This window comes from Nicotiana tabacum, chromosome 23 (assembly GCF_000715075.1).
Source record: "Nicotiana tabacum cultivar K326 chromosome 23, ASM71507v2, whole genome shotgun sequence".
In the NCBI taxonomy this organism is placed as follows: Eukaryota; Viridiplantae; Streptophyta; class Magnoliopsida; order Solanales; family Solanaceae; genus Nicotiana; species Nicotiana tabacum.
Window position 1 is genome coordinate 12,225,507 of NC_134102.1, and position 72,089 is coordinate 12,297,595.

Genomic DNA, 72,089 nt, shown 5'->3' on the forward strand with positions numbered 1-72,089 from the left:
TTTTATATTTACAAAAGATTGGTCTATTAGTTAAAGTTAAGGAGATGGGAAGAAAATAAAGTTTGTCCCCAAGGTAAGTTACTCAGATCCTTCAAAAATGTCTCTGTGTTTGTGTTGGATCCTCCCAAAATTATTTATTTTGGAGGATCTGACAAAGGTGAGCCTTTTTTTTTTTTTTTTTTTTACGACCCGAGCAACATAGTCCCTAAGGCTTTGGTCTAGTGATAAGAGTACAACATTACATCACGGGTTCTAATCCCATTATTCATTGAGTTTCGAACTGTGTGCCACTGGTGCTCGGATTTATCAATTATGAAACAAAAGGAGGGGGTACCTCTTTTCTAACTTCAGGGTCTCTGAAGGCAGAATCAACAACATCTTGAGTAGGAATGAGTTTCCAGGTGGGGATAAAGTTGCAAAGTTTGGTCAAAACACTAATCACCATTGGATGTGGCCTCATATCATCCGCAATCTGCTTGAAAATTTGAAAGATCAATAACCACAACACACAAAATTCAAAGGAACAAACTAATTCGAAGATTGTGGACATTATCAAGCTTGTTTCCATAGAGTTAGTAAAGTGTCAAATTTAAAGCCAAAATATTAATATTGTTCCTAACAAAACCATCATAAAAAAGTTGAAATTGCAGTACTAATTTGTCGATGATGCAAATCCAATTTCGTTTTCAGAGTTAGTAAACTGTCGTATTTAAAAATCAGAATAGGCGTATTACTCCCAACAAAACCGTCACATAATTGAAGTTTTAGTACTAATTTGATAATTATATATATCAAGATGTTTTCATAGTCAAATTAGTATATCAAGTTGTTTTCATAGTCAGTAAAGTGTCACATTAAAACCAGATTTGTCATATTTACTCCTAATAAAACCGTCTAATGGCTGCAACATCATCCACGTGCATGGTTCATATTCTAGCCAAATATTCTTAATTTTTATCTTCTCTTTCGTATTTTAATAACTCTATCTCAAAAGCGAAACCAAAAAATTCTAATTAGATGATTTAAAAAATACTACATCAAAAGAAAATTTTATCCAAAGAGGATTCAATAAGTTATATATACATAAAAGTTTTTTAACCTATATATACAGTATAATTTTCTGACAAGGAGATTCAATTGAACCCCTTCGCTTTAATCTCCTCAAATAAATGAGAAAAAACGAAGCAAAAAAGCGTCTAATAACGACAACAATTACTACTACTATACTTTAACCTCAATTAAGCTGGAATCGATTCTATAAATTCCAAATTTTCATGTTATTTTATTTAAGTTCATCTAAAATATTATATATAAAAATAAATATATTAATTACAAACCACTTTTTCCATGTTACTATGACCATTTCTTAGCAAGGGACCAAATAGAAAGGACTTTTAATCATTAAATTAAATATTAATCAAATGTGCCAAGGCAGTAAGACAATTTGCTTTCCAGTTAACCAAAACTCCTCGCACGTTCTATCAAGTTACAAATTTGGTCAAACACAACCCCACCAAATTAAAAATATTTCTTGTATTAAATAAAAAATACAAGTTGGAATAAAAATGGAATACCCCTTCTCCACTTCTTTGCTGGGGACTTTTTCTTTTTTGGGTATAATATAGTCTTATTTATACAGTCAAACCTCTCTAAAATACTCTTATTTATTTCGATATTTTTTTGCTGCCATAGTGAAATGTTGTTATAGATGACATATATTATAACATACTATAAAAATTGGTTCCAAATTTTTTTTGGCTTTTATACTGAATGACTGTTATATAGGGATGATGTTATAGAAATGTCTGACTATATAAAATTATTGTCCCGCTAACAACAACTACTACAACAACAACATACTCAATATATTTCCTCCCCTTCTTACGTGGGGTCTAGAGAGTATAGTGTGTATGCAAAACTTATCCTTATTTTGTGTAAGTAGAGAGGACCCTAAGTTCAAACAAGCACAATCACAGCAATTAAGGGGGGAAGAAGATTTTTTTTTTAACTCTGTGACTTGGATTACCTCTAATTAAAAGTGAAAAGATCGGATATGGATAGAAAAAAAACTGAAATTTGATAAGTTTAATTTTGCACACGTACCTTACACATTGGAGCAATTAAAACAGCACCATCCCAAAAGTCAGATTTCTTTCTATGTAAAAGTAGAGCCACAGCTCCTCCCATTGATTCTCCCATCAATATTCTCATCTTCTTCTTATTTTCTTTCCTTTCTGCATTTATCACCAATAAAATAAAACAAGAATAAGTCAACCCCCACAAAATTATCAGAAAATCCCAAGAAAATAGGAAACAAACATAAACATGTCCCATTCATTGAATGGGGTTTTAGCTCTGACTCAAATTTCGCTTCTCTATCGTTCTTCACTTAAATACTAAACTTTATCTGGGGTAGGATTAGAACTCGTGACATACACTAACCTCACACATTAACGTACTACTCTCTTACCACCAAACCAAAGTCTTGAGGCCTTTTTCTTTAATGAAATTTAATATTCTTTTTGATACTGAATCGATGGTCTATCGGAAATATCTCTCTACCTTGGGGTAAGGTCAGGTCTGTATACATAATACTTTTCTTAGATTTCATTTGTGGGATTACACTGAATTTGACGTTGTTATTACAACAACAACAACAACAAGCCTAGTAAAATACCGCAAGTGAAGTCTGGGGAGGATAAAATGTACGCAGACGTTACCCCTACCTAATATAGATAGAGAGTTTGTTTTCGAAAGACCCTCGTCTCAAAGGAAGTGAAAATGAAGCAATAAACAGACAGAAATAACAACCAAATAATTAGACATTTTGGTATAATGGAAAAGGCAGAGGAAAATAAATAAGATGAAATAAATACCAGAAATTTTAGAATAATGATCAGAGCAATCATCAACAACAGCATCAAAACTGGAAACAAAGCCTTGAAGTCCAGCTGATTTTCCATGGCCTTCATAATCCATTCCATAAACTCCAAATCCTGCTTTAGCCAGTCTAATTCCAGTATCTATTTTTTTTTAAAAAAATTACACATAATAAAATATTAGTTTAAGTAATCCAGATTAATAATTTGCATAATTCAATTTAAAAAAGAAATAAAAAAAATTACCTTTCATTGAGATACTGCACTCCATAGCATATCCATGGCAGAGGAAAATCAAAGCTTTTGGTTCACAATCTATAGGCAGCCAACTACATGTAAATAGTTTCATTCCTCTAGAATTCAATATATATACCTGTAAATTAACAACCCAAAAAAATTAGAACTTAAATCAGAAAAATCATACAAAAAGTAAAAATAACGATTTTAAAAATAAAAAAAATCTTGGCTTACCTCTTCATATCTAACACCATCATATTCATTAGCCTGTTATAAAAAACAATGAAAAAAACACAGAGATTAAAATTCAATGATAAAATAAAATAGAAAAAAATAGATTAAAGTGAAGAAAAGAAAAAACTCACCATGATAAGAGTGTATCAGAAAAAAGAAGCAAAAGGAAGAAGAATGAATATGTTATTATTTGTAAAACGAATATTTGGAAATAAATTTAATTTAGTGGGATATATATATTTGAAAAGATAATAAGAGTAGAAGGAATGTCAAGAATACGAGAAGGAGAATGAATTGGAGTTTAGTAGTATGAGAAAAATAGAAAGGAGATTATGAGGTATTTATAATATATGGTTTCTAAGGAATATGAGAAGCCTTGTCAGCATAGAACTGCGACGCCAAATTGGATTGGATTGGATTGTTATTTGTAGGGTACACTCTGTCTTTGCTTTAGTTTGAGTTTTATTGGGCTGTGCTTTTTTAAAGTATTTCAATTTTATATTTTTTGGAATTAGGTTATGTTTACCTTTTTTTAAGCATCCACAAAGAGTTCAAAAGTTATAATCTTAGACGAAATTCATGAATTTTTACATTTACTAATACTATATTTTAGCAAATAATTTGTCGTATTTTTCAAGTTAATAATCTTAAAATTGTTGGAGAAGCGGCTCTTTATCAAAATCTATAATTATGATATCTAAGTATCATCCAAAAATTAACCGATGATTATATGAGTCATTTAATTTAATTACATAATTTTTTTATTACTGAACATATAAGACAACAATTATGCTTTTATTAAAAAGATCATTTTTTATATGATATTCTCTAATAATATACGTTGTATCACGCGAGTATTAATATTATTACTATTTATATTAAAACTAGAGATAAGGCCATATATGGTAGGGTAGTTATTTTAGCGAGAATAGTGAGGAGAAATCTTAGGTGGTTCTTCTTGCACTTGCATCGATTTGGTACGAAAATATATGCTAAAATTTTGCAAGGACTTTTGAAGAAAAGGCCTATTTTTTCATTTTTTTGTTTTTTGAAGAGTATAAGAAAGAAACGAAAGGCGCCAAAATAGCCAACAATCTTTATCTCGCTCCCACAATTACTATTTCACCAATAGCCAACAATTTGACGTTAAAATGTCAAATGGTTAAAAAAAAAAAAAAAAAGAAGGTAAAACCTTATTTGTACCGACATTCACATCGAATTAATAGATATATGATATATGTTTGCATATAGATATTTTTTACTTAATCATAATTAATTAATATGTATTAATCTCATAAAATCATATAACCACATTAATTTATATGATTTGATATAAACACTACAATGTGAGTAAGATTTTTGAAAATGATATGCTGATAATTTATTTTAAAGCTTTTAAAGCAAGCATAATTATGATTTACTAAGACTTCCAATCTAGTGATTCTGAATTAGTTTCGATTCTCATTGTTCTCTTCCCCAGCTTCCCTCATTCCTCTTGTAATAGATTTTGTTTTTTTAATTGAAATAAATAATTAAGAATGCATTAATCTAAATACACTTAGATCTTCGATCTAATTATAGTGACTTGTTATATACTAATATCTAGCTTATATTAATCTATCTGATCAGGTCACCGACAGTTACGTTTTAAAAGGTCAACTATATATTTTGGAGATTGAATCCCTAGTGATTCTTCTTGATTTTTTCAGTAAAAATTTATGTCCATATTTTTTTATTTAGTTATCTTATTTTTTTGGTGGTAATTAGTCAATGAGTGGACATTTTGTATGTCGTAAGCATCCACCAAAGTTGCAAATTTTTGAGACAATATCTTTATTCCTTTTTTTTTTTTTGTTTTCCACCTAGTGTTGATATCCGTTTTGAGGCTCGATTAATTCAGATTCGTGCCGCATAAGGTCATTAAAGAGGGAAATACTCCCGATCAGAATTTTTTCTATTCTCTTGAATTCGAGATATCTGGTTAAGTATGGAAGGATCTTATATCCATCCCGACCATATCCCTTGATCGTGGTGGTATCTTTAATCAACATTAGCATAAATCAGCAATAAACCTTGAATCTGCGACTTGCAAACTTGTTTTAAAATATGAAAGTGTTAGACTTTAGAAAACGGTGATTATTTATTTAAAACTTGTACTAATCAGTCTTAAGACACGGTTTTGTACATGTGTATATATTCGTTTTACCATATTTTTGGTGTTCATTAGTCTGGTAATGATTTAAATATATTTATACAATCAAATTATTTTAAAACCAATTAGAGATAAGTGTTTACATTAAGTATAAGTTGGTAACGTAAAAAGAGGACGAATAACCTGTTGGAATTAGTCAAAAAGTCAAGTTACGTCGACCAAGAATTTTTTTTTTTACAATAAGTAAATAGAACTTAAAATTTATTTTATGCAAAACTCCTTTTCTTGTCCTTTATATTTATCGGACCAAATATCTGGACGGTGTGTGGCTTGGATAGGGAATTATGCTTTAAGTTCATAATTATTGATTTGCATCAACTTTTGTTATTTGCATTTATTCTATATTTTTCATCACATGATTCATGAGTTTAATTAATCAATGTTCAAAAAATTAATAGTACAAAAAAGACAATAGAAATGTTAAAATCATTTTTCATGTGTCTACTTGGGCTCATTAGAATTTTGTCAATCTTTGGAAAGCCTTTAATTTGTGTGCAGATAATTTTGGAAGGACAAAATTAAAGACGGCCATTTTGACTTGGCCTAAAAGTGTCTTTGGCATTTGTTCTTTCTTTTTTGTTCACATTGACACCACTTTTATTGTTCTTTAGTTCTTTAGCACAGTACATGCACAGTTCACACGTGATATTTGTACATCATGTCTTTTTATAATTTTAAAATTAAATAAATAATCTTTTTAGATTTTTTATGTGTAAAAAACAGATCTCTTATGTGTAAAAGTAAATCTCTCATGTATAAAAAGAAGGTAAGGTCATAAAACTAATGGAAGGGGGTGCCACTAGGGGTGTACAAACCGAATCGGAAAACCGCACCAAACCGAAAAGTCAAATCAAACCGATTAAAAAACTCGATTAGGTTTGGTTTAGTATTTAGTAAAAAAATTCGAACCAAACCGATATATATATATATATATATATATATACTCTTAAGGCTTTATATAGAATTTTCTTTAAAAAGAGGTCTAGAAATATTTGGAATTCTCTTATGGGATGTAATGTTTAATAGAATAGTGCTCCATTTTTATTAACTTTAAATAATGGCTTGTATGATCACTTTCTTATCAAGTGTTATTGAAATGCGTCAATCTCTTTGTTCTTCCATATTCATATGCCAAGATCTATTAAATTCGTATATCTTTTTCGAATTTGAAGTGATATTTCGATAATTTAAAATTAAATAAAACATAATTTAGGTATCATATTAATTTTTATGTTTAATTATTAAATTCGCTTAATCTTGATAGCGTACATCAAGGAAAAATTATGTGAGACGACAAAAAAATAACTATTATGTGTTATTAAGAAAATTCTCCCATAAAAATATTTTAATAGATCATATGTTTATTAATTTTTTTTATTTCTACTAATCATATATTTACTTATAAAAAATTTAACAAATTTAAGATTAAAATAATATTTATGTAATAAAAAAAATCTGAAAACCAAAAAAATCCGTACTAAATGTGCCCTCAGCCCGATGAATAGGAAATGAGTTTATACTTGAATTGAGGTGATGAGGTTAGAAAGAGGAACGTAAGGCTCCTATTGACTAAAGATTGAGTTCAAGTTTTATTGTCATTCATCAACAAATTCTCTCTACGTACTAGTGTCTAAAAAGAATTAGATTCACTCCTAAAAGAATGCATTCCATTCCAATAACTTGATCTTTTGGATGAGATAAGTTAATAAAATGTCATTTTTGGTCATAAATAACATTTCAATATTTACTTAAAGAAATATTAATTTGATTGTCATCCAGTATCTGTAGATATCGAACTTTAATATTTGAAATACTAGTGAAATATTCAAACTTTTGTTGGAGAAATATTTCAAGTTAAATGATAGTTTTCACTCATAAATCTTCAATTTTTTTTAAAAAAAAGTACAATGTATATTCAAATACTATTTCAACTTTCAAACACGCTTTTCCAATTTCAAAGTTTAAATAATCTTTCTTTTTCCAACTTCAAATTAAACATTATCCAAACGTCTAGCTATAGTTGTGTGTGAATGAAACCATTAGTTGTACCCCTTTAAAGCGGCAATCTTTAGAGTCAAGGATCAAAACCATCTTTTAATAATAATTAATAATCTTCAGAGTCATGCACCTAGTAGGTGACTATTTAATAAAAAGTACTCTTTTCATTCACTTTAATTAATTTTTTAGCTATTTTTATAATTTGTTTTTTAATATTAATTAATAATAAAATTGACCGTATTAACCTTAATTTGTTAATTTAAAATATAATAGATATTTTAAGACTCTTTATTTCAATGATAACTTTGGAAAAAAAGAAATTAATTCTTCTTAATATTTAAAAAAATCAAATATTGTGGACAATAAAAAAAGTCAATAAATTATTTAAAGTAAACCGGAGGGAGTATATCTTATTCCACAGTTATTGGATGGAGACTCTTCCCAAATTGGCGTCTGTGCTTAAAGATACTTTTTTTCCTTTTTATTATTTCTTTTCTTTGGAACAAGTTGGCCCTGAATACTGAAGCCTTAATTAAAATGAAAAAGTAAGAGGTCTTAAAGACACTGTAAAAAAATATATAAACATTATTAAATTGAATACAACAATAAAAACAGCTGTCTCAACTCAAACAAGTTGCGGATCGATCATATAAATCTTCACTGCTTCATTTAATTAGCTCAATCATGTCATTTTTGAAATTAAATGACTTAATATATATAATTTTCTATTTGTTACTAAAATGAGAACTGAAAAACAAATTAACTTTGTAAGTACATGTGTGTTCGAAATAATACATACTCCTATTTCTTTTGCAGAGAATAACAGTAATAAAGAAAAGTGGATTATTGAAAGTAGATTGTCCATAAACTTTAGAATTGAGAAAGTAATAATAATTTTTGAAATTACATGAAACTGCACTGTAATAGTTTTTCTTTATTAGACAACCGAAGTTTCTTTTCCAAAGTTTTGACTTTTAGTGGCCGTTTGGACATAAGAATTGTATAATTACAAAATAAGGGTAAAATATTTTTCAAGTGAAAATAGTATTTGAAATTTAGAATTGTGTTTGGATATGAATATAATTTTTAGTTGTTTTTGAAGTTTTGTGAGTAAATTGAGTGAAAATTTTGAAAAACAGCTTTTTGGAGTTTTTTAAATTTTTAAAAATTTTCAAAATGCATCTTCAAGTGAAAATTATAAATTTTATGAACAAACGGGCTATTAGACTCGGAAAGCACGTTCTCTAGAAGAAAGGATATTTTTGGCAGCGAATGGTCAATCAACGAGTCCTTGCATCAATTTCTTGACCTTTTCCTTTACATACATACATATCCATATAACAGATATTTCTCGTAAAAGTGTGAGCTTTTACAAAAAATTTAACACGCTGATAACAAAATAGACAAAAAAAATCTTGAAATTTTTTAACTCGATGAGCATATTACAATTTACAAGTATGAACAATAGAAAAAGAAAATAAAATAACTAAAAGTTTGCCAAATTTAACATGATTAATTTGTGTAGACCATCTCATCTAAAAAAAGCAATAGTATAAAATTTTTCACGAATTTCCAAATTCTGAAAACTCCAACAACTATAATCTTTTTAAAAAATTATAGCGAAAACTAATGCCGCTTTATGAACTAAAGGTTTAATTTTTGTTGCAAATACGATGACTAAAACAAGGCTTTTTTTACACGCATGATCCTTTGTTAATTATTATTATTTTAAAAAAAATACATCATTTATTGTTTATTCCATAAAGTACAATTTTTATTTCATTATTAGCATATTATAAAATTTAAGCTCAAAATTTAATAAGTTAACTGACTCACTAATCACATGTACTTTTTTGTCCATCTCCATTCTCCCTTTCCAACATTCATCCTCTTCACTCCATTTTTGAAAATCTGATGCATATATGAATGCCACATAAATTTAAGATGTATTGATTTATACATCTTTTATACTTTGTATATCAAGTATCACTTTAATTCAAAATATATTTTTATGTATATAATTATTGTATATTTATTTGTGAAGTGTCATCTTATTTTAAAATATATTTTTAATGTATATTTCAAATATATTTATATGTCAAGTGCCATTTTAATTCAGGATGTATTTTTTTGTATATTTATATGTCATCTTAATTAAATTTAAGATATATTTTTTATGTATATTTCACATGTCTAAGTGTCATCTTAATTGAAGATGTATTTTTTATGTATATTTTATATGTGTTAATTCAATATATATTTTTTATATATATATTTTGTATATATTAACATATATTATTATTGAAGTAAGATCTTTATGTTAAGAAAGGAAGAAAGAAGGAAGAGAAAAATTTAAGAAAGATAATTAAAAAGAAAACGAATTGAACAAATTTAAAAAATATATTGGTTTCGACAGAAAATAAAATTAAGAAGATGAAGAAAAAGAAGGAAAGCTAATAGACAAAAGAGAGGGAAAAGGCATGATTTTTGTATAAAGAATTATTAACTTTTCATTCAAATTGCTTATGTATAGGGATAAATAATTAATATTTCTATTTTAATGGAACTGTGTGCTACAAATATAAATACTTTTCTGTCACAACTGTAATATTGGATTTCATGCTAAGAATTTATTATATATCTTTTAAACTGTGACAATTATGTAAAATTCCCCTAAAACAAGTAGGGATCGTTTAGTAGGATGTATAAGAATAGTACTCTATTGAATAAAGTAAATTAACAATGCTGGGATTAGTTATGTTGAGATTAGTTATGTTGGGATATTTTTTATCGACTATTTGGTTTGACGTATTAAAAATAACATACATTGCATAATTTTTTTGTTTACAAAAATACCCTCTGAAGGTTTGGAAAAGATTTTGAAAGGGTAGTTCTATCTTTATACATACTTATCCATGTATTAAAACTATAATATTGCTAATGTCATGATTTGCTATGTATAAGAATAATAATGCATAGGGTGTATAACTAATACATCTATTACTTATATATAGGTTGAAAAACACTACCAAACAAAAAATTAATAATAACAAAGCCAATACATATATTATTTTCCAAATACATCCTACCAAATGACCGGTTAGTGTACTAAAATTCTTCAAGTATTGTTCTTTTTTCTTGTAACTAAAACATTAGTAGTATTATTTATTATTCCCTCCGTTCACTTTTACTTGTCCAATATTTTAAAAATAATTTTTTACTATTACTTGTCACTTTTAGCATATAAAGAGAAGACAATTTCTTTTTTCTTGTTATACTCAAAGTATTAATTACTCATTTCAAATCATCTCAAATCTATTAAAAATATGCATCAATATTTAGTATATGTATCATGATAAATTATGCACTTCATTTATTATTTCTTAAGGAGCGTGTCCACGGTGAACAAGTAAGAGTGAACGAATGGAGTACATGCTTAAACTTCTATTCATTTAATTTGCTTATTGTCGAAAACTGATTGTCTCTTGCAATATATTATAATATCATATACATTTGATTAAATCTAGAAAGGAATGTTGCAGCGTAACCTTAAATAGCTATTGGACAAAATTAACACTTTTCAAAAGTCCAAATGAAAGAGTCAAAGATAATCACCATTTGCAGATACCAATAAATATATTCCCAGTCAAAGAAATACAAATATAACCCACCTCCTTAGTTCTTTTTCTATAGGGAGGTCATTTTCAAACCCAAAATGTCATAGCCATTAAATATTTTTGACTTATTTTTATCTTTTGATTCTTTCAGGAACCTTTAATTGGCGTCATATTTGGGTGTTGTGAATAAGTGATAGGCTTATTTCTTGGAAGCTTGTTAAAGCTGTTTGGTAAAAATAGACCGTCACATACACTCGTTATTTATACTAAATCAAGTAATTTTGCAAAATATATGCCCCGTATATAACCTTTTAGGAGTTAAACATGGTGAAGTGATATAAATTATCACTTTAATTTGCAATTCTTCCGATTAAGTTGTTTGAATATAAATACGATAAGTTTTTACCGTACTTCATTTTACTAATTTACGTGAAAATGATGGCCTTTTTGTTGAGGTTTTATTTTTAAGATGTAATATTCTTAAAATGAGGGTGAATGGGAAATGGAGGGAAAATGAAATTTTGAGTAAAATTTTAAGTTTCCCCTCTTAACAATGAGACATTGTCCCATATTGGAAGTGGAAGACATTTTTGGTGGGTATATATATAATTGCTCTTCTTGTAGCTCTTAAAGAGTTAAGAAGAAAGCAAGCCTCGCGCCGTCGTCGTCGTCGCTCGCTCGGCTCGGCTTCGGCTTCGGCTTCGGCTTCGGCTTCGGCTTCGGCTTCGGCTTCGGCTTCGGCTTAGTAAATATTAACGTAAGATTATCCGTATTTGTAAACGGATATTTTCCAATCCGTGTATTGATAATTTGGTCCACAAACATGTAATGCTTGCTCCACCATGAAGGGTGGACGTTTGGTCTTGCACTCCTTCTTGGCTGCTACAATTCGCTCAACAAATTGGCTATACATTGCATTCCTTCCTCTCAGAACTTCCATACGTTTTTCTGAGTATATACTCCTTCGTTCTGCATTGTTTTTAACTTCAAACAAAGCAACTGTAAGTGTGATTTGCTACCGAACTTTGTGTTCGCCGAAACACTGGGGTTTGAAGTACCGCTACACCAGTGTGTTATTCGTTCTATCCTGGGAGGAAATAATCCATTACCTTGGGTACTAGGAGGGGATTAAATTCCTTAAGGAAACACTGTGAATTCAGTGGGCTCGAATTTATTATTATTGTTTCATTACGTTAACTTATATTTTGCAGAATTAATATTTACAAATACAGCAATATTGACCGGGAATAACACTCTTGTGTGAAGACGATGCTTTTAGGGTGTGAAGGGATGGTGGAACAAAATCCCACTTATTGGTGTTTTTGTTGATAACCAACTAATTGCATTGATCTTAGGTTAATCGTCATAACCAATTAAATATGTCATTAATATTTCGTTAAATCTCTCGTAGCTAACCGAATTTTTAAAAAAATTATCTCTAAATATATAGGAGTAGCGACGAAATTTTTTGTTTAACAATAGAATTTGGCTGTTGCTAATTTATGTTTTTTTTTAGTAGTGTTTGGTCATGTAGTATTATTAATTGACTGAAAAAAGGCTCCAACTTCGTTGTGGTATATGATGATTGATCTGCATTCATTGATTTGTTACAATTTCCAAAGAAGAAAGATAGTGAGGAGAGCTACTTTGGAATGGATAGACAATGCCGTCTAGATAGACTAGACTTGATATACTATTTTGAGCCAATTGTTTCTTTAATTAATGTAATTTTGCAAGTTGAAGTAGAGCCTATTAATGTTCGCGTCTTCAAACAAAGGAGCTTACGATCGAAAGTTGAGGCGAAACTAGAAGGTTAACTACGAATTCAGTCGAACCTAATAACTTTAGTTCAAACTTTATATTTATATTAAAAATTTTATTAAATTTGTAAAAAAATTATTTCAGAATCTGGTAACTAACATTTGATGCCGCTATTCTTGAATTTAACACCCACAAAGTTTAGATGTTGACTCCGGCTCTATATCGGAGGTATATTTACTAGTTGTAATGAAGGGGAGTCTTGAAGCAACGATAAAGTTTTCTCCATGTACGTATAGGTTACGTGTACGAGTCATAGAATCAGCCACCGATACTTACATCAGGGAGGTTGCCTACATTACGCCCCTTTGGGACGTAATCCTTCTCCAGATATTGTGTGAATGCATGATACTTCGTACAACGACTGCTGTTTTTATTTACTAGTTGCAACGTTTGCATGGCTGGTTTAATTGCGACATGCATCACCCCACGATGCCCACGATAATAAAATAATTAATGAAGTCCAAAATGATGACATAATTTGCATTCATGTAACATTGTCCTACTTGCGCCCTCATTATGCCAAAGTTTCAATCTACACAATTATTGCTAGAATCCATACAGTTTTCCCACGGGTGACTAATTAATAATTTACTCGACTAACTGAATACATGAAAAAAGCTGAATTGTTAAAATTGCTCAATTGGTCTCATCTTCGTATAAAAATTACTAATTTGATTTTCTAATAGACTTGTTAAAGTTTCATAATTCAATTATTTTACATAATTAGAAAGCTCAATTTGATAGAAGTTTAGAATTTTCAAATTGACGACATTATTAACCCTGTATAAACAAGGATTATTACTATTCAGTACAAATTATTCATTAACTCAGAGAAGGGTGCTTGATTAAAACCTCATTTTTTTTTCTTCGTAAAAAGATAAATTTTATTACATCAAGGGAGCGGGAATGAGAAGGAGAAGAAAATAATACGCGAGTGATGGAGCTTGAACCCTCCACTTTAGAAGGGTGCTTATTTAAAACCTCTATTTGTTTTAATTTTATAGCTCATATAAATGAAGCTTATCTCAAATAACCAAATATAGAACTAAAATCAATATGTCATGGTTGCTTAATCAAACTATTCATCGAGCAAAGAATAATTAGAGGGACATAATGAGGATAATAATATGTTTGGATATATATTTGAAGCCCTTCAAAATTCGTGAGAAATTCATAGGGCTTTTTTCACTTTTAGCCCGCGCTAGAAACTATTTATATTCGGTAGCCGAAAAAATATATAGAATTTGTATAATTTTTGTATATATATATATATATTGCTATTATTTTGAGAACGGCTATATATAGTGTCATTTAAGATAATGAGTGGATTAATTATTGCAAGTTAAATCGATTTTGGGACATAACAATTAATCCTAGGTACATTATGTCCATCCTTTTTTATTTGCATTACTAGATTCAGAAGAGAACACGTACATATTTGGAAACTAACTTCCTTAATCATAGCACAATTAATAATATCATTGACTTCATTCTATATGATGAAACCAATTATATTCAATAGTATAAACTAAGGCAAGCGACTTGATATATATTTATTGCAACGCATATTTTTATTAAGTTAAAATATTTGATAGAGTCAAATAATTAGGTATACGAATGCCAGTAATTAAGGGAATAACAAAGGACTATGACGTTTACTTTGCCCTCTAATAAATAGGTAGAACCTATAATAAAAGGCTTATGGCTATTCTAGAGGCGTTTACATTATTTCATGAATATAAAAAACAGAGAAGTGATCTAATAGAATATTATACTCTTCAGTTATTATCAAACTTTAGCTGGGAGAAGACTAAGTACTCGTCTAATATTAACTATACTATTGTTACGATTAATATACTACGAAAACATAACGACAAATGAAAGCTGTTTGTACGCATGTTATTTTGGGAAATGGAAGGACGCTCTACGTAAGTATATAATATATATTGGTCAAGATTCATTGGAACTATTTATTCGATAGTTTTTTTAGGGTACAATAACAACAATAACGTCAAACTCCGTCGGCACAAAAAAAAATTATATGTGAATTGACAACTAACGTAAAATTAGTTAATTTATAAAGAGTCTTTATTCGGATATGTACTAACAAAAAAAATCTTAAATCTCCTTTGTAAAGGTGAAGGCGTGTGGCTAAATCAAGTAGAGGAGTACCAAGTAAATAACTTGATGAGATTCTTAATTCTAGTTGATCAAGTGGAATATTTGAATTTAGTAGATTAGATTTATTAATAATCATATTAGCCATTCTTGAAATTAAAAAATATTATCACATAAGCCGTCAAGCATAGCTGCGTGTGGTGGCGTACACAAGAATTTTTATAAGCGGTGTATGTCGATATTTAAAATAGTAAACAAATGAATAAATCATTGTGACGATAAGCAGTGTTATTTTTATATTTATATGCATTATTTTAACTTCTTTTATTATTTATACATACATATTACAAACAAAACTCGACAAAACGGTATCACGTGATACCTTTTGGAATAAGGTGCCTACGCCCCTTTTGTGATGTATTCATTTGATGGGTATATCCCAGTTAATAAGGGCGCTTGACCCACCACTGGCTTTGGCTCGATGGTGTGGTTAGTTTAACGACCTTAGTGTAGGTCATAGGTTCGAACTTCCAATTCCCGACTTAGTTTTTTTATTACTGAATCTCAAAAACTTTAAAAAACAAAAATATTGTCGTGGTTAGGGTTCGAACCCAAAACCTAACCTTGCATGAATTATAAAACGCCTAGCCATTGCGCTTAGTGCAGATTAGCCACATAATGTCAACTCATTATCTAGGGAAGTTTTTTTATTTTTGCACATCAAATATATATACTGTATATTTTGTAAAATTTTCGGACTAATCGGTGTCACGTGACATCACTTCACCTAAAGTTAATCCACCCCTGGGCATTAACACTTTGTGTCGGCCTAGCCAAGCCCGTGGTTTAATTGGGCTGGGCTAAGATTTTTGAACCCCACCTAAGAGTGATGCTCTTTTAGCCCAGCCCAAGCAAGTCCCCGGCCCATTAGGCATGGACGAGGCAGGCAGAGGGATAAAACAAAAAGATTTATTTAAATGTTATTAGTTCTTAAATTTTAGTTAATTCCTAATGTTTAACTAATTAATATTGCATATGAATGGTTGATATATAGATGAAACGAAGATCTTGATACAATCTTATCACAAGTGGATTCAAATGTGCTTGATGAAGATGATGTGTTAGTGTTGGATATGTCATAAGTGCCATGAAAGTTTTGTTGAGTAGTTTATTTTGAGTTTTGGCTTTTAATTAGTGAAATATTGTTCGCTTTTTTTGTGTGTTTTAGTGTAATCTATTGGAACAATAGTTATTAAGTTTTATAGAGATACTGTCTAACAAGATATTTTTTGACTTGCAAATACATTTTAGGTTAGAATTTAAATTTTTAAAAAATGAAAAATAATTTCATAAAGTGGGATATACTTTTCTAGAACATGTTCTCCGTGCTTGGTTGAGAATGAAAAATCTTTAGAATCTTTAAAATTAAAGATTGATGAATTAAAAAACTATTTTGTAAGTATAGTAACAGTGTCTGAGTAATGGTCGTTAACAATGATACTATAAAATTAGGGAAAAGATAACTTTCGCTCATAAACAATAAAGTCGTTTTTTTTTTTTTGGTGAAAATATTTTATTTTAAGAAATATTTTTTTGGCAATCAAACACTAAATACTAATTTTTTAAAATGTTTTTTCACAAAGTATTCTCCTACCAAAAAGCACAAACAAGATTTTCCTTTTTTTTTTAATAAGGATGTGTGTATTTTTTTTTAAATATTTTAGCATGTGATTTCCCCTTTTTCAGTGAGAATTGGATAGTCAACCTGCACAAAGTCAACCCAACAAATATCACCCCCACCCTTCGTTAGTAAAAGGGGCAGTGTTAAATTTTGCCTTTTTCAAACTTGTCTACGTGAATCGAATAACTGATTACATAAGCCCACTTTGGGCTAAGTACCAATAGCCAAAATATGGAAAAGGAAAAGGGATCTTTAAACAAATATAGATTATACATTGATTATACATAATTATGCACATGTAATACATAAATTATGCATATATTATACATTCATTGGCTATTTTTAGTTTAAGTGATAAGGTGGACGGCTATTTGGGTTAATTCTTCAAAGGAAAATTACCGGTTATGGCCCATAAATTATTAGTACGATATGTATATTAAACTGTGTATCATTTGTATATCACATATGTATCATATGTGTATTAAATATGTATCATGTATATCTATGTATATATGTGTGTGAGATACATGCATGATACAAGTTTGATACATGTGTAGCAAACGAAATTTTTAAACTCGATTTTAACTACAAATTTTGATATCAAACCCATCCAAATCTCCTCCAAACTTGCTCAAATTTTGTATATTGCCTCATCTATATGTTTTTAACGAATTTCAACCATTGTCATTGATAATATTTCTTTTTACCTAATATTTTTAATATTGTATATCATTGATAATTGAATTTTGACTCCAAACTAGCCCAACTCACCTTCAAACTTCGTCAAAATTTGTATATTGCCTCATGTATGTGTTTTCAACGAATAACAACAATACTCGATGAAAAAAAATTCTTTTTTCCCTAAGTTTTTTGAATGTTGTATATCATTGATAGTTCTTTTGACTATTCTTGATAACATGACTAAAATGACTAGTTTTTTTTTACTAAAACGACGAGATATATTAAAGAAAGAAATTAAAAAGTGTTATTACAACATGGAACCGATCTTAACAATGCAGTTCCTAACAAGTTTTTGGGGTAACTAAAGAAAGCGAATAAAGGCATTGTGTCCCAAAAAGTGTCTTCACATTCAGCATATCATTCCAGCATATGTGTACTTGCGTAATGTGCTAGAACGTGTGCGACTGAGTTTGCTTCACGGTATATGTGCTTGACTAGTGGCTGATCCATTGTTGCAAGGAGGAACCTGCAATCATTTAGTGAAGTTATGTGAGCATCATTAGTCATGTGAAGTTTATGATTATTGACAATACCAGACAATCGGTTTCCACAACCAGTGGCATTAAGTTTTTGGTAAAGGCCAGCTCCAGTCCCTTCAATAGGGTTGTAAGTTCCGCTTGTAGTAGCGTATTGGCCACAACACGGCTGGATAACCCTGCTATCCAGTTACCCTAGAAATCTCTAATGATTCCTCTTGCTCCTCCAAAGTTGGAGTTTTTGTGTGTATGTGTGTCATCTATGTTGAGTTTATAGATGTTTTGTGGTGGTGGCACCCACCGTACTTGAATTCTTGTAGATTGATGGTGAGTTGTTCTCTGTTTGGTGAGGCAGAGGTATTTAATAGCTTGGGCAACTGGTGTGTTGCTGGCGATTGTTGTAGAGGTTCTTTGAATAGGTTGTTGTTGCGGTGTAGCAAGATATGCCATAGAGTAATGGGTATGATAATGGATAATGGGACTTGTATTTGGTTTGGTAGAGTTATTGAGTTAGTGGAATTACATAGTTCTTTAATCCACATACTGAAATTTGGTGGATTAAAGTCTATATGTAAGGTGTTCCAGATAAGGGTGTTGCGTGGGGAATGGAGAAAGATGTGTTATATGTCTTCCACTAGATTGTAGTGGGGACAAATGGGTGATGGAATTATTTTTCTGTAGTATAACATGGATGTTGTAGGTAGGCATTTTATGGTTAGTAGCCACAAGAAGTGTTTTAGTTTGTTATGGCAGTTGGCTTTCCATATCCAAGAGTGTTCGAAGTCCCTTGGTGGTTGTGTAGATAGGCAATTCCTAATTAAAGAATAGGTTATCTTTGTATTGAAGGAGCCGTCATTGGTTGGTTTCCAAAAGAAGTTATCTTTGGCATTTTCGGAGAATGGTATATAGGTGTTGTGGATTAATGATTGGATATTTGCAGGGAGTTCAAAGGATAATTGGCTTAGATCCCAAGAATTTGGTTGTAATATGTGTGAGAGATTTGTCCCTAAGTCCGTATTTGTTAGTGGACCTTGGATGAGAGACCTCAAAGGCAGTTGTGCAATGATCCAGTTATCTTTCCAAAGGTTGATGTGGTTGCCATTCGCTACATTCCAGGCTAATCCTTTTGCGAAGAATGGATGAGCTTTAGCAATGCTTTTCCACACATAAGAGTCAGCTGCAGTTGTGATGAAGTCTTTGTGTTCCTGTCTTACCTTGCATTCATGACTTACCACCTTTGCCCATAGAATGTTGGGGCTATAGTGTAGGCGCCAAAGAATGGTGGAAAGAAGAGCTAAATTTTTTCTCTCGGAATTAAAAAGACCTAGTCCTCCTTCTTGTTTTGGGGATGTCACGGTATCCCAATTAACAAGGTGGACTCTCCTTTTTTCTGTGATTGAGCCCCAAAGAAAGTTCCTTTAAATACAGTCTATATGTTTTCTAGTAGACGTAGGTAGATAGTTGAGTTGCATGGAGTGTGTAGGTATAGATGTCCGAACTGACTGGATAAGCGTGGTTCTTTCTACTTGGGTTAGGTACTTTGCTTTCTAGCCCTGTATTCAGTCTATCAAGTATGAATTGATAATCAGAGCTTTTTGGTTATAGATTAGTGATTGGGAAGCCAAGATACTTCCCTACATTGTTAGTTACCTTAATGTTAAGCATTGTGGAGAGTATGCTATGAGTATTGCTATCTACATTCCTTGAAAAGAGGATTTTTTATTTTATGAAGTTTATCCGCTGGCCAGATTGTTGGGTGATGTAGGTGAATATATTTATGATCGAAGCAGCACTAGTTGCATTTGCCTCGGAGAATAGGATAATATCATATGCGAATAGTAGCTGAGATATGGGTGGGCCAGTTTGACTAATTTTGATAGGTTTTCATTGACAGATATCTGCAGCATGTTCAATATATCTAGTAATTGATTGCATACAGATAATAAAGAGGTAGGGGTAATGGGTCTTCTTGCGTATACCACGAGAGGGTTCAAAGAATTTTGTTAGTTCGCCATTGGCTATTATAGAAGTATATGATGTTGAGATGCAGTTCATAATTAGATTAATCAATTTGGTAGGAAAGTTTAAGGTATGTAGGGAATTTCTAATGAAGGACCATTCCAGGGGATCAAATATTTTTTCTAAATCTAATTTAAGCATCATTTTCCCTATACTACCTGGATCCTTTTTGAAAGAGTGAATTACTTCTTGAACTATAATAGCATTATCAATAGCCCACCGACCGGAGATGAAACTGCAGTGAGTAAGGCTGGTTATTTTGTTAAGGAAAGGTTGTATCCTATTCACAATGATTTTTGTGACTGTCTTGTAGATCGTATTACAAAGACTAATAGGTCGATAATGGGAGATATATTGTGGGTTATTTATTTTTTAGGGATGAGATAAATATATGTCTTGTTTATCTTAGGGTCAATTGTGATGGTTTGGAAAGCTTGTGAGCATGTGTTAACGATCGAGGAACATGTGTCCGCCCAATATTTCTGGAAGAAAATCGTGTGAATACCATCTGGACCGGGTGCTTTGAGTGGCTTAAAAAATTTAATTGCTTTGTGTATTTCAAGTGTATTTAGGTCTCTACTAAGGAACACTTTATCACTGTCGCTGAGAATATTGAAAGTGCTTGGATTATGGGTAACATATTTAGAACAAAAGTGTAATTCAGTAGTGTAGATATCTGTAAAGTATTTTAAGATAATGCTTCATATATTTTGTAGGTCAAAAGCCCAGTTGCCTACTGAGTCATTTAGCCCTAGGATTTTGTTTTTCCTACTTCGTTATATAGTCAAAATGTGGAAGAATTTAGTATTGGCATCACCATCATTTATCCATTGGACTCTAGATTTTAGTTTCCGAAATCCTCTTCGTTTTTAGGATTCCATTATATTTGCAAATGAGTTATTCCTCAAGGTCTATGTGGAAATCTCTTTTGTGAGTAAGATGCATATTTTGGATACATAGTATTCTATTTTGTAAGATTTGTTTCTTTTTAAAAATGTTTCCAACAGTGCTCTTATTCTAAGACTCGGCATGTTTCGTGAAGGATGATATGGAGTTCCTGTAGTTAATATTGTTTGACCAGTGATAATTGACAATACTGTTAAAGTCATGGTGGCTTAGCCACATTATTTCAAAGCAGAATACGTGGTGTGGTTTTTCTATAGATTTTGTTAGATTCAAGATGACGGGATAGTGGTCAGAGTGCGTATGTGGAAAATGAGACACAATCGCATCTGGGTATGTCCCTTCCCATTCCGGGTTGGCAAGAAAGCGGTCTAATCTTTTCAAAATTTGGTGGCCCCTTTTTTTTCTTTATTTGTCTACGCGAACCTTTGCCCCGTGAACCATAGGTCAATCATATTAAGATTGTCTAGGCATTATATAAAGGCAGCAATCTTAGTATTATTAATTGGCCTTCCTCCAAACTTTTCAAAGGCCGATGTTACTTCATTAAAATCCCCACAGAGAAGCCAATGCAAAGTATGGTTTTTAGCAACAATTTATAAGTTATTCCATAATATTTTTCTATTAGCTAAATTTGTACTTGCGTAAACTAAGGATCAAAGCCAACTGTGAGATGTTCCTCTTACCTGAATATTGATGTGGATCTCCTGATCAGAGGTGGTAACAGGGTCAGCGGTAAACTCTTACAGAGACAAACTCCATGAGGTCGTAGTGGCTTTGCATGCGTGTCTTTGTAAGGCATATGATGGAGGGCTTGTTCCAGTCTATGCGGTCCTTGAAGTTTCACCTGAATTTTGGGTTGTTACACCCTTTGCAGTCCCAAAGGAGTATCTTCATCTGGGGGCTCATTGACGATCCTCGAACTCCCTCCCGAAGCTAGTGACATACGCAGATGGGCGGTCAGTGGGTGGTCCACCCCATTGTCTGTCAGAATGTCCTTCACCGTCAGTGTTGGATTTATTAGTATAGTATATTTGTGAAGGATTGAGAGTGGGTAGGAGTGGATGTTCATAGCTATCATCAGGACATTTGTTGGAACAATTATGAAGCACCTTTTTTGTCTGTTTTCGTTGAGGGTCATTGACAGTGATTCCTGTAGTGTGATGTTCTGGAGAATTTGATCGAGGATGTTTGGCGCCAGTTGTTCGGGCTCGAGAACTATAGCCGCTGCCTCTTCTATGTTCAAAGGGGATAATGGATCTAGTGGTGTTAGTTGGTCCTCAATATCCAGGTTCTCCGGCAGGGCTTGTTCTGGTGACAATAGCAACCAATTAGCTTGTGGGGATGCAGTCTCCTCCTGGTTATGAGGGGAGGGTGAGGTTCCTGCTGTTGGTGTGCGTTGCGGTTGCCTAGTTGTTGGACAAGATCCAAGGTTGCTATCTCCTGGTGTATAGTGACTATAGCGCTGTTATTGCCTAGTAATTAGTATAGAGACCTTGTTGTATCATCTCGATTAACTCTTGGGTTGTTTCTAGTATCAGGGCCGCTTGTTGCTGGGTGGGGGTCACCGGATTCTGGTTTACATGTGAGTGGTAGGTATTGGGATCCTGCTGAATGTAATGTAGTGTAACCCACTACTGGTTCATGAGGCCATACATATTGTTGCTTATCTGATTGTAGTAGATTTGGTGGTTGATGACAGTTGGGACGGGGATGATCGTCGTTTGGAAGTAGTAGTTGGTTATTGTGATAGGGTTGGTAGTCTTCTTCTTCCCTGTGATGGCAACCATAGTGGTGATTTTAATGGCATTGGTAGTAGTAGTGGTTCAAACGATAGCTTTGGTACTGCCTCGGCATTATTTAATGCATTGTTAAGTGGTGGCGAGTGGGATAGTTAAGTAAGCGTGTGAGACGTTTCTAATTGGCATTCCTTCAGAGAGGTTATAATGGGTGGGAGGTAACATGGTGTCTGGTGTTTGGAAGTAGGGGCTGGGTTAGGGGTGATAGAAGAGGAATGAGTGGTATTGATATGTTTAGGGGTAGGCGGAAGGGTAGGATTGTCACGCCCCGACCTCAAAGAGCGCGACCGGCGCTCAACAGAGTTACCCCGGTCGAGCAATCTTGCACAATGTCGTCTATCCAACTCACCCACAAATAAAGAGAAGAATGCATTTGATTAATTGGTCATTAAGAAATAATGTGAACAACACCATTTCATTTCCATTAGTTTCGTCCTTAACAAATGTTCAAAACAATATATTGTACAATCATAGTTAAAGTGGAACAGATGACACAATTACAACATTGCTAGTTTTAACTTTCCTAAAAACAGACACAACTCACATTATGTCTACAGAGCCTCTAACAAGAACAAAAGAGTGCTACGATAGTGCCGACAACAAGGCCCCGGCTATACCTCAAAATGCTATGTACCCCGAAATGAAATGGGGCTCATCAAATCAGTTGAGGAGAGGGTGTGTTGCTATCACTGATCAATACCACGTGTTATGGAACCATATGTATCCATTAAAGATACATCGCCCCTAGCAAAAGGGACGTTAGTACATATGGAATAGTACTAGTATGTAAAACTAAACACCCTCTCAGTAGAACGAGCAACAGTAAACGGAGAATAAAATATCAAATCAATAAAAGACTCAAACAGTATCAAGGTGTCAAGTTAAGGTTCAAATAGGTCTCGGTAATTTAAGTTGGGAGATCTTTAGCGCCGATACACCACAATGTTTTAGCATGGAGTCCGATCTCAGCCCCACCGGCTAAGCCGTCTCACCCTGAGACGTACACTCACAATACCACCATGTGCGCGATATGGCGTCCGATCTCAGCCCGATCGGCTATGCCATCTCACCACAATGTCGTGTGGATCGACATCACATCACATCTCGCTAGCAATAATATCATCCCATTTAAGGGGAAAAATATCTCAACACACCAATCTCATCCCATATAAGGGAAAACAGTCTCATCACATTAACACATGGATTTACCCCTCAGTCACTAGTTTCGGGATTAGGTTGTTCCGACCTACCCTTCCTCGGTGGCTAAGCGATACTCCCAAGGTATTTATTATTTACTACTCAATTCATATTCTTTTACATGTCATTCATTTTGTTGGCATTATTGGCCATAACGCAATATCATTCTTGGCACATTGGCCGTATTTCATAATTCAAGCTCAGTATTCCATTTTCAATCATTATCATGGATAATCAACAACAAAGCTTTTCAAATTAAGACTTTAAACATATACTTGAGCGAATTAGGGTCTTAGGCACATACGATCTCTTATACAATTTGATGTGATCACTTTCATTTGGACTTGACTTAAAGTCACAACATTTTAATACAAACTCATACTTCAAATACTCTCCCGAAGAATATCACAATATAATAAGAACATTCTAAAACACATTTAAACATATTCATACATATCCATCATCCGACGCCAACTTATTCAGAAAAGTCAATTCATAATGGACAACTCGGGACTTACAAGATCATCGTGGGAATTCAATTCTAACAAAGAAGTTTAGCCAACATACCTCGCCTCGAGATTTTTAATTTACTATAATGTTCCGGAGATCCTAGTCACTTTGATTTATTTAGAGATATAGCGAAATTGAACACAAATTAGGAAGGAGTTTATAATTCTAGCACACTTCAGTATTTTACCAAAAACTAGGCGTACATTAAGTTTTTAAGGTCCTTCTATGGTAGATTCTTTCACCCCGCTACCCAAAGTTCACCCAAAAGAGCTCAACAATCTCCCTACTATCCTAGATGGTACATGCATATAAAATAAATAACTCACACACCCAAGAATTGCTTTACATTACCCATTTTTAGTTAAATTCCGAAATTAAGGGTTAGGGTGTAGAATCTTACCTTTTGGTTGAAGACCTTGTGAGTTATCCTAGAGAAATCTTCAAGGGTTGACAAAGATTGATGAATAAATGACTTAGAACTCCTTTTATCACTATAGACCACCGTCCTTTCTCTCTAAAATGTGAGTTTGAACCTTCTAAAATGACCCTTAACATTGTTTTAAAAGAATGGGGTCGGGTTTACAAAACCAGAAAAATAAAGCTCTGAAACACGATCGGCGGTCGCATATGTGATCGCATAATGCTTTCGCGGTCTGCAAAATGGGCCGCGAAATGGCCCTCCGAAACTAGGCAATTCTGCCCCACTCTGCGGCCATCGTGCGATCTGCAAACCTGTTCTGTGGTCGCATAATGCGCCGCAGAACCTCCCTCCGAAAAATTTTCATGTTGGTTCCGCGATCGATGTGCGTCCCGCGAAATAGTTTTGCGATCGCATATTTACCGCACAATACCGCCTAAACTTTGCCTAGTTTTCTGCTTCATTCTGCGGTCGCATAGTGGGCCGCAAAAATATCTTTTTCTGCCAAAATTTTTCCTTCATCCCCAACGCATTATTCAACCCAAAAAGTCTGTACCGCGTCTCTACATACGTCAATACATAAGCCTACTTCAGCACTACGAAACTCCAAAATTTAGGTAAAATATTTACGGAGCCTTAGAAGGAGCCAGCCCATTAAATGTGATGGGAATAGATTTATGTGTATTATCCAAAAGTGGGGGCAGATTTGATGGTTGGGGTTTTGTGGGTTGTTCGTTTGGGTTGATGTTTGGTGGGGCTCGTGGAAAGGTGGTTTTTGTTGTTTCAGGTATTTTTCTATTTACGGGTTTTATCGTATGAGGCTTTTGTTCTGTTGGTACTGTAAGTGCAGTTGATGTGAATTGGAAATGAGAGTGTGTAACATATATTTTGGCTGGTGATTTGGATTGGTTAGATTTTTTTTTTGTATTTTTGTATTTTTGTTTTGAAGTTCCCACACATGGTCGTTTAAGATGGCAAACTTGTTATTTTTAGTAACTATAGATATCCCTTTTGCTGCTTGGAGAGTCATTTATTTCTTTTTTGGGCTCAAAAGAAATACATTTTCTTGTTTCCAACGTAAATTTGGTATGTCTAGTTACATCACTTTCTGATGTAATCATTGCCTCTATTTTTTCCCCATTTTTTTCTTTCGCTTCTTCCTCTATTCTAATTTCGCTTTTTTGTTTTCTTTTTCTTTTCCGTTTTCAATTTCTTTTTCTTTTTCAGTTGTAATGGGGGTTACACCAAGGTTCTGCGCTCAGTCCGTTCTTATTTGCCATGGTGATGGACACGTTAACACACCATATTCTAGGGGATGTGCCATGGTGCATGCTATTCGCCGATGATATAGTTCTGATTGATGAGTCGCGAGCCGGTGTTAACGAGAGGCTGGAGGTTTGGAGACATGCTCTTGAGTCTAAGGGTTTCAAGATGAGCAGGACGAAGACGGAATACCTGGAGTGTAAGTTCAACGTTGAGCTAGGGGAATTGGGCGTGGATGTGAGGATTGATTCGCAGGTCATCCCGAGTAGAGACAACTTCAAGTACCTTGGTTCGGTTATCCAGGTGCGAGGGGAGATTGGCGAGGATATGACACACCGTATTGGGGTAGGATGGATGAAGTGGAGGTTAGCATCTGGAGTCCTGTGTGACAAGAGAGTGCCACCAATAATCAAATGTAAGTTTTATAGAGCGGTGGTTAGACCGGCCATGATGTATGGGGCTGAGTGTTGGCCCGTTAAGAACTCACATATCCAGAAGATGAAAGTAGCAGAAATGAGGATGTTGCGATGGATGTGCGGGCACACTAGGATAGATAAGATTAGGAATGAGGATATTCGGGAGAAAGGTGCACGTGGCTCCCATTGATGACAAAATGCGGGAAGTGAGGCTTAGATGATTCGGACATGTTCAGAGGAGAAGCCCAGATACTCCGGTACGGAGGTGTGAGCGGCTGGTTGTAGAGGGCACGAGAAGAGGTAGAGGGCGGCCTAAGAAGTATTTGGGAAAGGTGATCAGGCAGGATATTGTGAGGCTCCAGATTTCCGAGGACATGACACTTGATAGGAAGATGTGGAGGTCGAATATTAGGGTTGTAGGTTAGGAGGTAGTTGAGTCGTGCCTTACTTTGTACTATTGTGGGACTAGCCATGTAGGGGTTTTGTCTAAGATAGCTAGTGGCAATGTTGTATTTTACTATTTTGCTTTTTAGTGCAGGTCCTATTTACTAGCTATCGTTTTTGCTTTGCATCTTTCTTCTAGATTTTATGGTGTTCCTATTTTCTTATGCTTGTTGCGGTGATACTAATATTGTCTCCCTTTGCTTTGTATCTTTCTTCTGGATTTCATGATGTTCTTATTTTTCCTATGATTGTTGTGATGATACTAATATTGTCTCCTTTTTGTCCTTTTGCCTTTTTATTTTCTTGAGCCGAGTCTCTTTCGGAAACAGCCTTTCTACTCCTTCGGGGTAGGGGTAAGGTCTGCGTACACATTACCCTCCCCAGGTCCCATTAGTGGAATTTTACTAGGTGGTTGTTGTTGTTGTTGTTCCTTTTTCTTTTCCAGTGTTTTCGGAATTTTTAGTTTTCCCTTTGTCTCTTTGTTTTCCATCTACATCTAATTCTGAAGCTTTGTTAGTAGCGTACCTCTTGTTTTGTGTAAGTGATTATTTTTCACTTGTCTTGGGATGGCGTACTTCTGAGGTTGACTGCTCCGTCTGTTAGGTAGCTTTTCGTTGTGGGCATTGATAGTGATTGTGGCCCAAGTATCCGCACGATGTGCACAGTGAGTTTGTGTCCTCATTGTCTATTTCCTGTAGATGCTTGCCTATCATAACATTCGTAGGTAGAGGCTTACTCAGTGGTGCTAAGATGCATAGTCTGGCGTACCTTCCCCGTATTGTGTGTGTCGTACAACTGTCAATTTTTAGGACTATACCAATTGTGTTTCCAATTTTTTGGAGTATATTTAGGTCGTAATATTCTGTAGGCAATTCTTGAAGGCGCACCCATATTGAAGAAAAAGTAATTTGGACATTGTTGGAATTAAATTTTGGTATCCATTTCCTAATAGAGAGGAACTGTGAACTAATAAATCATAGTCAATTATTCAGAAAAGTGGTATATAGGTTCTCCGATAAAAATCTTTTAAGGTAAAAATCATTATCAAGGTCTATAAGATTTAGTGGGTCAGAGGTGTTCCAGATTTTTTGTATTTTGGTGAGAAGAATGTTATAACCCATTCTTTTACCTATTAGTTTGATGATTAGTGTTTTGGTCCAAGGTTTGTAAAGTCTTTGTTTTTCAACCGAGGAGATGAAATCCATAGACTCAAATAGTTGATTTTCAAGTACTCTATCTTTGAAGCTTACCTTGGGATCTACTTTGCTTACTTTCGTTTTTGGCTTTTGTATACTGCGTTGGAGCAGATTTGCTTTCATAGTTGTCTAGTTGTTGGTAAAGAATATCTTCTTTTTATATACATTCCCGTAAGATTTCCCTATTGAAAACACATATTTCTTCCAATGACCTGAATTTGAATCTTGAAGTTTGAATTTCAATGCTATTTCAAGCTTGAACCACATTTGAAGCATACTATCACTCTGGCGTTATGCAATCACCATATATTTGAAGCTTTTTCACCACCTTATTGCTAAGTCAGGAGTATTCATCAAAAGTCCAGACGCCACAGTCAAGAAGAAATATGGGAGAAGAAGAAGAAGAAAAAGAAGTGCAAAAACAAAATACTTACACTTTTAAGACATTATAACTAATGGATATATCCTAGATAAGACTATTAAAAGTGGCTAAATAGTGTCAATTCTTCAGTAATTAATATCCGTTTAGGCTCATTGAGAGAGGCCTACTTCAATAAAAAACCATTCCCAACGCCAATAAAGTAGAGCAAATTATGCAAAGGGAAAATTACGTTATACATCAAACATTTACACTGTATTTACCATTCGTAGTTATATTTTAAATTTTATAGCAAATCCATAAAATAATAGCTTAATTGTTTTGAAATAAAATAAGAGAGAAACAAGCTCTTATAGTTTAGTTGGTTAGAGCGCATGCTTTAGCTAGTGAAGGTCTTGAGTTTGAATCTCAACAAGAATATTTTACTTTTATGCATTTATGTATTTCGCCTTAGTTGTATTCGTTGCACGAACAAATATGTATCCTTTGTATACACCCCTATATACGATGTATCCTTTATAAACATCATTGTACTTCGCCTTGGTTACAGTTGATACATATTATATTCATTGCACTAATGAATATAATTGCGCGAACGAATACATTTGATACAAGTTGTATTCATTGCGTAAACGAATGCAATTGATACAAGCAGTATTCGTTGCGCGTTTGAATATAAGTAATACAAGTTAGTAATAATTGAACAGTAGCTACGAATGATAATTAGGCAAATTGTAGTTATTAGGCTATAAACTATAGTGATTTATGAAAATTTCTCTTATGCAAAATACCCATTGAGCGTAAAATAATTACTCTTTTCTATATTTGAAAACTAATTACAACAATATATATACCTAGCCAACAAAAAATAATTACCCTACCAACCCGCGTGACTTAGCTTGACTTAACTTGATTTGACTTGGTTTGGCTTGACTTAACTTGATTTGGCTTGGTTGGCTTTATGGGTATTTAAAACATTTGTGGGTAGGGGGGGGTAAATTTTTTCTGTCGTCTGGGTATTTGCCTAAGATTCCCAATAAAGTAAGGTAATTTCAAAGTGAAATATAATTTATCTTAATATTATTGATCGCCACTTCAAATTAGAGGTATCAACTTTGATCTTGAACTAACCTACTTTGACTCGAGTATTTGGACTAGTTGATTAAGTCAATACTTGTTTATTGACTCAAAACATGTTTTATCGCATCAGAACATGATTTAATCTATCATTTGACAACCTGTAAGCATCATTTTAACCTGTAGAAATCTAACTCGCTCATCCCAATTTTTAGTTGAACCGCTAATGTTTTTGACTCGTTACCCTTTTTTTGGTTTTTCACCCGGTATCCAATACCCGCATTGGAGCCCGACTATATCCAGATTCGCATCGCGTAGGGACCCATTCGGGGGAAAGCGCTCCCTACCAAGGATTTTTTCATATCTAGGGCTCGAACCCGAGACCTCTAGTTAAGGGAAGAGTAGTCTCATCCACTGCACCACATCCTTTGGTGGTACTTGTTACCTAAATCAACTTTGACCCAATTTATTTTGACATAAGTAAATTCTTAAGATTATGTTACGACTCATCTAATAGAATCAACTCATTTCAATTCGTCCAAACTGACCCTAGCCATTTGACACACTAAGGCCTAAAGCAAAACTTCAATGAAAGGCTTTTTTTTTAATAAAAGAAAAAAAATGTTTCATATATAAGTTCATTTAAATTCTATTTTTTCTAGTTTTTTAATGTAAAGTTATTAATAACTTTATCTGGTCCATTTAATCTCTATTGAGATATACTTTATAATTTAATATTTTATTGTTTGCTAAAAATTTATCAAGGGCACATTTTGGAATTGCAATAAAGTTTCAACCTTTTTTTGAGTTATGAATTAATAATCGAATTCTTTCTCAATTTATGGTCTGGAGATTGATTTTGAAAAAAAAGGTTCTTTTCTCAATTTACAATCAACAATTTTATCTTACTTTTTAATTATGAAAATATGTACTTTCTCATTTAAAACACTAAATATTAGGAAAATACCAGCTATGTCCATTTATAAGTAGCTTATTACAAAAATTGGTCAATTCATAAAATATTACTAATATTAGCCAAATAACTATTTGTAAGCAAAGAAGGTCAAATTTTTGCTTTCTTATGAATGAGTGTTATTAGAATAGATTGGGTACATCTTAAGAAACTTGAATCTCACTTTTGGGATGATTTGGTGGAGTTTTGAGGTGGTTTGAATTGAAAATTCGAAGTAGAGGATGAACATGAAAAAATAATAGGTGTATCACTCTGTGTATCATTTGTGTATCACATATGTATCATATTTGTATCAAATATGTATCACATGTATATCCATGTATACCTACTGTGATATATGTTTGATACATGTGTCGCAGAAAAAATTTTTGAACTAGATTTTAACTATTAATTTTGATACCAAATCAGTCCAAATCACCTCAAATCTTTCTCAAATTTTGTATATTGACCCATTTATATGTTTTCAATGAATCTCAACCATACCCATGGAAAAAAGTCCCCCTTTACGTAAATTTTTGGAATCTTGTATATATATATATATATATATATATATATATATATATATATATATATATATATATATATTATATTTCGTCACCTTATTTGCTACCTCATCTATGAATTTTTCTTTCGTCTTGCATCTAATGTTGCTAATCACGCTTAAAAATATGGAAGGAGATCTTTGTGTGTGATTCTTGGAGAGAATGAACCTTATTTCTTTGGGTTTTTAATTTTTATATGTGCTTGGCTAGTTTTAGTAAGTCTATGATTAATGACTAGAGGTTGGTAAGTTAAGACTTTTTTTGGGTCATTTCTGTAAGGTTCCCTTTTAAGAATAAACTAACATATAACCTATTAGGAAAATTTGAGGCCCCAAATATTATGGCCCAAAGTAGCTACTTTAGCAGCTTCACCCTTGGGCCGGTACTGTAACACATTAAACCTATAAACTGTGTAAGTTCTATCATGAACTAATGTTGGGATTACTTTGTGGCAGTACCAGCAGAATAATAAATGAGATTTTTACGCAAATAGCTGACTAGATTTATTGTTTATTTTTCTAGCCAGTATACATTTAATATATGATGATTATACACGATTATATATATGCTATGCATAAATTATACATATATTATATATCATCCTGCTAATTTTAATTTAAATAATTGCGTAGGCGGCTATTTAGGTTAATTAGTGTATAATGTAACGGAGTTATGGAAGCAGTAAAGTAATGGGCCTATCACTGAATTTGAGCCAAAATGGGCCTCAACTTTTATTTTGGAACCGAAGTCCAGCCCAAATAAGATACTCAGTCAAAACTATATATATTCACGGTTCAGCCATTGCCCAAAAACCCTAAATCCTCTTCAGCTTCTAAGCAGTAACCTCAAAGGAGCAGCCATGGGTACGCGCATCTTCAAACTCACTCAGTTTCATATTTTAGATTCAATTTTCTTCATCTTCAAATGATTTCTAAAAAGTGTTTTGTGATTTTTGATTTGTATTAACTGCTTGAGATTAATTTTTGTTTTGTGTGAAATGCAGCGAGAATAAAGGTTCATGAGCTGAGGGGCAAGTCGAAGACAGAGCTGTTGGCTCAGTTGAAGGATCTGAAGGCTGAACTTGCCCTTCTCCGTGTTGCTAAAGTCACCGGTGGTGCCCCTAACAAGCTATCCAAAATGTATGCATTTCCCTCCTCTGTAGTTAATCCTTGCAATAAAAAATTGTTGATGGGTACTAATTTGTTTGTAATTTTAGTTAATGTGATTTTGTTTTTAAATGTACATATCGTGTGAGACGTGTTGCCTAAGCATAAAGCAGGTAGTTTATGTACTTTTGGTCTATGGTAGATTTTGTTAGCATTTTCTTATCAAATGTTGTATATAAATAATAAGAATTCAGAAAATTAAAACATAATGAATAGGGATATAGAAAGTAAAAGAACCTCACCATACAAAGTTTCAAAGATCCTGCACACTGCATTGCCATCCCTGCAGTAGCTGCTGATGTATGTGGTTGTCAAGTCTTTCTTTAGAAGGCTGTGTTAATTGAAGCCATATTAATAAATAGTAACGGATCTATATGTTAACATAAGCTGTTGATGGGTCTCTTTGAATGGAGGTTGTCTTGTTCATAGATGCTACATTGTACCAAGATGAGAGTTAACTTGGGTACCCTTCATCTTAACTGCCATGGTGGCTGTAGCTATATGAATATTTTTGAGAAGTTTACTGGCCGGTTGTTATAAATCTGTTGACATATCTGCTTACCGAACTTCTTATACTGCTTACTGAACTTCTTACGTTTTGCATCACACTGAAGGTAGTCTAATCAGGCTTGCTATTGGTGATTATCCTTGAGACAACTTAGAGTTACCTTGTATTGGGTGTTTTTTTTGGGGGGGGGGGGATTGGGGGGTTCAGGTGAAAAGAAGAGGAGTATCTAAATATGAGAAATACAATATTTTGATGACAAGTATTTAATTTGTGTAGAGTAGTGATTATTTGCCATAGCAACAAATAGTAACTGATCTAAATGTTAAAGCAAGCTGTTGACGGATGTCATTAACAGAAGGTTGTCTTGTTTATAGAAGCTACATTGTACCAAGATGAGAGTTAACTTGGGTACCCTTCATCTTAACTGCCATGGTGGCTGTAGCTATATGAATATTTTTGAGAAGTTTACTGGCCGGTTGTTATACATCTGTTGACATATCTGCTTACCGAATTTCTTACATTTTCTGCCTACTAAACTACTTACATTTTGCATACACACTGAAGATTGGTGATTATCCTTGAGACACCTAAGAGATGGCTTTGTATCTGGTGTTCCTTTGGGGTGTTGGGACGCAAGTTAAAATACGAGTACCTAAAGTGAGAAATACAACATTATGATGCGAAGTATTCAATTGAGTATAGTAGTATTTTTTACCGTAACTGACTAACTGATCTATATGTTTACATAATCTGTTGATGGATTTCATTGACGGAATGTTGCTTGTTTATTGAAGCTACATTGTACCAAGAGGAGGGTTTAGTTGTGTGCCTTTCATCTTGAGCCATGGTGGCTGTAGCTATATGAATATATTTGAGAAGTTATACTGGCCGGTTGTTAAATAAATCTGTTGACATATCTGCTTACCGAACTACTTACATTATCTGCTTACTGAACTTCTTATGTTTTGCATACATATTGAAGATTGTCTATTCAGGCTTTCTATTTGTGATTATCCTCGTGACACCTAAGAGTCTGGTGTTCTTGAGGGTGTGGGGATGCAAGTTAAAATAAGAGGAGTATCTAAAGTGAGAAATACAATGATATGACAAGTATACAAATGAGTAGAGAAGTGATTGTTTACTGTTTCCATCTGTTATGCTTTTCCTTGAGTTTATGTTGAGTGATTTTGTGAATGCAGAAAGGTGGTAAGGTTGTCGATTGCACAGGTTTTGACTGTGATCTCACAAAAGCAAAAGTCAGTTCTTCGGGAAGCTTACAAGAACAAGAAGTACTTGCCTCTTGACCTTCGCCCCAAGAAAACAAGGGCAATCCGCAGACGTTTGACTAAGCACCAGGTATCTTTCGTCTATATCTGCTCTTAATATTCCATCTCATTAATCGGAGTGCTAAGGATTTTTGTTTTTCTTAGTGAATGAAGTTTGTAACGCCAACCAGAAAGATAAACTAACAATTTGATGACTTATTTTCTTTATGACTGCAGGCATCCTTGAAGACAGAGAGAGAGAAGAAGAAGGAGATGTATTTCCCCATAAGAAAATATGCTATCAAAGTTTAGGATAGGATCTACTTCTGCTGAGATTTTTGTTTTTTGGATCAAAATTACTTGTCGAACTTGTCAGCAATACAAATTTTGTTTTGCTTTGTTTCATCTGGTGCTTTTGACATTTGATACATGACCAATATGGAGCTTCATTTGTTCAGAATGTTGGTAGTAATGACTATTTTATGTTGAATAGCCTGTTTGTTATTAGTGGTTCAATGCCATTGAAAATTTCTTATCATATACTCTATGCCTTACTGGTGTTAGAATATTGTTCAGTTTGTCCGTCACTCATTTAAAGTAAGTAATTGTTGGGTTTACTAAGTGAAGACTTTTTGTGGAATTCTTGAAATTTGCAAATAATTTTTGAAGTTGGTATTCGTTTGAATTTTCCTCATACAATTTTTGATTTTTTTTGTAAGGTGAATATTCGATGTCTGAAGATGTATGTCAAGTGAATTTTCAAATCTTCAACTTTTATGCTTTCAATCTTCTTGGAACTTCCAAATAATTTTTTGAAGTTGGTATTCGTTTGAATTTCCTCATTCAACTTTAGATTTTTTTTCTTACGATGTCTGAAGATTTATGTCAAGTGAATTTTCAAATCTTCAGCTTTTTTGCTTTAAATCTTCAGCTATCCCAAAGACTCCACTATTTAAGGGAGCAAATTCCCTAATTTTAAGAAGTTATAGATTTTGGCCAAACATACCGATATTAACGAGCCTGTTTTCTCCGAAGATTAACGAGCTTAATAGACTCCCTTTGAACTTAAAAGAGTTGATTAACTGAGTGATATGTATAGTAGTCTCAACTCTTAAGGGTACAAGTTTTACAAGACTAAGCATGTAAAGGGTGTAGTGTATACGACCTGACTTCCACATCAGATATTAACTAGTCTGATAAAAATTAAAGCCTTTGGCCAAAATGTAAAAGCACCAACAAATATGATACAAAATAAAGTTGATATTATGTAGTAATCCATAATTTGACACTCTCACATAGGATATCAATTTCACCTGAGTTTGACGAGATGAGAACCGAAAAAGGCACATATATAACATTACATATAGATAGGCCAGATGTAGAAACAAGATTTGAACTTTATAGGTTCAAGTCCAGAATTCTACCACAATTCATTTGATTTACTAGGTTCGAGATAAATTATCTGTTCTTATTTAGTAAACTTTTCAACACATATACAAGCTCTGAGCCAAAGTTACTTGGTTCTTATGAACCATAATTAAAGTACTACATCCGCCTCCGGAAGAAACTAGCATGCAGGTTTCATATGATCAGCACACACTTCAGGTGGCCGGGGAATAGATTGCCAACCTGTGCAGATCTGGAGAACAGCTTTGAGGGAGTCTGAGGCAGGTTCCAGTGTCCAGACAGGGTAAAATTCACTTGGATGAAAAACACACTCTTCACCAACACCTGTTAACAACATTCCCTGAGCTCCATTGAGAAACAAGTCCCCTTCAGATCTGATTAAACCTGTCCTTGCTTCTTCCTTATCTGCTGCCTAAATAACCAAAAACGATTCAAAAACCGAAAAGGAAAGCATATAAAGACCCTTCATAACAGCAATATATTTGGTATATAAGTAGTTAGGAGAAATAAGAAAATTAATATTCTTTTTGACACATTAAAAGCCCCAACACTCCAACATTGAAACCAAACGGCACTCTAAGCTTGGTCTTTTTTGGTAGGAGATAGAACGAGACAACAACAACAACAACAACAACAACATACCCAGTATAATCCCACAAGTGGGGTCTGGAGGAGATAGAACGAGAATTGATGTAAAATTACTATAGCTCAAATATGTTAGCCTAATTCCATGTGCTATTGTCCTTGAGCCTAAGGATAATTATAAAGGCCATTTTATGGCATAATGGCAGTCAACATCTTTTACCCACAACTAGAGTCATGTGCTTCTTTCCAACTATGCCCCATGATCCCCAAGGTGCCATATAACAGTAGGAACTAACGTACTCAGTAATTATAGGGATATGAGAGAGCTCAACAAGTTTTCAGCTTCTGGTTCATTGAAAAAGTTAGGGTACCAATGACACTTCTATACCAAATAAGAGAAGCATGGAGACTAAAAAGTAAGTATGATATTTTTCAGGGGAAGACTCTGTTCGGGAATTTTCACAACAAGGTTTATTCTCAAAAAGAAATTCAAAATAAGGTTGTTTTTTTCCAAGTAGTAATTTTCACAATAGGAATAGGATTACACTTGATCAAACCAATTTTTACAAATCATTTTTCTTTTTTATCATAGCGGTGTTCGGATCAGCTTGCTCACACCTCAATTGATCCACTGACCAGCCTGCTACAACCACAAGTGTCATTGTAATCTTACCTGCTAAGGGTGAAGTGGATAGGCTCATACTGAGTGTTGTAGCTGGAACTCAAACCCGGAATCTCCAATCACTGAACCATATCCTTGGGGATAAATCCAACTCTAATCTAGTACAAGCAATTCTGATCTAGTCAATCTAACTCACATGTTATCCATCTTTAACATCAAGCACTTTAGGATTTATTTAATCTTAGCCTGATAAATTTAGGAACCATGATTCAAAAAAAAAATAAAAAAAAATAGTGCGACTTACATGGTGTAATTTTAAAATGAAACAGACATAATAAATAATTCATAATATATAATAAAAACAACACCAAGAGATCAGCATATCTTTGGAAAAACTTGATGCAAAATTGGGTTTGCTCCAAGTATCCACTGAAGCAAAACTAATATGTCTCAAGTCTCCTCTTTAAATCAAGATTCTCCCAAATGTCAATTAAATACTCCGAGAACTAGAACTGGCAAAATTGGTTGTACTTGCCTTATTCAATTTGGACTAAAAGATTTCCCAAACATTATGTTAAAGGATCAAATCTTGAGCACGCTACAACTTCTAACAAATAGAGAATACTTTCTTCAAGTACTCAAAGGCAGAATAAATTTATCGAACAACTAGAGAAACTATTAGAGGAAAATAGTAAAACAAAAAAAACCACTTTCAACGTACGCTATAACTGAACAATGTATCAATGTATCAATTTGGGTTGCAAAAGGACTAAGAAAACCATCTGTAAAAGATAAAACCTTCACCTTGAAAAAACAAAGATAGTGATGCTGCGCTAATTAAAAGGCATTGCATTACCTTCTCTGTGTAGTATTCAAAAGCTTTTTTCTTCTGTGTAGCTTCATATATGTTGCATTGGGAATGTATCTGGAATCAACAATGGCAAACAATATATTATAAATTATTAACATGCATCAAACTGCATCCAGGAAGAAGCAAATTTACCTGTGATTCTACGCTGGCACAAATAGCATATATACCCCAATTTCTAGTGTAATTGTTGTACAGATGAACTTTTCCAAATCTAACACGAGGTTGCCTCTGCCGTGTCCCGTCAAAAAAGCAATGGTGGATGGTCACTCTGATACATCTATCACCAATATGAGACGGGTCTGCTCCAATAAGCATTGTCTTATCATGCTGAGCAAAATAACATCTGCAGAAAACATTCCTTAGGATCATTAATCTGCCGTGGAAATTATCTCAATGTACAGAATCCGAGAAACAGCTACCAGTACCTAGAAATAGTGATATCTGTGCTTTGTCTGGTTATATCGATTAGCCCATCATCATAATCACGAAGAGAACATCGGTCTATCCAAATGTGCCTAGAATTTGGTTTTATTTGAATGCCATCAACGTCATGACCTCTGCCACCTTCAAACTCCAAATTGCATATGATTATGTGCTCACAATCCTTCAGTTGTAAGCCTTTGCCAGTGAGTTTTATCCTTTGGCCACGGCCATCAATAGTTTTATAAGATGATACACGTAGGTAAGACGCGAGATGAATGGTGCCTGAAACTTCAAAAACAATCCATAGTGGTTCTTTCTTACGGCATCCATCACGAAGTGATCCTGAACCATCATCTACAAACAAGAAAGTGGATGGTGTTAACTTTTGGAAGCTACCTACTCCACCTAGATGAGTAACATATGACATTTTAACTACAAACTGACATGTCTCAATCTTTTGGATGCCCAAATTAAGTTCTTAAGAGCAAACCATGTTTATGCACAATAAGCACCAACAGATTCAAGTTCTACTACTTTTTTGTTTTTTATAAAGATTATTAAGTTGTACATCCTCTAAAATAAAGTCATCTTTTCTTTGTTAGGAGAACAAGAAGGGAATAGAAAAACAGCATACTATTAGTTAGAATGTAAAATAATTCTTTGTTAGGCGAAGACATACTGAGACGATCCACCCCCCTTATAACAAGAAACCTGAGAGCGGACAGCTAATGCATTCCACTTATTAAACAAGGTTCTGTGGTCGGTCCGTGACCCCTGGATGCCGAGCAGATAATGTATAAGGCCTTTTGTTATCCAGCAGAATCCAGAGTGTAAAATTACCAAAAAACAATCCATTCTCACCATTAACTGATGAGAAAGAAATAGTATTTATTCACATGACATTTTCTACATTCTAGACAAGTTAATCCGAGGGGGATAATAGTTACTACTATCCAAATTCATGTGGAAAATTATCCGAAGTGAGAATTTGATCAACCTTCATTAACCCTTTTTAGATAACCGATTCTTTAACCTTTTCGCAGAAATTAAATTTTTCTGAACAGATTATCAACTTGTTTAGACAACCTATATAAAGAATATACCTCATTAAACCTACATACACTATACCAGCTTAACTATAGCTACAATGTTTGGTGCTAATCATATCTTAATTCAGATAAGCAGTTCCAATTTCATGCACATTAAATACCTGAAAGTGCATCTGGTATGGAGAAAAAGTTTTAGAGTGAAAATGTTTTTCGAGAAATGTTTTACCTTATGAAATCATTTTGTGGATCGTTTTGCTATTTGGTTGGATAGGTGACATACAGTAATCCTACAAGTAGTACATGTCATAAGGATAGCGGGACAGTGTTCTGAGGATACTTTCTGAGCATTAGAGCTGAAACAATGTCTAAAAGTTAATCCTTAGCTTCAAATTATGTGATATAATTTGATCTGACATTGACTTTAAGAATCAAAGGAAGACATTTGAAACTTGTGGTCTCAAACATGCTATAAAATTTGTGTGGCTATACGACTTTTGACGTTTGTACTCTTAAACATGCCATAACATTTGTGCGGCTATAAAAATTTTTCATTCATAGTAAAATGGAAAGTTTAGTTAAATTGTCTTAAATATATAAATATGTTATTCTTTTTGAACGGATTAATAAGAAAATAGTGTCACATAAAATGAAACAGAGAGAGTAATTGAATCATATAACAGGGAATAAAAGTCAGACAAGGGAAAAAATTACTTACACCCCGTGTTTACACCAAAGCACATTAATTTATCATAGTGAAGTGACAATTGAGATGAAAATATATATTAACTTAACCAGATTAAGTCATAAGAGTGTATATAAAAACCACATGTTATGTATTTATTAAATTGGTATAACGCCGAATAAATACCTCAGCCCCAAACAAGTGAGGTCGACTACATGAATCCTCACTGACCATGTTACTTCTATCAAACTCATTTCATGCTAATATTATGTCAGTTCCGGCCTTAAGGTAAGGCAAGTAAAGCAAAGGCTTTAGGCCCCATAATTTTGGGGGCCTCATTTTTTGCTAGTAGTAGGTTTATGAAATAATTTTTTTCAAAAAGTTAAGCATTTTAAAATAAAAAAGTATATTTTAAGAAAATGAAAAGAAAATTTTATTATATTTGAATAATTCAATGCATATGAAAATATTTTTGATTTCTATTTAGTGGTTAAAAATATTGCATTAACCTCGAGAGTTCCTTAAAACATAATAGTCAATTGATATTGACGATTTAGACTTATTTTTCAAATTAAAACTGTTAAAGAAATTATATAATTAGAAGATAATACTCTAATTGATAATTCAATGTACTTAATCATATAAGAGGACTTGATTCTTTTTCAAATGCATATATTGCTTATAGAATAATATTAACGATTTTTATACTAGTTGCATATACGGAAATAATTCTGAAGAAATTAAAATTGATAAAATTTTACTTTAAGATCAACAATGTTTCGAGATAAATTAAATAGATTATCTATACATATTATTAATTGTAAAAAATAATTAGAAGAAATTGATTATAAACAAAATTATTACTTAACTTTACATTTCAAAAAGCTAGATAAATAAACTTCAAATAAAAATATATACAAAGTTTTTGTTTTAAATTTTTTTTTACGGCCTCCAATCAATTATTATGCCAATGCAAATAAAAAGGATTAAAAGTACTCTATATTTTTCTTTCAGAAAACTGGAGAATTATTCTATCATATCAATCTGCTTTTACATACAAAATTAATAATGATCGCAGTTCTTATTCCTAAAGCACGATATCTATAATTCACTTTTGATCAATGGAGGAGGAGGAGGAGGAGGAACAAACCGGCCAATGTAGTGACGGAATAGACCGGACCGTTTAGACCACCGATGGAAAACCTGCCAAATCCTTCGGCTCGACCGGCTAGAGCTTTTAAGCTCGAATCTACATCAGAATATGGTAACACCGCCATTGCTAAGCAGTAATTTAGTTTTTACTTAGCTCTAGCTTTTGGCGTTAAACCGGTAAATTTTAGCAGGCCGTTGAACCGGAAAATGAAATAAGAATATTTGGATTGGTCACATCAAAAGAGATTTATAAGTACGGCACAGACAGTTGAGAGTTTAGCCTTCTAAATTGGAGACTTTTAAATTGGCAACAGATTTTTTACTATAAATAACCATTATTCTACATTTACACATATGACTAATTTAGATTTGTGTGGAAAATGTGTAAAAGAATAAAGGGCTGATGAAAAAGAAAAAGAGAAAGAATAAAGGGCTCTCTATCAAAAGGAAATTCTAATATTTCTAATTCAAGAAATAAAAGACTTTATCATCCAGGTCACATATTTTCTAGACGTGTTTAATTCCTGCGCGTTGTATAAAATATATTTACATAATGAGTCGTATATTAATTGGCCAATAACACCTCGATATGAACTTATGGTAGTTTACTCTTATATTAATTGAAGTTGAATACTAGAATATAATTCTGATTTTGTGGTGTTTAGTGTTAGGACTCAATTTTTTCCACCATGAACCAAAAAGAAAATGTAGGATGAAAAATATTTACTGGATTTTTATGTAGAATTCTAATCTTTTCATCTATTATTAACGTAAGACTTTGTTTGAATGACCAATAAGTTTAAATGGTGAAACATGATGATTGAGGATTCATATTGCTATAGCATCATATTTATCCGAATCCAATATTTTTTATACAGAATATAAATTGTTATGTGAAAATCTACAAAAATTCTAAATAAATATTAGAATCGAACCTATAATTTTAGAAGTATAATGAATTCAGTTTAATACTAAATTTTTTAAATATTAAATCTATCTAAGTTAAAATTTTGAATTAGTTTCTAACATATATATAAGTTGCCTTTGTACCAATCGGTGAAGAACCTGAGAAAATAGAGAGACAATAATAAACAGGTTTCAAAGATATTGCAGTTGGAAACATAAGGATCAATCTTTACTAATATCTTAAATGGCTTGAGAAAGTAGTTATAACATGTTATTGTATATCTTTATTGGTTTCTTTATGCATTTATGTGTTCGGTGAATATTAAACAGGGATTGAAAGAGTACCATTAGGAGTTGTTTGGTAAGATGTATTAAGGAAAATAATATATGTATTAGCTTTCATATTATTAATCCCTCGTTTGATTGTATTTTTCAAACTATATATAACTAATACCTGTATTAGTTATACACTATATTCAGTATTATTCTTATATATAGCAAACCTGATATTAGCTATACAATATAAAGATAGAATTGCTATTTCAACACCTTTTTCAATTCCTTTCCAAAGTTTTTGTTGGGTATTTTTGTAAAGAAATAATTTTAAAAAAAAAATTGTGCAATGCATGTTATTTTTAATACACTAAATCAAACAGTCAATAAGAAATAAATCCAGCATAACTAATCCCGACTTATCTAATTCCAACATTACTAATTCTATTCTTAGCATTATTATACATCCTATTCAGTATTATCCACACACCTACCAAACTACCCCTTAAAGCACAACTGGATGTTGAATGTTCAGTAATTCCACCATGTCAAACATCAAATAAACTTTTCAACAGTGGCACTTTGGCTCTATTATTGAATTTATTGTCAAACATCTGGCTCACATCTTTGGTACTTAGTTTTAAGGTTTAGGTTGGTACTCCCCTTTGATATTCAGAAGTGATACTTTAACTTACTAAACTTTTTATACCTGGTTAACTATCTAATAACCACTGTTACTAATTTATTATGAACAATTTCTTCTAATTATCTTTAAAGTAATTTGATGCAAAAAAGGATCTCTATGACAACCTGTTGAACTTCTGAAATCTACTTGTTTACCCTCAAAATCGGATAACAATTGAATTTGTAAGTAATTTTAAGGATATGTGGACTAATTTGACACAAAATGATAAATTAGATTGCAATTAAAATAAATAATGGTAAAGTAAATGCAAACCACACGAATTGAACAGTATTAGCCTTGGCAGGTTAATCACCCTCGAGCCAGGTACGCTTCGATCGGTGTCAGGATACCGAAGAACAAGAGCTTAAAGAGAAAAAATAATGATGTATTGCTTTGGAATGTGTGTTACCATCTCTTCAATGAATTATCAGACCCCCTTTTATATAGTAGAGGAGTCCTACTTTAGGTACAATTCTATAAAAGGTAAAAATCCCTTGATTTACTTATTGCCGGTTCCTTACTGATACGCGCCGAGATTCCCGCCGCAATATCTGCCCGTTTAAGGATATTTCGGTCTTCTGTTGGTTATGCTAACAATGTTTCTTAGAGCTCGTTCGGGGCTAGGGTCGACTCCGGGGTCTCGGACTCAATGTTCTCGAAGGCAGGTGTCCTGACCCCGGGTTCTAGTCCGGTGTGACTCGGGGCCGATCTTCAGTCTTGCATTGTCATGTTCCGAGCTTGTCCTTTCATGTCGTAGGCGAACTCGATCTCTATCGTATACAGATAGTACCCTCGTTTTTAGAAGAGTAGACGACGAGAAACGACATGAGCTTCCGATTCTTTTTTCAACACCACACGACAGAAACGACAAAACATTCAAAACGTCTCGTCAGTCAAGTCTTAATGGCATTAAATATTTGTCAGTTGCTGGTCGGCCACTCCTGGATGCAAACTGTCGTTGAAAAACTATAAATACCCCATCATTTTCTCATTCAAACTTTACATTCAAACCTTCTGCCCTCGTACCTTAGCAATCTTAATATTTTCAGGCACTTATATTTCGGTTATTTGAGATCTTTTTATAAGAACTTCTGTTCCGTCTTCATCCCAAACCATCAAGTGTACTCTTTTAACTTCCTCCTTTTCCCTTCATTTTCAAAGAAATGGCGAAGACTTCAAAAATCGTTCCCCAAAAAGAAATTCCTTCTATCTCGCGACCGGCTACCGAAAAGACCATTTCGCGTAATGTTATCGAGGAACCAGTACTGGAACCTCCTCTGAAAATGTTCATCCCGGGGGGGGATGCCTGGTCAATGCTGATTTTAAGGTCGAAAAGCCCTCCTCTGTACCAGGCCGATGCGAGGAGGTCTCGAGGTACATCTGCTCGATCACCGAGGATATTCTCTCCGAAGTCAAAAAAGATTGTAACTAGATTGACAAACATGTGGTGGTTCCCGAACCTGACGAAGCCATCACCACCCACGTCGAGGGATTTTTAAGTGTTTACACTTATCCCTTCACGCTGGGCCCCTTGTACCCGGTTATCATCGACTTTTGCAAAAGATATGAGGTAACCCTCGGTCAAATTCACCCTTATTTCTGGAGGATCGTAATCCTCCTCCATTTCTTTGTAAGCAAGATCGAATGGTGCCCTTTCACTATCGACCACCTCATGCGCTTATACAATCCCCGACTCTACCGGGGGGTACTGATCAAGCTCGCCCGTCGGGCCAGTAAAGCCCCGTTCTCGAGTATCGATGAAGGTAGAGATCGAGGTTGGCTAGGCCATTTCATCCGAGAGAGGACCTCAGACTTAATCCCGGCCGAGTACATGCCGTTCCCTGAGAAATGGAACATGTCACGTAAGTATAATTTTGCTTCCAAAATTTAATTTATCGCTTTTTTCCTTCCTTCTTTTCGGTGTGCTGTGGTGGTGTAGCTATTGCTCGGGGTCCCAAATGCAGTTCCTCGACTCAAGGAGTGGGTCGAGGGCATCGTATTACAAATGCCTTATTCTTAGATTTCGTGGCGCGAGCTTTCAAAGGGCCGATGGGAGGCCCGTTCGCACGGTGAGATCTCTTTTATGAGTAATATTTGGTTTCCCTTTTACATCATTAAGTTCTCACTTGTTTTATTTCCTTTTGCAGGTTTATCCAAGGATGTCAAAATGAGGCCTTCATCCGGTAGCGATGATTTCCCTATCGAGTCCCCTGCTCCGAGACAGGGTGAAGAGAAGAAAAGAAAAAGGGCTCCGAGTTCTCCGAGCTTGGAGAAGAAGAAGCCAAGGAGAAGGCTGGTGCGTAAATCCAAAGAAAGCACCAGCGCTCGAGCACCATCTTTGGATTATCTCTATCGGCTGAGTGATGAATCCAAAGAAGAACAAGAAGAAGAAGACTTCAATCTGGTGGCCTGAGTGTCGTCACGACTCGAAGGGCAAGGAACATCCGAACCGTAGAGAGATGAGGCCGATCTGCCTCAAGTTAGGGAGGTCGAAGCTTCTCGGGATGTGGGCGACTCCCTAAAGGAAGAACACGGTGTGATCGACATCACCGAGTCACCTTCGTTCACTAACTCCATGTACAACGAGGCTCAGACGGTGAAGGAACGTCCCAACGAGGGGGTCCCCGGAGCGGACGACCCCTTCCGCGACTTTTTTGATGGCGTGGATTCTACCGCCACGGAGGATGTCACCGGGTTGGGTGACTTGGAGGTGCCTAAGAAAAGTACGTCTTCGAGAACAAGCGGGCCTTCTTCAAGCTCGAAGCTGGTCAACCGGTTTCCAGCTCCGAGTGTGGATCCCGACCGGAAGCGGTCGATCGTTATCTCCGTTCCGGAGGATGCCCGGATCCTTTCTGCCCCATAGGGGTGGCCAGTTATCTTCGACGCTTGCTGACCCAGGATGACCAAGCTAAGATGAATGAGGTAGATGTGCCCTGCCTGTTCAATGAAGCACAACATGCGCTAAACCGGGTAACTTCAAATATCTCTTCAAGATTTCAATTCATACTTGGACTAATTTATAGATAATCTTAATATTTTTCTTTGTGTCTGCAGGCCTCGGTGCTTCATCATGAGACCTTTCTCCGATATCAGGACGAGCTAAACCGCCTTGAGGCCGAGGTCCGAGGGCTCACAGAGAAAAGAAATTCTTACAAACTTCTCAGCGAGCAGCGTGAGGGGGAGGCTAAGAGCCTCCGGGCTGAGCTGGAGGTGGCTTGGAAGGAGCATGTGTCACAACCCAAACTAACCCCTGTCGTGATGGTGCCTATCGTGGAACTAGGCAAGCCGACTCATTTCAAAAACAAACTGATATTTTCATTTCAAAGATAATTTCAATGTTATTTAACACAAAAACCTTCGTAAAGGAGTTCCAATCAAAATAAAAGCGCGGAAGGAAAAGCCCGACATCAGGGTGTCACTAGTCATGAGCATCTACTACAATCTGTCTAATAATATCAAGGCTAACTCAGCTTGAAAAGTAGCTAAATACAACTAGAGAAAGATAAGAGGGAGAAGAGCAGGGGTTGCGATCGACAAACAACTACCTTGCTATCTCCAAGAAAAATCTGCAACCAGAACAATCAATAACCGCTACCGTGTCCCGCTACATCTGAATCTGCACATAAGGTGCAGGGAGTAACGTGAGTACGCCAACTCAGTAAGTAACAACAATAAATAAAAACTTAGCAGTAGTGACGAGCAATAAAGCATATCAAGTTCATATCACAAAAATTCGGTAAGTACAACATGCTTTAAAAATCAGTGTTTAAATCAAATCATCTCGTTTAAACACGGTTACAGTAAAATCATTTAAAGATATTTTTCAACAGTTTTTCAAACAGAGGAAAAATGCAAAGGTAAGCAAAAATGAAGAAATCATAAACAATCCCTCCGGCAAACCTCACAATCACTCTTGCCACTCGGGTATACCTCACAATCACTCATGCCTCCCAGTCACTCAGCATTCGGCACTTGGCACTAGACACTCACACTCAGTAGGTACCTGCGCTCACTGGGGGTGTGTATAGACTCCGGAGGGGCTCCTTCAGCTCAAGCGCTATATCAAGCCAAATCATGGCATAAATCACTCAGGCCCTCGGCCGATATCAAACATGCTGCGGCGTGCAGCCCGATCCCATAAATATGCAACATGCTGCAGCGTGCAGCCCGATCCCATAAATATTCTCACAAATCAGGCTCCCGGCCTCACTCAGTCATAAACCTCACAAGCCACTCAGGCATTTCAGTAAAACAGGGCATTCGGCCCAAAATATTTGTATGCATCAAAATAGAGTCATAAAACTGAGTTATGCGGTAAACATGTATAATCATGACTGAGTATAGATTTTCAATCGAAAACAGTGAGGGGATAATAAGAAACGGCCCCTAAGGGTTCAAACAACACTGGCACAAGGCCCAAACATGGCATTCAGCCAAATTTATAGAAACTCTTTCTAAAACATATAAGTATCATATAATTTCAACAAAGTATGCAACTTTACAGTTGCTACGAGATGGACCAAGTCACAATCCCTAACATTGCACGCCCACACGCCCGTCACCTAGCATGTGCGTCACTAAAAATAGTAGAATGATACAAAAATCCGGGGTTTCATACCTTCAAGACTAGATTTACAATCGTTACTTACCTCAAACTAGTCAAATCTCTACCCCGCAATGCTCTTGCCTCTGGACTCGGCCTCCAAATACTCCAAATCTATTCACAATCAGTACAATACCATCAATATACACTAATGGAATGAATTCCAATGGAAAAGCTATAAAATTAGACCAAAATCCGAAATTGGCTCAAACCCGGCCCCCGGTCCCACGTCTCGAAATCTGACAAAATTCACAAAACTAGAAAACTCATTCACTCACGAATCTAACCATACCAAATTCATCAAAATTTGACATCGTTTGGTCCTTCAAATCCTTAAATTACTTCTCCAAAAATCCCAAGCCCTAACCCCTCATTTTCACTAATTACATGATTAAACAATAGAAAATCACCATATATACGAGTATTAGGACTCAAGCAACTTACCTCACTGATAGCCCTTGAATCACCCTTCAAAAATCACTCCAAAAGCTCCAAAAACCGACTTGAAAATGGTGGAAATTAACCAAATTTGTGAAGGGTTCTATTTATGGTTTCTGCCCAGGTTTTTCGCACCTGCGGGCTCTTTTTCCGCGCCTGCGGGACTGCACATGCGGTCAAGGCACCGCATCCGCGAACTCCACTTAATTCTGTAGCTTCCGCACCTGCGCTCCAGGCCTCGCACATGCGGGCTTGCAGGTGCGGCCAAATCCTTCGCGCCTGCGCTCCAGCCTTGGCCTCACATTTTTCCGCATCTGCGCAGCAAATTCTCGCGCCTACGAAAGCGTACCTGCGCGTTTCTTCCGCTTCTGTGAAGCCTGCCCAGCATTCCCCTTTCCGCATCTGCACCCCAGGTTTCGCACTTGCGGGCTCGCATATGCGACCTCCCACTCGCACCTGCGCAACCTGCTTAGCCCAGCATTGCCCGCACCTGCGAACTCCCCACACGCACCAGTGGCCTCGCACCTACGACTCTTTCTTCCGCAGGTGTGAATATAGCAGTAGCAGCAGCTTCAGCTGCATTTTCCAACTTCGACAAATCCGTTAACCACCCGGAATTACTCTGAGGCCCTCGGGACCTCAACCAAAAATACCAACAAGTCATGTATCAACATACCAACTTAGTCGAACCTTCGAATCACTCAAAACAACATCAAATCATCAAATTACCCTCGGATTCAAGCCTAAGAACTTCTAAATTTTCAAATTTGGCAACCAATGCCGAAACCAACCAAACCACATCCGAATGACCTTAAATTTTGTACACACATCACAAATGATACTACGAACCTACTCCAACTTTCGGAATTCCATTCCGACCCCGATATCAAATTTTCCACTGCCGACAGAAATCGCAAAATTTCTCATTTCATCAATTCAAGCCTAATTCTACCACGGACCTCCAAATCACATTCCGAACGCACTCCTAAGTCCAAAATCACCTAACGGAACCATCAGAATTCAAATCCGAGATCGTTTACATATAGGTCAACATCCAGTTGTCTTTTCCAACTTAAGTTTCTACTTAAGAGACTAAGTGTCTCAATTCACTCTGAAACCACTCCGGTCCCGAACCAACTAACCTGATATAACATAATATAGCTGAATAAAAAAAAGAAGTAGAAATGGGGGAAATGGGGCTATAACTCTCGAAACGACCGGCCGGGTCGTCATATCCTCCCCCTCTTAAACATCTGTTTGTCCTCGAACGGGTATAGAAACATACCTGGAGTCTCGAATAGGCGTGGATATCTGCTCCGCATCTCCCGCTCTGTCTCCCAGGTGGCCTCCTCCACAGGCTGACCTCTCCATTGCACCTTCACTGAAGCTATATCCTTTGACCTCAACCTTCGAACCTGCCGATCCAAAATAGCCACCGTCTCCACATCATAAGTCATATCACCCTCCAACTGGGTGGCAAGGCAAGCTTATAAGCCACCTCTCCTATCCTCTGAAGCACCTCAAAAGGCCCAATGAACCGGGGGCTCAACTTGCCCCTCTTCCCAAACCTCATAACACCCTTCATGGGTGATGCCTTCAGCAAAACATTCTCCCCAACCATAAAAGACACATCACAGACCTTCCTATCCGCGTAGCACTTCTTCCGAGACTGCGCCATGCGAAGCCGTTCCTGAATCAATTTCACCTTATCTAATGCCTACTGGACCAAGTCTGTACCTAAGAGCCTAGCCTCACCCGGCTCAAACCATCCAACCGGAGATCTGCACCTCCTCCCATATAAAGCCTCATACGGAGCCATCTGAATACTCGACTGATAACTGTTGTTATATGCAAACTCCGCGAGTGGCAGAAACTGGTCCCATGAACCCCCAAAGTCAATGACACAAGCGTGCAACATGTCCTCCAATATCTAAATTGTGCGCTCGGACTACCCGTCCGTCTGAGGGTGAAAAGTTGTGCTCAACTCAACCTGAGTACCCAACTCTCGCTGTACTGCCCTCCAAAACTGCGATGTAAACTGAGCGCCCCTATCTGAAATGATGGAAACTGGAACACCATGCAGGCGAACAATCTCTCGAATGTAAATCTCAGCCTACCATTCTGAAGAGTAAGTAGTACCAATTGGAATGAAGTGCGCGGACTTGGTCAGCCAATCCACAATAACCCAAATAGCATCGAACTTCCTCGAAGTCCGTGGGAGCCCAACTACAAAGTCTATGGTGATCCGCTCCCACTTCCACTCTGGGATCTCTAATCTCTGAAGCAAGCCACCCGGTCTTTGACGCTCATACTTAACCTGCTGACAGTTGAGACACCGAGCCACAAACCCAACTATATCCTTCTTCATCCGCCTCTACCAATAGTGCTGCCTCAAATTCTGGTACATCTTTGCGGCACCCGGATGGATGGAATACCGCGAGCTGTGGGCCTCCTCAAGAATCAACTCTCGAAGCCCATCAACATTAGGCACACATATCCTGCCCTGCATTCTTAGCACGCCGTCATCACCAATAGTCACATCCCTAGCATCACCTCTCCGAACCCTGTCCTGAAGAAAGAGCAAGTGGGGGTCATCATACTGATGCTCCCTGATACGGTCATAAAGAGAAGACCTGGAGACCACACAAGACAATACCCGACTAGGCTCCGAAATATCCAATCTGACAAGCTGGCCCGCTAAGGCCTGAACATCCAATGCCAAAGGTCTCTCTGCTACTGGAAGATATGCTAAACTCCCCAAACTCTCTGCCCGACGACTCAAAGCATCGGCCACCACATTAGCCTTCCCCGGATGGTACAAGATAGTGATATCATAGTCCTTAAGAAGCTCCAACCATCTCCGCTGACGCAAATTAAGATCTTTCTACTTTAACAGATACTGCAGACTCCGGTGATCAGTATAGATCTCACAATGAACCCCATACAGATAATGGCACCAAATCTTCAAGGCGTGAACAATGGCTGCCAACTCAAGATCATGGACAAGATAGTTCTTCTCATGGGTATTCAACTAGTGCGAGGCGTAGGTAATCACCCTACCCTCCTGCATCAAAACACAACCAATGCCTATCCTCGAGGCATCACAATACACGGTGTAAGAACCTGAAGCTGATGGCATAACTAACACTGGAGCTGTGGTCAAAGCAGTCTTGAGCTTCTGAAAGCTCTCCTCACACTCATCCGACTACCTGAATGGAGCACCCTTTTTGGGTCAATTTGGTCAAGGGCAATGCAATAGATAAAAATCCCTCCACAAAGCGACGGTAGTAACCCGCCAAACCAAGAAAGCTCCTAATCTCCGTGGCTGGGGACGGTCTTGGCCAATTCTGCACCGCCTCTATCTTCTTCAGGTCCACCTGAATAACCTCACTGGACACTACGTGTCCCAAGAATGCTACTGAACTGAGCCAAAACTCACACTTGGAGAACTTTGCATAAAGCTTCTCCTCCCTCAATCTCTGTAATACAATCCTCAAATGCTGAGCGTGCTCCTCCTGACTACAAGAATACACCAGGATGTCATCAATGAATACAACAACGAATAAGTCCAAATAGGGCTAAAATACACTGTTCATCAAATGCATGAATGCTGCTGGGGCATTGCTCATCCCAAAGACATTACCAAGAATTCATAATGGCCATATCGGGTCCTGGAAGCTGTCTTAAGAATATTTGAATCCCGAATCTTCAGCTGGTGATAACTAGACCTCAAATCAATCTTGGAGAACACCCTCGCTCCCTGAAGCTGGTCGAATAAATCATCAATATGAGGTAAAGGATACTTGTTCTTGACTATGACCTTGTTCAACTGTAATCAATACACATTCTCATGGAACCATCCTTCTTCTTCACAAATAGAACCGGTGCACCCCAAGGTGACACACTAGGCCAAATAAACCCCTTATCAAGGAGTTCCTGAAGCTGTTCTTTCAATTCCTTCAACTCCGCCGGTGCTATACGATACGGTGGAATAGAAATGGGCTGAGTGCCCGGCACCAAATCAATACCAAAGTCAATATCCCTGTCAGGCGGCATGCCCGACAGGTCTGCAGGAAACAAATCCGAAAAATCACGTACCACTAGAACAGAATCAATGATAGGAGTCTCTGCACTAACATCCCTCACAAAAGCCAAATAAGATAGGCAACCCTTCTCAACCATGCGTTGATCCTTCAAATATGAAATCACCCTATTTGGTACATAATCTACAGAACCGCTCCACTCAACCCTCGGAATTCCCGGCATAGCCAATGTCACCGTCTTAGCGTGACAATCTAGAACAGCATGACATGGAGATAACCAATCCATACCCAATATCACATCAAAGTCGACCATACTGAGCAGCAAAAGGTCCACTTGGGTCTCTAGACCCCCAATAGTCACCACACATGACCGATATACACGGTCCACAATAATAGTATCGCCCACAAGAGTAGATACATGAACAGAAGAAACTAGAGACTCATGGGGAATATCCAGAAAATGGGCAAAATACGAGGAAACATATGAATATGTGGAACCAGGGTCAAATAATACTGAGGCATCTCTGTGGCAAACTGAGACAATACCTGTAATCACAGCATCTAAAGAAATAACATCTGGTATGGCAGGGAGGGCATAGAAACGGGCCTGGCCACCCCCTGATCTACCTCCCCCTCTAGGGCGACCCCTAGCTGACTGACCTCCACCCCGAGCTGACTAGGCGGGTGGTGAGGTAACTGGTGTTGAAGTCGGAGGCTGACTCCTCTGCTGAGATAGACCTCCATGATGACGAGGACAATGCCTCCACATATGTCCAAGCTCCCCACACTCAAAACAACTCCCTGGTGCTGGTGGCGGAAACTGAAAGGAACCCCTAGCACTGGGATGACTAGTAGAAGAACCTGGCATGGAAGAGTCCTGAACAGGTGGAGCACGGGACGAACTCTGTGCTGGAAGGGCACTAAGTGATGAGTGGCCCTGATGAGAACTGTGAGAACTATGGCCAGATGATGCACCACGATGAAATGGCTGAGCTGACTGAGCCTGTCTAAAATGATGACCTCTACCGTGTTGGGACTGACCCCCAAAAGTAGCACCGCTGAATCCACCTTGACCACGAGGCTTCTTGGCCTCCCTTTTAACCCTCTCCTGACCGCGAACCATCTCAATCTGCCGAGCAATGTCGACAATATCATCAAAAGTAGCACCCTAAACCCTCTCTCTGGTCATGAGCAACTGTAGCTGATAAGTGAGACCATCAATAAACCTCATGATCCTCTCCCTGTCTGTGGGAACCAACCAGATCGCATGACGGGCCAACTCAAAGAACCGCATCTCATACTGTGTCACAGACATATCACCCTGGCAAAATAGCTCAAACTTTCTGCGCAGCTCCTCTCTGCGGGATCGAGGCACGAACTTCTCCAAAAAGACCACGGAGAACTGCTGCCAAGTAACGGGTGCTGCGCCAATAGGCCTACGCCTCTCGTAAGTCTCCCACCATCTGAGTGCAGCCCCAAAAAACTGAAAGGTAGTGAATGAGACCCCACAAGTCTCCAAAATACCAGCAGTACGGAGTATCCTCTGACACCTGTCCAAAAAGTCCTAAGCATCCTCCCTCTCTGTGCCACTGAAAGGTAGTGGCTGGAGTCTTCCAAACCTCTCCAACCTACGCTGATCATCCTCAGGCATAGCAGGAACCACATAATCCTGAGCAACTACAACCAGCTGGGCTGGTGGTGCCTCCAGAGTCTGAAGTCCTTGAACAACCTGCTAGGGTGTGCGAGCGACGGGAGTCTGAGTGCCTCCCCTGGCCTGAGAAGTGGCTGCGGCCGTCGAAATAGAGACCGCCTGAGCAAGGCCAGTACACGCTGTCAGAATCTAAGCTAGGGCCTCCTGAAGGACTGGAATCACAATAGGCACAGGTGGTGCCTAAGCTGGTGCATCAACAACTGGAACCTGGTCCTGATCTGGGACAACCGATGGATCTGCAGGTACTGCCCCAACTGTTGTACGGGCTGCACCTCTCCCCCTACCACGGCCTCTACTGCGGCCTCAGCCTCTCGCAACCCTGACTGGTGGTACTGGTGGCTGGCCCTCCTGACCGGTAGCACGAGTCCTCACCATCTGTGAGAGAATAAAACAACAGATGTTTAGTTACTAGAATCAACAGATTCGCACGACAAGAATTCAAGAATGTGGAGTTTCCTAAAGGTTCTGCAGCCTCTCGAAGATAAGTACAGATGTCTCCGTACCAATCCGCAAGACCCTACTAAACCCGCTCATGACTCGTGAGACCTACGTAACCTAGGCTCTGATACCAATCTGTCACGATCCAAACTAACCCCTGTCGTGATGGCGCCTATCGTAGAACTAGGCAAGCCGACTCATTTCCAAAACAAACCGATATTTTCATTTCAAAGATAATTTCAATGTTATTTAACACAAAAACCTTCGTAAAGGAGTTCCGATTAAAATAAAAGTGCGGAAGGAAAAGCCCGACATCGGTGTGTCACTAGTCATGAGCATCTACTACAATCTGTCTAACAATGTTAAGGCTAAATCAGCCTGGAAATAGCTAAATACAACTAGAGGAAGATAAGAGGGAGAATAGCAGGGGCTGCGATCGCCAAACAGCTACCTTGCAATCTCCAAGAAAATCTGCAACCAGAACACTCAATAACCGCTACCGTGTCCAACTACACCTGAATCTGCACACAAGGTGCAGGGAGTAACGTGAGTACGCCAACTCAGTAAGTAACAACAATAAATAAAGACTGAGCAGTAGTGACGAGTAATAAAGCATATCAAGTTCATATCACAAAAATTCAGTAAGTACAACATGCTTTAAAAATCAGTGTTTGAATCAAATCATATCGTTTAAACCCGGTTCCAGAAAAATCATTTAAAGATATTTTTCAACAGTTTTTCAAACAGAGGAAAAATGCAAAGGTCAGTAAAAATGAAGAAATCATAAACAGCGCCCGGGCAAACCTCACAATCACTCTTGCCACTCGGGCATACCTCAATATCACTCTTGCCACTCGGGCATACCTCTCAATCACTCATTTCTCCCAGTCACTCAGCACTCGCACTCAGTAGGTACCTGCGCTCACTGAGGGTGTGTACAGACTCCGGAGGGGCTCCTTCAGCTCAAGCGCTATATCAAGCCAAATCATGGCATAAATCACTCAGGCCCTCGGCCGATATCAAACATGTTGCGGCATGCAGCCCGATCCCATAAATATGCAACATGCTGAGGCGTGCAGCCCGATCCCATAAATATCCTCACAAATCAGGCTCTCGTCCTCACTCAGTCATAAACCTCACAAGCCACTCGGGCATTTCAGTAAAACAGGGCATTCGGCCCAAAATATTTGTATGCATCAAAATAGAGTCATAAAACTGAGTTATGCGGTAAACATGTATAATCATGACTGAGTATAGATTTTCAATCGAAAACAGTGAGAGGATAATAAGAAAAGGCCCCTAAGGGTGCAAACAACACTGGCACAAGGCCCAAACATAACATTCAACCCAATTTACAGAAACTCTTTCTAAAACATATAAGTATCATATAGTTTCAACAAAGTATGCAACTTCACAGTTGCTACGGGATAGGCCAAGTCACAATCCCCAACAGTGCACGCCCACACGCCCGTTACCTAACATGTGCGTCACTAAAAATAGTAGAATGATACAAAAATCCGGGGTTTCATACCCTCAGAACTAGATTTACAATCGTTACTTACCTCAAACCGGTCAAATCTCTACCCCGCAATTCTCTTGCCTCTGGACTCGGCCTCTAAATGCTCCAAATCTATTCACAACCAGTACTATACCATCAATATACGCTAATGGAATGAATTCCAATGGAAAAGCTACAAAATTAGACCAAAACTCGAAATTGGCTCAAACCCGGCCCCCGGCCCACGTCTCGAAATCCAACAAAATTCACAAAACTAGAAAGCTTATTCACTCACGAATCTAACCATACCAAATTCATCAAAATCCGACATCGTTTGGTACTTCTCCAAAAATCCCAAGCCCTAACCCATCATTTTCACTAATTACATGATTAAACAACGGAAAATCACCACATATACGAGTTTTAGGGCTCAAGCAACTTACCTCACTGATAGCCCTTGAATCACCCTTCAAAAATCACTCCAAAAGCTCCAAAAACCGACTTGAAAATGGTGAAAATGAACCAAATTCGCAAAGGGTTCTATTTATGGTTTCTGCCCAGGTTTTTCGCACCTGCGGGACCGCACATGCGGTCAAGGTGCCGCATCCGCGAACTCCACTTAATTCCGTAGCTTCCGCACCTGCGCTCCAGGCCTCGCACATGCGAGCTTGCAGGTGCGGCCAAATCCTTCGCGCCTGCGCTCCAGCCTTGGCCTCACATTTTTCCGCATCTGCGCAGAAAATTCTCGCGCCTACGAAAGCGCACCTGCGCGTTTCCTCCGCTGCTGCGAAGCCTGCCTAGGATTTCCCTTTCCGCATCTGCGCCCCAGGTTTCGCACCTGCGGGCTCGCAGATGAGATCTCCCACTCGCACCTGTGCAACCTGCCTAGCCCAGCATTGCCCGCACCTACAAACTCCCCACACGCACCAACGGCCTAGCACCTGCGACTCTTTCTTCCGCAGGTGCGAAAATAGCAGTAGCATCAGCTTCAGCTGTATTTTTCAACTTCGACAAATCTGTTAACCACCCGGAATTACCCCGAGGCCCTTGGGACCTTAACCAAAAATACCAACAAGTCATATATCAACATACCAACTTAGTCGAACCTTCAAATCACTCAAAACAATATCAAATCATGAAATTACCCTCGGATTCAAGCCTAAGAACTTCTAAATTTTTAAATTCGGCAACCGATGCCGAAACCAACCAAACCACGTCCGAATGACCTCAAATTTTGCACACACATCACAAATGACACTACGAACCTACTCCAACTTCCGGAATTCCATTCCGACCCCGATATCAAATTTTCGACTACCGACAGATATCGCAAAATTTTTAATTTTGCCAATTCAAGCCTAATTCTACCACGGACCTCCAAATCACATTACGGACGCACTCCTAAGTCCAAAATCACCTAACGGAGCTAACGGAACTATCAAAATTCAAATCTGAGATTGTTTACGCTTAGGTCAACATCCAGTTGACTTTTCCAACTTAAGTTTCTATTTAAGAGACTAAGTATCTCAATTCACTCTGAAACCTCTCCGGTCTCGAACCAACTAATCCGATATAACATAATATAGCTGAATAACACAAAAATAAATAGAAATAGGGGAAACGGGGCTATAACTCTCGAAATGACCGGCCGGGTCGTCACAACATGCTGATTTGGTCGAGCAAGTAAAAATATTTGAGGTTAATGACGATGAGCTAGGCTTGGTGACTAACGGTCGGAATCCGCAGGTCCAACCAAAAATCGATCGGATCGATCAACTGCGAGCTGAGATGGACGTTGTCAAGGGCGAGACCGATGAATGAAGGGGCATGATGGACCGCCTGGCCTCGGAAAAGAAGACTGCTCGGGCGCAGCTGGCTTCGGCTGAGGCCCAGCTTCGAGCGTCAAAAGAAAAGGCCGAGGTGCAGGCCAAAAGGGTGGGGAGCTCCAGTCCCAGCTAAGTGTAGCTGTCCCTAATCGAGGAAATCTTGCCAAGGAGCTGGAAACGGCCAAGTCGGTGGTCGTTGTTGTTAAAGCCGATGCCGAGGAAATAGTGGCCCAATATAAGTCGATGCCGAGGCATACCAGGTCCGAATGAAAGATATCGTCGAGCATGCGAAGCGGCAATCCCGAAGGGAGGCCCTCGAGGAGATTCAAGCTCTGGGTTTTGACTTGTCGGCCAAAATCGAGAGTGCTAAGGGGCTCGAAGCCGAGGCCAAGATTTTGGCTTATCCCGAGGAAGAATCCGAGGGTTTGAGCGGATCCGATGGTGGAGGAGACTCTGAAGACCCTGGCGACGAGGCGGGCTCCGGTGAAGACCAGGCCGTTTAAGTGTCTTGTACACTTTTTGTATTTTTGTACTTGTGTACTTTTGTACTTTTTGTCAAGGCCGTTTGGCATTTGTAAAGACTTTACGTATATATAAAAGAAAAGCTTGTTTTCCCTTCGGCAATCTCTGAGTTTTGTTGTGTACTTTGCTTTATTATTTATATTTGCAAAGATCGAAATGACTTAGCATGAGATAGTTGGTCATGTTCGGAGATTCGAACAGGCCTTGCCTTCGACATTATTTTGGTTAAGGCATCGTGGGGGTTTGGTATGACCGAAAACTTTTTCCCAAAGTAGTTATAATTTTTGGATTATAGTTTGCCGAGGGTAGCCTTTAGAACCAGTTTTAAAAATGTTCAAGGCCTTATTTTTTATTACGTGCCACGGATGTCTCCGAGCCGTTTTAATATGGCCGTAGCCTTCTTATTTCGGGTATTGCCCAGTAGGCTTTTCACCTCGAGTTATCCGGGATTGCCTAAGATAACAGTTTCCGAATGGGGATGGTCGTAGCCTTTAAGGTTCGGGCGCTGCCTAATAGGTCTTGTGCCCCAGGACTCCGATAGCCTGAGCCGTTCGAGTTTATTTTTGGACGGCAGTCCTCGATTGGGAGTGATCATTTAAACCCGGATAAGGTGGCCCTTGGGCTCGATACTTTTAGGGGATCGTATGTAGGAAATTCCTTAAGAAAGAAGAGAAGTTTTTAAGGGACAAGATATTTATCCTCAAGGTAAATACTTCATTTTATTCTTGTGCGTAATAGTTACACATGTGTACAAGCTTTGTGTCAGGGCTCGAGCAGTCTGTGTAGGCACGGTTCATTTGAGCATTTGGCCCTTACAGTAAATCCTATCGATTAGGCCGAGACCATTCAATCATAAAGTTTATTTCCTTGCTAAAATCGTTATCTGAGGGTAATGCCCCCAATGTTCGGGGCTGATCGTAGATAGACCTCGAATACTGTTGTCGTGATCTTCGATACCGGTTCGTAATCGGCCTTCAATTCTAAGTTAGCACGACTTACTATTGCCTCGTTAAAAACCTTGCCGGAAAACCTATTTGGGACAAAACCGATTCAAGGGAAAAAGAGTGCAACGCGTGCTTTCAGGCCTAAAGATTGTATCGTACTTTGATGATTGCCTGCAAATGTTAGTTTAGAATGCAAATAAATAAAAGGAAATGAATAAGGTCGTACTTTAACAGTAGTATCGCTTCAAGTGAGCTATGTTCCAATTGTTTGGTAGTTACTCACCGTTCATTGTTCCGAGTTTATACGATCCTTTACAGGTGATCTTGATAATTTGATAAGGGCCTTCCCAGTTTGGTCCCAACTTCCCTTTGTTCTGGCTCCGGGTATTTAGCGTGACCTTCCTTAACACCAAGTCCCCGATATTAAAATATTGAAGGTTGTCCCTTCGATTGTAATATCTCTCGATCCGCTGTTTTTGGGCGGCCAATCGGACAACGGTTGCTTCGCGCCTTTCATCTAATAGATCTAGGCTCGAATTCATAGCCTCATCGTTTGATTCCTTGGTTGCGTATCAGAACCTGAGACTGGGTTCTCCGACTTCTCCCGGTATCAGAGCTTCGGTGTCGTAAACCAGTGAGAACGGGGTGACCCCGGTACTGGACTTCTATGTCGTACGGTATGCCCATAAGACTTCGTACATGATTTCCTTCCATTTTCCTTTGGCGTCAGTCAACATCTTTTTGAGGTTTTGGAGTATGGTTTTGTTGGTCGATTCTGCTTGTCCGTTCCCGCTAGGGTGGTAGGGTATCAATATGATCCTTTTGATCTTATGATCTTCGAGAAACTTGCTTACTTTGCTGCCGATGAATTATTTCCCGTTATTGCATACAATCTCGGCCAGCATCCTGAACCGGCATATGATGTGGTCCCAAATGAAATCGATGACTTCTTTCTCCCTGACCTTTTCGTATGCCTGGGCTTCCACCCACTTAGAAAAATAGTCAGTCATAAACAATATAAATTGAGCCTTACCGGGTGCCCACAGAAGGGGGCGAACGATATCCATTCCCCACTTCATGAACGACCATGGTGACAAAACCGAATGCAACAGCTCCCCGGGCTGATGAATCATCGGAGCGTGTCTTTGACATTCATCACATTTTCATACAAACTCCTTCGCGTCCTTTTCCATATCGGTCCAGTAGTAGCCGACTCTGATTATTTTTCGAACCAATGATTCAGCAATGATTTCCACAGGTGCCTTTGTGGATTTCCCTTAAAACATACTCGGTATCCCCTGATCCTAGACATATCGCGAGTGGGCCATCGAATGTTCTTCTGAACAGGGTTCCATCTTCGAACATGCTAAATCGGGCTGCCTTTGTACGTAGGGCCCTCGATTATTTTATATCCGAGGAAAGTTTTTCGGTCATCAGATATTCTATATACTTATTTCTCCAGTCCCAAGTTAGGCTTGTTGAGTTAATCTCGGCATGGCCCTATTCCACTACCGATCTCATAGGTTGTATGACTGCCCCCGAGTTAAACTCGTCGTCCTCGACCGATAATCCTAAATTAACAAGGGCATCGACCTCACTGTTTTGATCCCGAGGTACGTGTTGCAAAGTCCATTCTTTGAACCAATGTAATTTTACCTGCAACTTATCCATGTACCTTTGCATTCGTTCTTCTCTGACCTTGAATGTCCCATTAACTTGGTTTACCACGTGGAGGGAGTCGCATTTGGCTTCGATCACCTCTGCCCCCAAGCTTTTGGCTAGTTCGAGACCTGCAATCATGGCCTCATATTCGGCCTCGTTGTTAGTCAATTTCACAGTTCTAATAGATTGTCTAACTATATTGCATGTTGGTGGCTTCAATACGATGCCAAGTCCGGACCCTTTTGCGTTCAAGGCGCCATCCGTAAAGAGGGTCCAGATCCCCGAGGAGGCCCCTGAGTTGATTAATAACTCTCTTTTGACCTCGGGTATTACGTCGGCCAAAAAGTCTGCCAAAATTTGAGATTTAATGGCGGCCCGGGGTCGATATTCAATATCATACCTACTGATTTCTACGACCCATTTGGCCAACCGACCCGAGAGCTCGGGCTTATGCATAACATTCCTCAATGGGTAAGTAGTCACGACACATATGGGGTGACACTAGAAGTATGGTTTTAGCTTTCTAGAGGCGCTTAGCAAAGCGAGTGCCAACTTTTCTAGGTGAGGGTACCTAGTTTCGGCCTCACCTAGGGTCCTGCTAACATAGTAAATTGGAAATTGCATACCTTGCTCTTCACGGACCAGGACTCCACTTACCGCTATCTCTCGATACTGCCAAGTACAAGTATAGTTGTTCATCTGTATTCAGCGTGTGAAGCAGCGGTGGGCTTGATAGATACCACTTGAGCTCCTCCAAGGCCTGTTGGCACTCCGGAGTCCGTGAGAAGTTATTCTTTTTCTTCAATAGTGTGAAGAACCGGTGGCTCTTGTCGGAGGACCTTGAAATGAATCGCCTCAGGGCGGCATACGTCTGGTTAATATTTGCATGGCCTTCGCGTTGTCCACAACCGTGATATCTTCGATGGCTTTGATCTTGTCGGGGTTGATCTCGATTCCTCGGTTGGATACCATGAATTCGAAGAATTTACCTGATCCAACTCCAAACGCACATTTCTCCGGGTTCAGCTTCATATTGTATTTCTTCAATATGCTGAAGGTTTCCTGCAAATGTTTTAAATGGTCCTCTGCTCGCAGGGACTTAACCAACATATCGTCAATGTAAACCTCCATTGATTTTCCTATTTGTTCCTCGAACATCCGGTTTACTAGGCGTTGGTAAGTGGCACCGACGTTTTTTAATCTGAATGGCATCACGTTATAGCAGTATGTGCCGTACTTAGTGATGAAGGAGGTTTTTTCCTGATCATCTGAGTTCATCCGTATTTGGTTGTACCCGGAGTAGGCATCGAGAAAACTGAGGATCTCGTGGCCGGCCGTGGCATCGATCATGCGATAGATGTTGGGCAAAGGGAAGGAGTCCTTGGGACATGCCTTATTAAAATCCTTATAGCCTACACACATTCTTAATTTATTCCCTTTTTAGGGACTACCACTACATTTTCTAACCAATCCGGGTATTTGACCTCCCGAATGGACCCTATTTTAAAGAGTTTAGATACCTCGTCCTTGATGAAAACATGTTTGACCTCGGACTGGTGTCTCCTTTTATGCTTGACCAGATGGAACTTCGGGTCCAGGCTCAGTTTGTGAGTGGTTATCTCCAGCGGGATCCCTGTCATATCAAGGTGGGACCAAGCGAAACAATCTTCATTAGCTATAAGAAATTGAATGAGGTTTTTTTTTGAGATCGAGGATTAATCCCGTGCCCATGTATACCTTTCGATCGGGCAAATGTTCACTCAATGCGACTTGTTCCAGTTCCTCGACCGGTGATTTTGTAGCGTCGAATTCATCGTGGGCTATGAAAGATCTGAGGACCCTGTAATCATCGTCTTCATCAGTCCCCTGTTTCTCCGGTTGAATCGGGGCTGGTGTCGGTAATTGCTATTTAGCTTCTTGCTTTGCGATCAAACCCAACCCCTTTGTCGTTGCAAGTGAGGATATCAGAATCGCCTCTTCGACCGCAAATATCTCCTTTGCGGCTGGCTGTTCTCCATAGATTATCTTAATCCCACCTGGTGTTGGGAATTTTAACACATGGTGCAGAGTCGAGGGCACTGCCCTCATGTTGTGGATACATAGCCTCCCGAACAAGGCGTTGTACCTCATGTCTCCTTCGATCACATAAAACTTATCTTCTTGGATGGTCCCGACGGTGTTCACCGGTAATGCTATCTCCCCCTTAGTGGTTTCACATGCCATGTTGAATCCATTTAGTACTCGGACTGCAAGTACGATTTGATCTCGTAGACCGAGCTGCTTCACGACTCTCGATCGGATGATGTTGGCCGAGCTACCTGGATCAATTAACACACGCTTAACTCGAAAGTTATTTACGAGTACATATATTGCCAGTGCATCATTGTGGGGCAGCACGATCCCTTCCGTGTCCTCGTCGTTGAAAGACAAGGTTCCTTCCGCTATGTAATCTCGAGTCCGTTTTTCCCTTATGATGGACACTTTGGTATGCTTCAACATCGGCCCCTGAGGGACATTGACCCCAACGATGATCATGTTAATGACGTGTTGAGGTTCTTCTTGTTCGGTCTGTTTGTTAGAATCCATATTCCTAAAATGATTCTTGGCTCGGTCACTCAGGAATTCTCGAAGATGCCCGTTGTTGAATAGTCTGGCTACTTCCTCTTTCAATTGTCGGTAATCCTCCGTTCTGTGGCCGTGAGTGCCGTGATATTTACACATCAGGTTAGGATCTCTTTGGGTTGGATCAGATTGTAGAGGCCGAGGCCATTTGGTATCTTTGATGCGTTAGATAGCTGATACAATGGCGGCATCATCGACGTTAAAGTTATATTCCAATAACCTCGGTACTTCTTTAGGCCCGATGGGCATGTCGAAGCTGTTTTTGCTCATGAGTCCCTAGTTGCTTTGACCTCGATCACTTCTCCTTTTATTTCTCATAGAGTTCCACCCGGACCCACTGCTTCTTCGGTCTCTATTATACGGCTAATATCGATCCCTATTTGATCTCGATTCACGATCGATGTATCTGTTGACTCTGTCGATGATTATGACGGGATAAACGGACCCCGAAGGGGCCCCGAGTTGATCATCTTCGACTTTTATTTTTGATTGATATCGGTTATGCACGTCGGCCCAAGTGACGGCTGGATATTCTATCAGGTTTTGTTTCAACTGTTGTGAAGCCACCGAGCTTCGAACATTGAGCCCTTGGGTGAAAACCTGAATGGCCCAATCATCATCGACTGGTGGCAGGTCCATTCGTTCCATTTGAAACCGGAACACGAACTCTCTGAGCACTTCGTTATCCTTCTGTTTTACTTTGAAAAGGTCTGATTTCCTGGTGTCGGCCTTGATGGCCCCAGCGTGTGCTTTTATGAAAGAATCCGCAAGCATAAGATATGTCAATAGAATTAGGAGGTAAGTTGTGATACCATATCATAGCTCTTTTTGACAGGGTCTCTCCGAACTTCTTTAACAGGACAGACTCGATCTCATCATCTTCCAAGCCGTTCCCTTTGATGGCACATGTGTAAGAGGTTACATGCTCATTTGGGTCGGTCGTTTCCATTATACTTAGCAATATCGGGCATGTAAAATTTCTTAGGGATTGGCTTTGGAGCCGCGCTCGGAGGAAAAGGCTTTTACACGAACTTCTTGAAATCCAAGCCTTTCAATATCGGCGGTGCTCCTGGGATTTGGTCTACCCTGGAATTGTAGGTTTCCACCTTTTTGTCATTAGCTTCGATTTTCTTCTCCCCTGATTCTACCCGTTTTTTTCAGTTCTTCGAGCATCTTTATGATCTCAGGGTTAACCCCCGATTCATTTTTGTTTGACCTTTCTGCGACCGGTTCATCCCTACGGGTGACTTCTCGGGGCGGATCGGGTTCAACTCTACTCGATGCACAGCTTTGGTTCTGTAACTAAGCTATCGCCGCCTGTTGAGCCTGCAACATTTCAAAGATCACCCGTAGATTGATCCCGTCTCCTCCAATGTTTTGTGTATTTTGAGCTGCCGATCGGGCTCCACCACAGACGCTATCAACGGGCGGTACCTCATCACCGTGCTCTATGTTGTTATTTTCACCGTGATGACCGGACTCATTGTCAACATGTAGGGGTGCTGATTGAGAGTTCGACATTTTGAATTTTAACCTGCAATTAGAGGCACTTTAAAGAACAAGTGTAAAGTAGTGTGTGTTATGGAGATTTATATCAAATAACCCCTATTATCATTAGCCCCACGGTGGGCGCCAAACTGTTTACCCTCAAAATCGGATAACAATTAAATTTGTAAGTGGTTTTAAGGATATGTGGACTAACTTGACACAAAACGATAAATTAGATTGCAATTGAAATAAATAATGGTAAAGTAAATGCAAACCACACGAATTGAACAGTCTTAGCCTTGGCAGGTTAATAACCCTCGAGCCAGGTACGCTTCGATTGGTATCAGGACACAGAAGAACAAGAGCTTAAAGAGAAAAAATAATGATGTATTGCTTTGGAATGCGTGTTACCATATCTTCAATGAATTATCAGATCCCCATTTATATAGTAGAGGAGTCCTACTTTAGGTACAATTCTATAAAAGGTAAAAATCCCTTGATTTGCTAATTGCCGGTTCCTTACTGATACGCGCCGAGATTCCCGGTTCAACATCTGCCCGGTTACGGATATTTAGGACTTCTGTTGGTTATGCTAACAATATTTCTCAGAGCTCATTTGGGATTAGGGTCGACTCCAAGGTCTCGGACTCAATGTTCTCGAAGGCAGGTGTTCTGACCCCGGGTTCTAGCCCGGTGTGACTTGGGGACTATCTTCAGTCTTGCATTGTCATGTTTCGAGCCTGTCCTTTCATGTCGTAGGCGAACTCGATCTCGACCGTATACACTACTAGCAATTGCCATTGTACTTTCCTCAAGTTGTGCTATTTTCCTGCAAAAAAAATTAATACTCCCTCCGTTTCAATTTAAATGACATACTTTCTTATTAGTTCGTTCAAAAAAGAATGACACATTTCTATATTTGGGAACAATTCAACTTTAAACTTTTTATTTTAATATTTTACCGCAAGTGAAAAGCTTTTATACCCACACAAATGTCATGGCCCCACAAAACTTTTGCCCCGTAAGCTTTTAGTACTACATATTTCAGAACTCTTATGTTTTTCCTTAAACTTTATACCAAGTCAAACTACATCATCTTAATTGGAACAGAGAGAATATTCTTTTTTGTGTTACGCGCTTTAGGAGAGTAAACTACTCTCTATCTTATGTGGTGTCTAAGAGTGTAATAATTTCACTTTGAACACATATATAAGGTAACAAGAATGTCCACGCCATCTTCATGAATTTGGGTGACAGGCTCCGAATCGCTTATAAATTTTTGTGGGACCGGATGCATGCAGATGGCGTGGGTTATAGCACACGAAAATCTAAGAATCGAGCAGAATTCTAGTTTTATTGCCCTAAAACGCCAAAAAATGAGGAATGGTCGCGGCGAGGCAAAAACTATTGTTCCTTAGGTCATTTTTGATGGTCTAGCAAAATTTTAGGCGATTTGGGTCTGGTCGCCTGGATGCATGCATATGGCGTTGGCTATAGCACACGAAAATCTGGGAATCAGGCAAAATTCCAATTTTATGGCCCTAAAATGCCAAAAATGAGGAACGGTCATAGCAATGCGATGATTATTGTTCCTTAGGTCATTTTTATTGTCCGGAAATTTTTTAGGCTATTCAGGTTCGGTCGCTCGGATGCTTGCAGATGGCGTGGGCTATAGCAGTCGAAAATCTAGGAATCAAATGGAATTTCAGTTTTATGGCCCCAAAACACCAAAATACGAGGAACAATCGAGGCGAGGCGATGACTATTATTCCTTAGGTAATTTTTATGGTCCGGCTAAATTTAGTCAAATCAAGCCTGATCGCCCGGATGCATGCAGATGGCATGGGTTATAGCACACGAAAATCTAAGAATCGGGCGAAATTTTAGTTTTATGGCCCTAAAACACCAAAAAATGAGGAACAATTGTGGCGAGGCAATTACTATTATTCCTTAGGTCGTTTTTGATGGTCTGGCAAAATTTTAGGCGATTCGGGTCCGGTCGCCTGGATGTATGCAGATGGCGTAGGCTGTAGCACATGAAAATCAAGGAATCAGACGGAATTCTAATTGTATGGTGCTAAAACGCCAAAAAATGAGGTACGGTCATGGCGAGGCGATGACTATTGTTCCTTAGGTCATTTTTGATGGTCAGGCAAAATTTTAGGCGATTCGGGTCCGGTTGCCCGGATGCATGCAGATGGCATGGGTTATAGGAGTCGAAAATCTGGGAATTAGGCGGAATTTCAGTTTTATAGCCTTAAAACGCTAAAAAATGAAGAACGGTCTTAGAGAGGCGATGACTATTGTTCCTTAGGTCGGTTTTGATTATCCGAAAACTTTTTAGGCGATTCGGGTCCGTATGGCGTAAACTATAACGTACGAAAATTTGGGAAACAGAAGGAATTCCATTTTATGACCCCTAAAATGCTAAAAACGAGGAACGGTCATGGTGAGATGATGACTATTGTTTCTTAGGTTATATTTTATATTGCGGCAAAATTTTAGGCTATTCGGGTCCGGTCGCTCAGATGCATGCAAATGGCATGGACTAAAGCAGTCGAAAATCTAGGAATCGGGCGGAATTTCAGTTTTATGGCCTTAAAACGCAAAAAAATGAGGAACGATCCTCGCGAGGTGATGACAATTGTTCCTTAGGTTGCTTTTGATTGTCCAAAAAATTTAAGGCGATACGGGTCCGTTCGCTCGGATGCTTGCATAATGACTGGACTATAGCAGACAAAAATCTAGAATCAGACAAATTTTTAGTTTTATGGCTCTAAAATGCCAAAAATGGTCTTGGCGAGGCGATGACTATTATTCCTTATCCTTTTTATGGTCCGGAAAATTTTTAGATGATTCGGGCCCGGTCTCCCGGATGCATGTAGATGGCCTAGGCTATAACACACAAAAATCTGGTAATTAGGCAAAATTCCAGTTGTATGGCCCTAAAACGCCCAAAAAATGAGGAACGGTCATGTAAAGGAGATGACTATTGTTCCTTAGGTCATTTTTGATGGTCCGACAAAATTTTAGGCGATTCGGGTTCGGTCGTCCCGATGCATGCAAATGACGTGGGCTATAGCACATGAAAATCTATGAATCGGGCGGATTTTCAGTTTTCTGGCCCTAAAATGCCAAAAAGACGAGGAAGGGTCATGGCGAGGCAATGCCTATTGTTCCTTATAATATTTTTGATGGTACGACAAAATATTAGGCGATTTGGGTCCGGTCGCCCGGATGCATGCAGGTGGCATAGGCTATAGCAGACGAAAATTTGGAAATCATGCGGAATTCAAATTTTATGGCCCTAAAATGCCAAAAAATGAGGAATGGTCATGTCGAGGCGATGACTATCATTTGTTAGGTCATTTTTGATTGTCCGGTAAAATTTTAAGCGTTTCGAGTTTGGTCGCCCGGATGCATGCAGATAGCGTAGGCTATAGAACATGAAAATCTGAGAATCAGGTGGAATTCCAGTTGTATGGCCATAAAACACCAAAAAATGAGGAATGGTTATGGTGAGGAGATGACTGTTGTGGTCATTTTTGATGGTCCGGCAAAATTTTAGGTGATTTGGGTCTAGTTGCTTGGATGCATGCCAATGGCATGGGCTATAACACAGAAATGGTCGTGGCGAGGCGATAATTATTGTTCCTTAGGTCAATTTTGATGATCCAGTAAAATTTTAGGCGATTCGGGTCCGGTTGCATTGATGCATGCAGATGGCGTGGGCTATAGCACACGAAAATTTGAGAATAAGGCGGAATTCCAGTTTATGGCTCTAAAAAGCAAAAAAATAAGGAACAGTCATGGCGAGACGATGACTATTGTTTCTTAGGTAATTTTTTTATGGCATGACAAAATTTTAGGCGATTCGATTCCGGTAGCCTGGATGCATGTAGATGGCGTGGGCTATTGCATACGAAAATCTGATAATTGGGCGGAATTTTAGTTTTATGACCCTAAAATACCAAAAAAATATGGAACGATCATGGCGAGGAGATTACTATTATTCCTTAGGTCTTTTTTGATGGTCCGATAAAATTTTAGGTGATTCGGGTCCGATCGCCCGGATGCATGCAAATGGCGTGAGCTATAGCACAAAAAAATCTAAGATTCATGCAGAATTACAGTTTTATGCCCCTAAAATGCCAAAAAATAGGGAACGGTCATGGGGAGGCGATGACTATTATTCCTAAGGTCGTTTTTCATGGTCTGAATTTTTTTTAGGCAATTCGAGTCCGATCTCCCGGATGCATACAGATGGAGTGGGTTATAACACACGCAAATCTGGGAATTGAACGGAACTCCAGCTTTATAGCCCTAAAACGCCAAAAAATGAGTAACGGTCGTGGCGAGGCAATGACTATTATTCCTTAGGTCAGTTTTGATGGTCCAACTAAATTTTAGGCGAATGAAGTCTGATCGTCAGGATGCATGCAGATGACGTGGGCTATAGCACACGAAAATTCTGAAATCAGGCAAAATTTCAGTTTTATGGCCCTACAATGCCGAAAAATGAGGAACGGTCGTGGTGAGGTAATTATTATTATTATTCCTTAGGTCGTTTTTTATGGTCTAGCAAATTTTAGGCGATTCAGGTCCGGTCGCCTGGATGCATGCAAATGGCGTTGGCTATAGCACACGAAAATTAGGGAATCAGGCGGAATTCTAGTTGTATGGCACTAAAACGCCAAAAACAAGGAACAGTCATGGTGAGGCGATGACTATTGTTCCTTAGGTCGTTTTTGATGGTCCGGCAAAATTTTAGACGATTCGGTCAAGCCGTCCGGATGCATGCAGATGGCGTGGGCTATATAGCACATGAAAATCTGAAAATCGGCAAAATTTCCGTTTTATGGCCCTAAAAACGTCAAAGAATGAGAAACAGTCATGATGAGGCTATGGCTATTGTTTCTTAGGTCTTTTTTATGGTCCGGGGAAGTTTTAAGCGATTCGGGTCCGGTCGCCGGGATGCATGCAGATGGCATAGGCTGTAGCACACGAAAATCTGGAAATTGGGCGGAATTCCTGTTTTATGGTCCTAAAATGTTAAAAAACTTGAAACGGTTATGGCGAGATGATGACTATTGTTCCTTAGGACGTTTTTGATGGCCCTGCAAAATTTTGGCGATTCGGGTCTGATCGCCCAGATGCATGCAGATGGTGTGAGCTATATAGCACACGAAAATTTGGAAATCAGACGGAATTCCAGTTGTATGGCCCCTAAAATGCCAAAAAATGAGGAACAGTCATGGCGAGGTGATTAGGCGTGGACTATAGCACACAAAAATTTAGGAATCATCCTGAATTCCTATTTTGTGGGCCTAAAATGCCAAACAATGAGGAAGCGATACCTATTATTTATTAGGTCCCGGTCACCTGAATTCATGCATATATTTGGGGTAGACTATAGCACACTAAAATCTGGGAATCATCGTGAATTCTTTTTTTGGTTGTAAAACGCCAAGAAAGGAAGAACGCTCATGGATAAGCGATGTCTATTGTTCATTAGGTCAATTTTATGGGCCCGTAAATTTTAGGATTCGGAGTTGGTCGCCCAAATTCAAGCAGATGGCATGGACTATTGAACACGAAAATCTGAGAATCATCTTGAATTTTTATTTTTTTTGCCCTAAAACACTAAAAAACGAAGAACGGTCATGGAAAACTATTATTTATTAAGTTATTTTTTATGGGCCCGTAAAATTCAGGCGATTCGGAGCCGGTCGCCGAGTTCATGGAGATGGCATTGACTATAGCACGCGCAAATCTAAGAATAGTCCTAAATTCCGATTTTATCGCCCTGAACCTGAAATGCCAAAAAACGAGCAACGGTCATGGCGAACCGATGACTATTGTTCATTTGGTCATTTTTTATAGGCCTGCAAAATTTTAGGCAATTCGGAGTCGGTCACCCAAATTCATGCATATGACATTGATTATAGCCCATGAAAATTTGGGAATCGTCCTGAATTTCTATTTTTTGGTACTAAAATGTCAAATAACGATGAACAGTTATAGCAAAGCAATGACTATAGTTTATTATGTAGTTTTTTATGGGCCCGCAAAATTTTATGCGATTCAGAGACGGTCGCCTGAATTTATGCAGATGGCGTGTACTATAGCACACAAAAATCTGGAAATCGTCCTGAATTTCTTTTTTTTTTTTGCCCTAAAATGTCAATAAACGAGGAACGGTCATGGCGAAGATATGACTATTTTCATTAGGTTGTTTTTTCATGGGTCCACAAAATTTCAGGCTATTCGGAACTGGTCACCCGAATCCATGCAAATGACGTGGACTATAGCACACAAAAATTTGAGAATCGTCCTGATTTCTTATTTTATGGCCTTAAAATGCCAAAAAAGAGGAACGGTCTGAGCATGCGATGATCCTTGTTCATAAGAATATTTTTTATAGGCCCATAAAATTTTAGGCTACTCGGATTCAGTCGCCTGAATTCATGCAGATGGCGGGGATTATATCATACGAAACTATGAGAATCGTCCTGAATTTCTATTTTTTTGGACCTAAAACGCAAAAACGGGGAATGGACAAGGCGAAGCATGACTATTGTTCATTAAGTCTTCTTTATGGGCCCGTAAAATTTTAGGCGATTCAGAGCCGGTTGCCCAAATTCATGGAGATGGCATGGACTATAGTCCATATATTGGCATGACCGTTCCTCATTTATTGGTATTTTAGGGCCCTAAAATAGGAATTTATGATGATTTTTAATTTTTTCGTGTGCTAATGTCCACATTATCTTCATGAATTCGGGCGACGGATTCCGAATCGTCTAAAATTTTGTGGACCAATCATAAACGACCCAATGAAGAATAGTCAGTGCTTCGCCATGATCAATCCTTTTTTTATATTTTAGGGCAGTAATATAGGATTCATGAAATTTTTTAATTTTTCGGGTACTAATGTCCATGCTATTTTCATTAATTCGAGCGGCGGGCTCCGAGTCGCGTTAAATTTTGTGGGCCAAAATGACCTACTGAACAATAATCATCGCGTCTCCATGACCGTTCATTATTTTTTGGTGTTTTAGGGTCATAAAATAGGAATTCAAGAAGATTTCTAATTTTTCGTGTGCTAATGTCCATGCCATCTTCATGAATTAGGGCGACGGGTTAGGAATCTCCTAAAATTTCTTGGGCCCATCAGAAACGACCTAATGAAAAATGGGCATCGCTTTGCTATGAGTGTTCCTCATTTTTTGGCAACTTAAGGCTATAAAATAGGAATTGAGGATAATTTTTAATTTTTCATGCGCTAATGTCCACGTCATTTTCATGAATTCGGGTGACGGGCTCCGAATCGTATAAAAATATCCACGTCATTTATTGTTTCTCCATAATTGTTCCTTATTTTTTGGTATTTTAGAACCATAAAATAGGAATTCAAGACGATTTTTATTTTTTCATGTGTTAATGTCCATGTCATCTTTATGAATTTGGTTGACAGTCTCCGAATCGCCTTAAATTTTGTGACCCATCAGAAACTACCTAATAAACATCAATCATCACTTCGCCATGAC

General features: G+C 37.7%; 3 protein-coding genes and 3 non-coding genes across 6 annotated transcripts in view; 4 read left to right on the forward strand and 2 right to left on the reverse strand.

The window, feature by feature from the left end:
* Nucleotides 1–3,661, reverse strand: part of LOC107780491 (caffeoylshikimate esterase) — a 4,248-nt gene extending 587 nt beyond the window's left edge. The window contains exons 1-6 of the mRNA XM_016601040.2: nt 3,482–3,661; nt 3,351–3,383; nt 3,126–3,252; nt 2,877–3,023; nt 2,104–2,234; nt 335–472 (exon numbers count right to left, since the gene is read on the reverse strand). Of these exons, the coding sequence (XP_016456526.1) occupies nt 335–472; nt 2,104–2,234; nt 2,877–3,023; nt 3,126–3,252; nt 3,351–3,383; nt 3,482–3,484 (579 nt within the window). The 5' untranslated portion in view covers nt 3,485–3,661. The remainder of the gene's footprint in view (nt 1–334; nt 473–2,103; nt 2,235–2,876; nt 3,024–3,125; nt 3,253–3,350; nt 3,384–3,481) is intronic.
* A 28,266-nt stretch (nt 3,662–31,927) lies between these two features.
* On the forward strand, nt 31,928–34,581 carry LOC107780492 (large ribosomal subunit protein uL29-like). The gene is made up of 4 exons (XM_016601041.2): nt 31,928–32,013; nt 32,154–32,289; nt 34,024–34,180; nt 34,327–34,581. Exons 1-4 carry the CDS (start codon nt 32,010–32,012, stop codon nt 34,399–34,401), a joined length of 372 nt encoding a protein of 123 aa, XP_016456527.1. The 5' UTR covers nt 31,928–32,009; the 3' UTR covers nt 34,402–34,581.
* LOC142177868 (small nucleolar RNA snoR109) lies at nt 32,805–32,894 on the forward strand. Its single transcript, XR_012706412.1, has one exon. It is a non-coding gene; the product is annotated as a small nucleolar RNA snoR109 (small nucleolar RNA).
* LOC142177867 (small nucleolar RNA snoR109) lies at nt 33,258–33,347 on the forward strand. The gene has a single exon (XR_012706411.1). It is a non-coding gene; the product is annotated as a small nucleolar RNA snoR109 (small nucleolar RNA).
* LOC142177871 (small nucleolar RNA snoR109) lies at nt 33,673–33,765 on the forward strand. Its single transcript, XR_012706415.1, has one exon. It is a non-coding gene; the product is annotated as a small nucleolar RNA snoR109 (small nucleolar RNA).
* A 750-nt stretch (nt 34,582–35,331) lies between the features above and the next one.
* LOC107780493 (putative pectate lyase 4) lies at nt 35,332–41,150 on the reverse strand. Its single transcript, XM_016601043.2, has 5 exons — nt 40,879–41,150; nt 38,000–38,351; nt 37,707–37,917; nt 37,560–37,628; nt 35,332–35,908 (listed from the first exon to the last, which is right to left on the reverse strand). Exons 1-5 carry the CDS (start codon nt 41,003–41,005, stop codon nt 35,657–35,659), a joined length of 1,011 nt encoding a protein of 336 aa, XP_016456529.1. The 5' UTR covers nt 41,006–41,150; the 3' UTR covers nt 35,332–35,656.
* Nucleotides 41,151–72,089: the final 30,939 nt, after the last annotated feature.

Coding starts and splice junctions, on each gene's coding strand:
- LOC107780493 (XM_016601043.2), bottom strand. CDS start 41,005: ATGGCGGTGTTACCATATTCTGATGTAGATTCGAGCTTAAAAGCTCTA. Junction 37,629..37,706: donor GTGCCAGCGTAGAATCACAG/GTAAATTTGCTT, acceptor TGTTGATTCCAG/ATACATTCCCAATGCAACAT. Junction 35,909..37,559: donor TTGAATACTACACAGAGAAG/GTAATGCAATGC, acceptor TTGGTTATTTAG/GCAGCAGATAAGGAAGAAGC.
- LOC107780492 (XM_016601041.2), top strand. Junction 32,290..34,023: donor CCTAACAAGCTATCCAAAAT/GTATGCATTTCC, acceptor TTGTGAATGCAG/AAAGGTGGTAAGGTTGTCGA. Junction 34,181..34,326: donor GACGTTTGACTAAGCACCAG/GTATCTTTCGTC, acceptor TTATGACTGCAG/GCATCCTTGAAGACAGAGAG.